The following is a 72,089-nucleotide window of genomic DNA, read 5'->3' on the forward strand; positions in this document are numbered from 1 at the left end:
TAAGGACCCCCCCCTCCCCCTGGCAGAAAGCTGGGGTCAAAGTAGGACTGCGGTTTCTTTCACTGTAAAGAGATGACTGCTGGGCCGGTGGTCATCTCTAAATTTGTTCCTGCGTCAAGTGCTAAATGAGGTCTCAAGTTTACTGTTTAGCAGCATAAGAGAAGAAGTCAGAAGTGTTGAGGCTTTAAAGATCAGCAGCCCGAAATTGCTGCTCAGCCAGCCCTGCAAATCTCTTAGGAGCAGCACCAATGAGGTATTCTTGCTTTCTGCTGTTGACATGGGTAAATACCTCAAACTTTCATCAATGATTTTGTGAGATACTTGTCCCTTCACCCTTCAGTTGCAGTTCATTTGTTCCAAGGTGAAGCTTTTCTTATTTCTTAGGCCAATGTGCCTGCACCTGGCATTTGCCACATACCTTCTTCTTCATATGACTCTGACAACCTTATGAGGCTTGTGTCGCTGCATCCTGCTTTTGACACATAATTTTTCTTCTAGCAAAGTTGATGTTTATGTGATTCCCATGCACCTGCATCATCACTGTGCATTGTTTTGATGAAGCAACATTGGTAACATCTTCAACGCTAATGACAAAGCCAGCTCGTCATGAGCATTATCTGCGCTACACGGAAGACGAGCTGGCTTTGTCATGGAGAGTGGGATCTCAATATTTCAGCGCACAGAGGGGAAAACCCATAGCACCCAAGGTGTTAACTCATTGTCTACAAACTTCAGCGCACATCCTCAAAAACGGAGTTAAAATATTGCCAGTTTAGCGGCTGAAAACTGTCGCTGAAGCTGCGATAATGGGAGTGATAAATATGCCCTGGAGAATTCCAATAGAAGTCCATGTTCACAACAGAACATGGACTTCTATTGGAATTCTTTAGTGTATATTATCAAGCCCATTATCGCCGCTTTAGCAGCAGTTTTCTGCCGCTAAACCAGTGATAATTTTTATGGCTGTTCTTGCTAATCTGCCCCTCAATTTTCTCTGTAACCTTTTCCCTCCTGAGTGGCTGACCAAGCTATCTGTTGCATAGACCCCATCAGCCACTGATGCCCACTCATTCATGTTGCGCTATGAGCCTGTTGCTCCTTCCTGCAACAGTTGGTAGCCACAGCAGGGCCAGACTGAGAAGCAAAACCGGCCCTGGCAAAGTGCTCGGCCGGCCCACTAGGGGTGCGACGAGCTCTTTGCCAGGGCCGGTTTTCGGCCGATTTTGTTACTGGGCCGCTTTTGTCTGATCGGTGTTCACCAGGGTACATCAAGTATCTTGGGTTCCCAACACAGTTCCCAAGTAGCAAAAAGGAGACAATCAACAAAGATGGTAACCAGATACCGAATTGTGTAGGTCCACAGTGGGATCCTAGTCAAAGCTGGAGGAAGGGGGGTTAAGCCACAATATAGGACCCTTTTCCTAATGCGATATAGCCTATTCATTGAGATGCAATATTCGAACAACAATGTCTGCACAGCAAAAACAAGTCAACTACAACAATGTATATAGGTATCTGAAAACGCTACCAGTGAAATTGGCATGATTCTGGCATCCAGCCATGCTAGCAATCAATCAAATGTAAAAGTCATGATGACAATTTTACACATTCTGAGCGTACCCTGTACTCACAGTGACAAATCCCCAGTTGGTTCCTGAAATAAAGAGACAAAACCAACTGCAAACTGCATGGTGTTAAGGCAGCTAAGACTTATACTTGGTATCGTGTAATGCTAAGCTCCTCTGATCCTCGCTGGAGACACTGAAAAGTCTTAAGGAGATTCCTTATATGGACCTTAATGATAATTTAAAATGAGAAGAAATATAAGCAATTGTGATTTAAGACTATAAGACACTGAATGCACTGGGATCAATTGAAATGGAAAAGCTTTATTCTGGGAAAAACCATAAATAGTGAGTCAAGGTGTGGCAACAAAACGTTGATGGAGTCATGAGGGGTGTAGTCATGAAAAGCAGTCTGACAGTCACCCAAAGCTGTAGCCAGAAAATTAAAATATCCCCTAATTCGAACAAAAGCTCTTATGGTCAGTAAATGAAGCAAGTTGTCACAACCCTCTCCAGAAGAGCTCTCTTGTATTTTTCATACAAGCATCTATTCATTCAACCTTTCATTCTTCCATCTACCTGCTGATATCTACCATTTCACCTTTGCATTCTGTCATCCATTTATTCTTTTATCCATCATTAAGTCATTCACCATTCCACCTACTCGCCCATCCATATTTAAACCTATCCATCCATCTCCAAACCTATTCATTAAATTCATCCATCCATCCATTAAATTATCCATCCATTCAACCATCCATCCATCCTTCCATCCACCCACTCACTCTTTCACCTATCCATCTCTCCATCCACCCTTTCATCCATCTATGCATCCGTCTGTACAGTCATTCATCCATTCATCCATCCATCCTTTCAATCATCCAACCACCCTTTCACTCCATCCATCTATCCATCCACCCTACAATCTTCCCTTTCACTCATCCATCCATCCACCCCTTTAAATAGCCATCCAGCCTTTCACTAATCCATCCACCCTCCCTCCAATTCATAATTTTTATCTATCTATCATTTTTATCCATCCATCCATTTACCCTTTCGCGTATCCATCCAGCCTTTGACTGACTCATCGATCCACAATTTCACTCATCTGGCCATCCTTTCACCGTCCTGTTCACTCATACATTCATTCCTTCTCTTATACATCGATCAACCCATTTATCCATTCTACCATCCACCCTCTACACTCATCCATCCATTTTTCACTCATCTATACTGTCTCTCATTCATCTATCCTTTCACTCACGCATCTATCCTTTCTCTCATCCATCCATCCACCCTTTCATGTCACCCGTCTATTCATCCTCCCTTTCACTCATCCCATCTGTCCATCCTTTCACTCACTTACTCATCCATCCATTCTCTCCTAATTCATCCATCCATCAACCCTGTCATCCATCTACCCACCCTCCTTTCACGTATCCATCCAGCCATCCTTTAATCCATCCACCCACTCACTCCCCCTTTCACTCATCCATCCATTCTTTCACTCATCCATCCTTGCATCTTCATTCATTAATTCATTCATTCATCTACCTATCCACCTTTTCACTCACATCCATTTATCAATCTTATCACTCTCTCACCTTTGTCTGCTAAGTTGCAAATAGAAGAGGCCCATCAAGAACTTCACCCCACTGTAGCTGTTAAAGTTGGAGGTTCATGACATCCCAGAATCCATCCTTTTGCTCATCCATCTATCCACCCTTTCACTTCATTCATCCATCCAGCCTGTTACTCACCCATTCATCAATCAATCCATGCATCCATACACACTCTTTTTCACTCAGCCTTCCATTCTTTCACTCATTTATCCTTTCTCTCATTCGTTTATCCATCTCCCCATTCACCCTTTCATTCACCCATTCAAGCACACACCCATCCATCCACCCATACTGTCAACGACTCATGCAGCCACCCACACTTTCACATAATTTTTTAGTCTGTCTGCCCAGTTGCAGACAGAAGGGGCCCATCCCATTGTAGCTGATAAAGCAGGAGGTCCAGGAGGCCCTTGCAGTCAACTTACATATTTATTTTTTTTAAACACAAATAAATTAACAAGGAGAAATGTGACGTAAATCTGTCCCGGCTGAATTGGTTGCAAAGACTGTCTTTTAAAATATGTTATGGGGTAATGCACCTGCTGCAGACAGCTTTGTGAGTTCAGTAAATCTGAGGGAGTAATAAAAATGGCATGACGACGCTTGTAGTTAATACACTTGCTGGAGAGCTCTGTTTGCCTAGTCACAGCTTTGACACATGAAGTAGCATAGAGGGTTGATGAGTTTTCTGCAAAGCACACTGTGTAACATGCAGATGACAGATTTGTATTTTATGCCAGAAACCTACTGCTTAACCATCACTGTACGCCTTCATTGAGCTTTGCGGTTCAGGGTAAGATGGTTCTTATTGGAGAACACACCACTCAATTTCACTGCATGGTCTGGCACCATTTGCAAATGCATGCTCCATCCAAATGTAGTCCTCCACTTCCACAACCTGATTCAATCCCAGAACCACATTAGTAAAATGTGCTAGAAGAAAAATGACCATCCATATTAATATCATTGTTTGCTAGTTTTAATGTGGTATGTAATTTGGCTTGCACTAACAGGTCTCCCTCAGTACAGCAACAGATGTGAGATGTTACCAGAGGATGCATCCTGCCCAGAGTATGGGATTTAGCAACCTTATGATTCAAAACCTAAAAAGAGTCTCCTTTACCACATTTGGGGATCTATGCATCCATAACCTCACCTAATGAATGCTCATGACCTCGCATATATTACTACAGATTGTATCAAAATGAAGCACACAGATGACCTTGCTGGTGATACCACCAGTTACCCATATAGGCACCATGCCTTGAATGGGCACGCATTTTCTAAATGTGAACCATGTTGGACCCAGTTCCTTTATTCTTAGTTAGCAACACGGGTGGGCTTCACTGCTTCAGGAGCCTCTATAATGTAAGAAACACGTGCACTCTTCAATCTTTGGTTTGTGTCTCCTTGTGTACAATGTAATTCAGACTATGTAGTACTTCAGAGAGTGTCAGTATAGTTTTTATTACAGTGATAGACTGTATTTTTTTAAACTACTTTAAATTGCATCTTTTTCTGTTAATCACGAGTATTTTGGAAAGTCCTAACATCTGTCATTGATATTCAATGCCCAATTCATTTCAATTAATACAGAGATCTTCTAAGGGGTAATATCACAAACATTATTGATTTCTAGGGGGCGGCAGCATTAGCAGTTGATAGCATCTCAGAAGTGCACAGTGTACTACGGGGCCATAAGACCAATTGAAAGGTGTGTCTGAAGGGCATGGCTGGTTCCAAATAAGGGGAGTTCTAGGCAGATGTATTCATTTTATGTTAAATTAATGTCACTTGGGCGACAGAAGGGTTAATTCATGTTTATAACCTTTGGACATACCACTCGTTTACAATTACATTCCTATAGAGTGTCCTACACATGAGTAATGTAGTGTTTTTTTCATGAGTAACATAGTTGTGTAAATCATGATTTTTAAGGCGCGCCTAAGCAGCGATTGCCCTTTCTCTTCGAGACATGCTGCATTTAAAACAAGCTATTGTAGCTGATGAGGGGTGAAACCCCGAAATCGGTCCTAGGATGCTTGTTTCCAGTCCAAGGAGGATCCGGCCTGACAGTTCGGGCTGGACTCTTCCCATTGGGCTCAGGGTCAAGACTGATTTGCATATAGCTGCGGTCAAACTGGAATGGCATGCAGAGCAAACAAATGATCGATATAGGCCCAGATCTCTGTACTGGGGTGATTGTATGACATTGTTCTGCATTTTGTCCATCAAGTGATCTTTTTCTATTCAGGATAGGGGCATGAAGCTCCGCCTACTTTCCGCCCATCTTTTTAGTTGGCTACTGTCACTTTCCTTTGTAAACGGTGGTTTTTCATTGGTTAATAGGCTTAGTTGTCCCTCCTTAGTACCACCTTTTCTCTTCTTGTAACCTCCCATGAGGACACCCCCTGTTACATGTGCTATTGCGCGGTAGCTTTTAATTGCAGCCTCTGAGCACTATTTTCTTAAAGGGCTTTCTTCTGTCTGCTTTTGCAGATACGACGTGGTTTATGTTTTTCTATCTAACTAACAGGGCATACCTCAGCACTAATCATGGTGGCATCGCTTTAATTTTGTTCCTTGAAATCGCTGAATCCAGCCGCATGCCTTTTTAAAATGTATTTACTTTTTTTGCAATGCCGGCACCCATGCTTTAGCTTTAAACATTGTAAGCTAAAACGTGGGTGACACAATTGCTTCAAAAGTAAAGAAATAGAAAAAACCAAAAAATAATTATATTTCTTTACTTTTGAAGCAATTGCGGCACCCGCGCTTTAACTTAATATGTTCAAAACCTAAGTGCAGGTGCCGCTATTGTAACAAAAGTAAACAAATAGAAAAATAGCATGATGCGGCCCTTTTGTTTTCTATTTGCTTACTTTTGTTAAAATCGCAGCACCTGCACTTTAAAACATTTTAAGCTAAAGCGTGGGTGTTGCAAGTGCTTCAAAAGTAAAGCATGTTTTTTCTATTTCCTTACTTTTAAAGCTATCGTGGCACCCGTGCTTTAGCTTACGATGTTTACAGCTAAATCGTGATTGCCTCAAAGGTCTCACATTTGCAAGAGTTTAAGCTATTGACACTGCAAATGAGAATACTTTTTATTTATGTCTCGAAAACCTGCAAGTGGTGTTTATTTCAAAACACATAAATAAAAGGTATTATCATTTACAATGCCAATACCTCAAACTCTTGCAAATGCAAGACCTTTTGCTTTGCAAATGCTTGTTTTTTAGAGTAAGCCAGCTGTACTGCTGATTTTTTTTTATAAATGAAGCTCACTAATATTTAGACCCCAAATGTAGATGATTTGTTTATTTGTATGTCACTTCCAAAATAAGTAGGTGACATTCATGGAAACTCTAAAGAATTGATCTATGCAAATAGTTGTGACTCTATATGTGTCTAATTCAGAAAGATTTTTGCTACACTGATTTTTAGGTCTAAATTCTAATAGTAAAACACCTATTACTAACAATAAACTCAAAGTGGATTTAGGGTCCGCCTCTTTCAACGACTGGCTTTCTTTCACTAGCCTCTTTTAATCATTGGCTTAAGATGTTGTCAATCATATCTTGGCTCAGCCCAGTGGGGTCGTTATCTCCTACCTATTGCTATTGGCTGTTTACCTAAATCATTTTGCCTCCACTTAAGCACATACATTGAACTGCATAAGTGACTAGTTCATACTATAGCCCTTTTTGTCCACTCCTTCTGAGACTCTTTCGTTTGCCTCACTTTAATGCATTCATTCTGCATGAATGCAACATAATACACATTAAACCCAGACTTATTGGCTTTCCCTCTGTATATTTTATAAAAAAAAGGATCACCTTCTATTATGAAGCGCCACAATCCTTTGGCAGTCTCCTTTACAGATCTGCTGATCCTTTCAGCAATACTGGTTTTACTGGACTGCATTCAGTTGAAGGCTGTTGGCAGCTTTTTTTCCCTACTGTACAGCTTTTTGTAGGCTAGGTTTTGATGCTTCGAGAGCAACACAAACTCGGATTATCGTATTTTCCATTATCTTTTAAGGTTCAGAAATGTTCCTTCAGTAGATGTATTCGAGTTAACCCCATTACAGTCATTTGTACTAAGAAAAATTATTGTATGCTATGCTGTGTGTATTTTATAGTGGCTTAATAAATATACCATATACCACAATTTCAGAGAACAAAAAAAATAGAAAACAGTAGAGTGAAAGATTTTTAGAAATATGGGTAGGAAGAAAGGGTAAAGCACCAATCCAAGCAGTGACTTGCATGACAGAATTCACTAAAAATGGCAGTTTGAGAGTCTTTGTAAACATTTATATCCTATTATTTTTTATGTTTCTTTCGCAAGTTTCGAGGATATGGCTCGTGTACAGCACACCGTGTATCAACGAAGATATTCCCAAGCAAATGTTAGTGCTAGTGTTAAGTAAAAGAGCCATGCTGGGATAAATTGAAAACTGGAAAAGATGCTATGAATCAAAAATCTAAAAGTGTGTCAGTTGCATATGTGTCACCAAATGTATCATTGCCCTTTAATACCTAATAGTCGGCCATGTTGCATTACTTTCATAATGGTTTTCAAACATACAGACCTAAATGCCATCTCGCATGAAACCCTACAGCATCAGGTATGCAGGGCTTGCTGGAAAAGTAGCACATTGGAGCTTAATAAATTCATATTCCTGTTCTTTTCTTTAAAATATTTAAGTGGCTGAATACATATACTGATGTTTTTTTGCCAGCATTTTGCTGAGCCGACCAACACAACTGTTTGTCCCCGAAGTCTGTTAACGCAACTGGCCAGAAATGTGTTGGGTGCAGTGCATTTTTCATGGTAGTCTTTGGTCCTTCCAATCTCGCCACCAAACTTCTGTTTCAATCTCCTTAACTTTTCATCTTCCTCCACTGGAGAAGTCATGATCCAAGCAAGGCGGGGTGGCAACAGCCAGCTCTAGTTTGTTTGTTCTGTTCCGCGCAAGGTCACCAATGCCCTAGGATCATTAAACATTGATTATGCCATGGTGGCCTATGTAACAGGAGCAGGGGTCTCACTCCAGTTCACTGTGAACATGAACCAACAGGCTTCAAATCTCTGCTACAATCGATCTTAATCGTCAGAGCATTTGACAGTTTCCTTAGGGGTGAAATGGTCACTGAGCGGTGGTGCCGCTGCCTTGCAAGCGCGCGCCCACCTATAGAACCCGGATACCTCTGCTCGCGATGGCCTTACCACCACTGCATATTTGGAAGTAGGCACAGATCCTGCAGCACTGCAAAAAGGAAGATTGCCACATGGACAGAAGTTCAAGACACAACATTGAGCACCTTAAAAACTACAAATGTTGCTATCCTGGCAACTTTTATAGTAATAAAATCTGTAGACCAATATTATCTTCTCTTGTGAAAGGTTGGGAGCAGGCCAGCCAATCAGAATGCTTTGTTTGTGGCTAATACCTCCTGCTAATATTAAATGTTTTTGAAGCCTTTGCAAATGGATGAGAAATATTCTGGCCTCTCACCCATTAGCTCTCACTACGCGAAAGGCTAGCAGGCAGTTGTCAGTGTTTACCGCAGAACAACGACTTCATTCAAAATTATGTGCCTTTAAAAAGGATTTTTTTCAATGGAGAGTACAGAATCCATAACGCAGCGTGAAATAATTGACAATGCGCATTGTTAGTTCCATGCTTGCTTTGCCTTTGATTGAACAGCAGCGCGAGAGCCGGTAGTTCAAAACCATTTCCGCGAGCTGACAGCAGATAAGCATATGCACAAAAAAAGTCTCAGTGGGAGATTTGTCAAATGGTTTTCGCGAACCTCAGGGGCATGCGGCTCTCCGCCTGCACACGAGCGGCCTGGGCCCGTATCATAAGTCTTGCTTACGAGGAGGATTTATAAGGAGGCTTTCCGTCAATTTCACACTGCATTTCCCCGATGGAGCCCGAGAATCACGTAAACCCCCGGGATTACGGGCGATTTAGGGCAAAAAAAGTGTAAAGTTACATCATGCAATGAGCTCCTGAAGCTGGCTTGGTGCACGCCCATCCCCCCCACAGGTTTCTACAGTGAAGTAAACTAATCTAAGCGACTGTCCACTCCCACATTAATACCGAGTCACATCATCTGCTGGGATGTGCTCCAGAAATGCCAGTTCTCAAGAGACAACCAATCCTCACAGGCCCCATGAACACAAACAGTGGCATACTGTCCTAGCATGCCGCAAATAAACCACCCCCTTTCCAGTGGAGTATAATTATGAATTGTCATTTTTGAGAAACTCGAGTTGGCACGGCGTCACCTTGACAACCAACTGGATGTCTGATTGGATTTTCTTACTCGGCTTCTTTAGCATTGAATAAATGCAATCGAACATCAGAGCTAGAACTAACTCGTTGTCATTAGCGCCATACTGATTCTCACGTCTTTGTAGCACTACTAAAATGGATCCATTGTTTAAGCTGTGCACTCAGGTCTAGACTTTCATTAAAACGCATTTAGATATTAAAATATAAGATTCTCAGTCTTTTTTTTAATTAATGGCATTTTGATAATAAATGTACGTGCGATTCTGTTCTAAGTTACTCTTAAATTTGAAGGCAAAAAAACAGGCATGAATATTTTACAGAAGAACAAGTAACATTGATTCTGCAGTCGGTCGTCAAAACATGCAATTAGCATTTTTTTTTATTAAGTGCAACGTTTATACCCTATACCTGTGACTCGGCTAAACGAAAGTAAATAAAACATTGCACATTCTTAAGCTAAACTGAGCTAGGATTTATGTAGCAAGTTTAGTAATAGTTATAGGCGAATGTATGAAGCTATTGTAACTAATGAGACGGGTTCTCTCATAATCTTCTCTTTGTGGAAAATAGTAAAAATTAGAAGAAGTGGGTCAAAAAGGCATAGAAATTGGTCTGGTCAGTTACCGAGGATGGAATTCTGTATTGAAGAATACATTCGGTTCTTGATGGACTGTACATGTTGACCACAAAGTTCTCATCTGCTGGGAATTCCAAACTGTCCACTTCGCACCCATCTGTCCCTGCTCAGTTTCTGTAAGCATTGATGCAGAATTATTAAAAATCTCTAGACTGAAAATGTTGAATCGTAAACAATCTACGCAAAATAACGAAGCAAAAATGGTTCCCAGTGTATGTACTTTAAATGACAAAAAGGACTAAACCGTAGGTGATAAAAATGAGAAAACTAACAAAATTCGAAATTAAGAGATCTTTATCTTACTATTTTAATGGTCCTCAAAAAGGTGACATAAACACCTTTGTTATTCCAATCCGTCACCTAATCGATTACCCAACTGCTCCCCCTAAGGCTGTGGCACCACAAATCATTTGGCCACTGCCAGCCTCTTTTAATGCCCCTGTCCTTCGAGTACACAAAGCCTTGATGAACATAGATTGTGGTTTCCTTCCATTTGTATTCTTGGCACACCTTATGTTAGATGATAGTTCTTAATCATGTTTGCTGTTTTAAGATAAACAAGGTCTAGGAGGTATTTTAAAGTTGGGCAAGGTGGCCACTGTGTAAGATGGCAGAAAACTGCTAGCCCTGTTGAGAGATCCCAACTTGGTGGCTAGAGTCATATTGACTTCAAAGCAAATGAAGATTTGCAAGATGCCCTAAAGTCAGAAGAGTTTTCCCACTGAGCCCCGTGTTATTTTGGCCCCACGCGAAAACCTTTTTAGGTCTCGCGACCTATCGATGTGCGCAAGCGCATCGAGCAGAGCGAGAATTCAAGTGGCGAAAATCTTCTTCAAACCACGGGCTTTCAGCCCCGCGGTTTTCATGCAGTTCACGTGAACCACGTGATTAAACATGCACGCGCATCGGCAGCATTTCTCCTGCAGGCTCGCAAAAGGCTCTCCTCCCTCCCCACATCAAAGTCATCAATCACCCTCCCACAGGCTTCCCCAGTGCTGCCCCGCCCCCTGCTTCACGCCCGGCCAGGGCTTCTCCTCCCCTAGCAGCACTCCTCCCACACCAGCAACTCCCCCCTCCCACACCAGCACCTCCCCTCTCTCTCCCCGCATACACAGCCTTGCCATAGCAGCACTCCTCCCACACCTGCACCTCCCCCCTCCCACACCAGCACCTCCCCTCTCTCTCCCCGCAAACACAGCCTTGCCCTAGCAGCACTCCTCCCACACCAGCACCTGCCCCCTCCCACACCAGCACCTCCCCTCTCTCTCTCCCCGCAAACACAGCCTTGCACGTACAGCTATTAACTGCATCCGTTTCCTTAGCAGCATTCGTGACCTTCCAAACTGCCTGCAGCAGTCACTGTTCTTTCCCTTCATTTGTTCATTCTGGTACTGTTCTCATGTACTCGCCTGTCAGAGCATTTCTAACTCTCCCTTCTTTTCTTCCTACATCTAAAGCCGATTTCTTTTCTGTCCCTTCTCATCCAGTCCAGCTGGGTCTGCCCTCTACCACTTTCTATTTTCTCGGTGATTCTGCTCTTCTCTCGCTCATTCACTTTCTGTTTCTCCATCGCCTCCCACGACCTCTCTCTGGTTGTCCTCGCTATCACCTCGCACTCCCACGTTTATCCCTCTCTTTCTCGCGCCTCATCTCTTTCTTTTCCCACTCTTTCTTCATTTCCCTCCCTCTCTTGCCTCCTGACTTTCCTTCTCCATGCTCTTTCCTTCGCAACCCTACTCTTGTTACTTTTCCCTTCTACCCTTCTCTAGCTGTCTCCTTTCTTGCCTCGCATTCTTTCTCTATATTTTCCTTTTCTCCTGCTCCCTTCTCTCACCCTGCATATCCTCAATGTATATATGTCGTCCACTCTCTCCTACACCCCACTCCCTCCTACACCCCACTCCCTACAAGACGTACGCATTTAGTATATAAAAGTATGCAGATGCATTTGCATAAATATTCCCGATTGTGCGCGTTTGCAATATGTGCGAGATGAGCAAGACATTGGAAACAGAAACATCAAGGCATTGTATTTCCAGTGATTGCTTGTTTTTTAATTGAAAACAGAGCTTCTAAGACACTGCACACACAATAAAGCATTGGAAATTTGTAGGAAGGCTTCAGAGTTTATTTACTTGTTGGTACTATTGGTCAGAAAGAGGAGCTGCTTTTGAGAATCACATTCCTGGACTATAATTACTCTGAATGCAACAATAGAGATTTCAACGGGTAACACGGTGCATGCTTAGTAACAGATTGCATGTTAACACATGGATAGCCTCGGACTTCACGGAATAGGGGGACTTGTCGAAAACAGGCGCATCTTACTGCACAAACTATGGCCGACGGTGAAATAATTTACACCGGAGTAAGACTTACTCCCAGCAACAGATAGTTTACCACACACCTTTCTGGTACAATGCATCTATCTAAATAAAGACAGGTTCGTCGTCAAATGGTTTGTCCCTTGTGTGGTGGTTACAGTGCAGTGCATGTTTCCAGGCGTCTCTGGAAATCCCTGACTATCCCTTAACACTAGATTTCATGTACACTGTCAGGGCCTACTGTCAAAACCTGCAAATTCAGTACTCTCAATCTATGTCCGCATTTGACATGCTTGAAGTAAAATATAAATCCATTTGCCCCTCACAAGCGTAACAAATATGAAATCAGGTGACATGCATTTAACTGCTAACATGTAAACAAGCCGAATATGTGCATGCAGCTTTCCAATATAGAAAACAAAATTGGACTTTATTCGCAAACAAATATATACTACAATTGGACTCCTTGGGTTCACTCACATGCAAACCTCAAGTGACTCCAACTATTAAATCTTCATTAACACAAACAAAGATACTTGACACAAAACCACCCAATAGGCATACTGCCAATAAAACCATGCTCAAACCAGGCCAGAAAGTTAGTCTCGTTTTGCCATCAAGGAACAATGAATTTACAATAAACATGGCCATTGAAAATGTATTCTTAAAAATTAGGATTGGAATTATATGGCCATTAAGTTATTAACTATTTTGCAGATGAAAATAAACCGTAACTCCGTAACTGACACTCTAGTTAGAATTCTTTAGATAAGTACTGAGCTCTGACATCGATACACAACCTTCAGGCCATAAATGTAAACCCCGTCAGGACTGAATCCAACCTTCATCCTTCTGCGGTGGATACACGGAGTACCACTGAGTGATCAACAGACACACCTTTTACGAACAGCGCTGTATATAACAGCAAAACTAACGAAGCAAGGGAGGGTTAAACAAGAATATGCTTTATTAATAGGGAAATTCAAAAGTGGGGCTGCGACGTGATAAAATAAAATGGAAAGTAATGATTGACGTCATTGACAGCACATGTGAACATATCATCCACGAGCTGATCACGTAAATATTGTTCCGGCGTTTCTTCCGCCGATTACTTTCAAGATTCATCTGGCAATGCATAAGTCTTAAAAACAGCTTTGTAAATCAAACCAATGCACATGAAAACATTTTCGGCCATATTGGAAAAAACATAGACTATTTGAAAAAAAAACGAGCCAAAACACTTCACAAACGATCACAGGCTAAATCAAAATAAACTGCAAGTACAAAAACATATTTACTTCAAACACCAAGTAACACTAGTTTAAACGTTGAAGGTTGTTGCATACCAATAGTGTCTAAATTCATCTCAGCCTTAAATATTAATCAAAATCATTCACAACACAAAAGAATAATACGTCAAAAGAAAGACACTGTGATTACAATACAACAGTACAATCACAATCGCACATTGTCAACAAAAAAAATATTTCCCAAAAAATGTCTGAAGTACAGTACATAAAATAACTACATCGCAAGATATTTACTAAAAACAACATTTATACATAGCACATAAAAATTTTGAAACGTTCAATAGCTAGACACGATGTGCAAAAGAAAAGTCAAATTCAGTCGGAATATGTCGTACGTACATCACAAAAAATTCCAACATTGCCATATATTCATTACAAACAACATTAATACATAGCAGATCAAAATTTGCAAATGTTCAATACCTGTACACAAACAGCATACAAAAAGTCGAATTCAGTTGGAATATGTCGGAACTACGTCCCATAAAATTAAGACATTTGCAATATATTCATTAAAATCAACATTTATACATAGCACATCAACATTTTTAAACGTTACATAACTATACACTAAGTACATACGCAAAATCAAATACAGTCTGAATACGCAAACGTCATAAACAATAGAAAACATTCATAATATTAAAATTCAAACTTACCTGTCAAACGACGCAGCAACAACACAAGAAGCACAGCGCGCCTTTCACACGTGACTGTTCTCGAAGATCTGGGAATTTCCCCGTTGACGCACGTCAAACGCAACGCTACGTCACAAAACGTAGCGCTGCGATTGGCTAGAAATTACGTCACACTAAACATTACATCAAAATAAAAAAAAGACTAGAACGCTAATCTCCCTTACGTAACAAACGTAAAGGGAATACATAGCGTACGACATTTTTACATAATAAAAATAAAACACACTTTAAAAACATTCACTAAACACTTATAATCCCAATACAAATACACGAATACACACACACATTACATTAAAAATATAAATTAACACATGCAAAACACTCACATATGCCAATCACACATGCAACCCCACTCACACATGCAACGCCACTCACACATGCAACGCCACTCACACATGCAACGCCACACACACATGCAACGCCACACACACATGCAACGCCACTCACACATGCAACGCCACTCACACATGCAATGCCACTAACACATGCAACGCAACACACACATGCAACGCCACTCAACCCGAAACGCCAAGCAACCACGAAACGCCACTCAACCACGCAACGCCACTCAACCACGCAACGCCATCAACCACGCAATGCCACTCAACCACGCAACGCCACTCACACATGCAACGCCACTCACACATGCAATGCCACTCACACATGCAACGCCACTCACACATGCAACACCACTCACACATGCAACGCCACTCACACCCACGCAAGCCCACTCACACCCATGCAAGCCCACTCTCACACACGCAATGCCACACTCACCCATGCATTGCCAATCACACACGGAACGCAACTCACACACGCAACGCCACTCACCCATGCAACGCCACTCAACCACGCAATGCCACTCACCCACGCAACGCCACTCACCCACGCAACGCTACTCACCCACGCAACGCCACTCACCCACGCAACGCCACTCACACACGCAACGCCACTCACACACGCAACGCCACTCACACACGCAACGCCACTCACACACGCAACGCCACTCACACAGGCAACACCACTCATCCACGCAACACCACTCACACATGCACGGCCACTCAACAACGCAATGCCACTCAACCACGCAACACCACTCACACATGCAACGCCACTCACACACGCAACGCCACTCAAACAACAGCGCCACTCACACACGCAACGCCACTCACACACGCAATGCCACTCACACACGCAACACCACTCACACGCAACACCACTCACACAAACAACGCCACTCACACAAACAACGCCACTCACACAAACAACGCCACTCACACACGCAACGCCACTCACCTACGCAACGCCACTCACCCACGCAATGCCACTCAGCCACGCAACGCCACTCAGCCACGCAACGCCACTCACACACGCAACGCCACTCACACACGCAATGCCACTCACACACGCAACGCCACTCACACATGCAACGCCACTCACACATGCAACGCCACTCACACAGGCAACGCCACTCATCCACGCAACGCCACTCACACATGCAAGGCCACTCAACAACGCAACGCCACTCAACAACGCAATGCCACTCAACCACGCAACGCCACTCACACATGCAACGCCACTCACACATGCAACGCCACTCACACAACAGCGCCACTCACACACACAATGCCACTCACACACGCAATGCCACTCACACACGCAACACCACTCACACACGCAACGCCACTCACACCAACAACGCCACTCACACACACAACACCACTCACACATGCAACGCCACTCACACACGCAACGCCACTCACACAACAGCGCCACTCACACACGCAATGCCACTCACACACGCAACGCCACTCACACACGCAACACCACTCACACACACAACGCCACTCACACAAACAACGCCACTCACACACACAACGCCACTCACACACGCAACGCCACTCACACAGGCAACGACACACACACGCAACGCCACTCACACAGGCAACGCCACTCACACACGCAACGCCAATATCACACGCAACGCCACTCACACACAACGCCACTCACACATGCTACGCCACTCACACATGCAACGCCACTCACACACGCAACGCCACTCACAGACGCAATGCCACTCACACACGCAACGCCACTCACACACGCAACGCCACTCACACACACAACGCCACTCACACACGCAACGCCACTCATACATGCAACGCCACTCACACACGCAACACCACTCACACACGCAACACCACTCACACATGCAACACCACTCACACATGCAATGCCACTCACACATGCTACGCCACTCACACACGCAACGCCACTCACACATGCAACGCAACTCACACACGCAATGCCACTCACACAGCAATTGCCACTCACACATGCAACGCAACTCCCACACGCAACGCCACTCACATAGCCAATGCCACTCACACAGGCAACGCCACTCACACATGCAATGCCACTCAACCACGCAACGTCACTCAACAACGCAACGTCACTCACGCATGCAACGCCACTCACACACGCAATGCCACTCACACACGCAACGCCACTCACACACGCAACGCCCCTCACACACGCAACGCCACTCACACACGCACGCCACTCACACACACAACACCACTCACACATGCAACACCACTCACACATGCAACACCACTCACACATGCAACGCCACTCACACATGCTACGCCACTCACACACGCAACGCCACTCACACATGCAACGCAACTCACACACGCAACGCCACTCACACAGCCAACGCCACTCACACATGCAACGCAACTCACACACGCAACGCCACTCACACAGCCAACGCCACTCACACAGGCAACGCCACTCGCACAGGCAACGCCACTCACACACGCAACGCCCCTCACACACGCAACGCCACTCACACACACAACGCCACTCACACACGAAACACCACTCACGTTGCCAATAGGTCTCGCAGTACGAAAGTTGGAGCCATTACAATTGCAAATAACAATGCCTTTTATTTTGGTTATCATTTTAAATACATAAAGGGCTTTGTCATTTACAAAACCAATAGCTCCAACTTTCCTACTGCGAGACCTATTGGCAACGCCAGTGCTTGTTTTATTTGGAGTTTGTTTTAAAAAAAAAAACAGCCTTGAGAAGAAGGACTTTCGCTTCTACAAGGTGGGGTCATTGATTGATTTTCCTGCCCAGGACTGACATGACAATGCAACCCAGGGTAATTTAGAGATGGTCCAACCTATTGAGTATTGGTGCAACCATTTCTATGATCTTTTAGCCCTGTGGCCAAAGGAACAAGAAGTCAAGTGTTTCCACTGGTTGAGACAACTGAGGTTCAGTCATTGGTAACCTGTAGTTCTCCGACCTCTATTTGGACGTGGAAACTGTAAGGTTGGAGGGATAGGTGAACCTCCAAGTTATGGCAGTTCACCCACCCCACCAAACTCTAAATAGGTCTCTTGGAAATATTATGAATTGTGGTTTTGGAATATTGAGGAGAGAATATCTAGAGCCCACAATAGTGTGACTAAAAAATTGAAGACCAAAATATTAACAGGCAATTATGAATATATTTTCTATACCACCACATCTACATACTTTGACAACATATATTTTCAAGGTACATAGATGACTTAAGAATAGTAAATATATAACTCCCTCTGTACACTTACCTTTTCAATATACGCCCTTAGATGCTGAGCAGAATGTGTTTATGAGACTGCTGAATCTGATTTAAGGTTGCTAGTGTATTTGGAAAGTGTATGTAACCCTAGTTTTTTAATAGAAAAAAGTATTTTGTAAAGTGCAGGAAAACAGTATTTAAGTGGCTTAGATTTGGGCCTACATGCAGGGTGAACCAGGATCAGGAAAGTGTGGATTGAGCCTGTCTGTATCCAAGGCAATTCTGTTCTTCAGGAGCAGCTCACTGCCCCCTGGCCATCAACCTATGCTTGAGGTTCATGCTCCTTATATAAGTTTGCTATTGGACGTTATATGGGCAATCTTATTGGCTGCTGTATCTGGTGTCTCTATTGGGCTGAGGGTTGGGTTTCTGATTGGCTGATAGGTCTGGGGTTCTGATGGGACCCTGGGGTAGGGATTGGTTTGGACTTAGGACACTGAATTAGGGTTATAATTGGTGGATAGGTATAAGATTTTGATTGGTTCCTGGAGCTAGGGTTTCTGTTGGGCCTAGGCCTTAGGGTTTGGTCACCGGCTGTTAGGACTGGGCTGTGATTGGCTGTAAGGGCCTGGTCTCCAATTGGTCCTATGGCTTGGGGTTAGTGATGTGATTGGTTAGGGCTAGGGTTCCCATTGGTCGAAGGGGTCACCTGACCTAGGGCTATTTATGAGCTTAGGGCTCAGGGCGTCTCAGCCCGGGCATTGAGGGTAAGAAAAGAGATGACAAGGGCAGTTTCCTGTTTTGGCCTGTTAGGGACAGGTCGGGCCTAGGTCCAGAAATGCTGCCCTTTTTTCCTTTCACCAGCAAGACCCTTAACCCATCCACATACGTATTAACACACTCACAGCAAATGCACTCCATATATTTACTACAACCAAAACCTACACACATTTCAATGTCTCAACACCCACTACAAAACCCCACAAACCACACCTATACACCCTTGTATCTCAAATACCACACAATGCCACCCTCACTCACACACAAAACACCACTCTATCATATACCACTGACCAATCCACTCATCGCCAACAAAACCCAAATCAACACTGTGCGTAACTATATCCCATCCAGACACATACTCACTGTCATACAAAGCAACAGCTCTACCCTCTTACTCCTAACAGACCCCTCCCTGTCATCACCAAACATATACTCAATCTTCTGTATTTTCATCCACCAACACCCTCTTCTGCTTTTTACCAAAAAAACACAACCACTAAACCCTTACACACCACTCCACCATACATATTACCTCTCCCAGCAATCAATTCTAACACAAATACTTCTAACTCTTGTCCATCTTCTCTCACACACCACATATGCCTCTCACATACCACATACACTCTTTTCCAAAACACATCATCGCCCGTTTACCTTGCAGCTTCCACTCAGCAACAATACTTTCAGGGCCGGACTGGCTACCGGGCAGTTTGGAATGCTGCTGAGCTGGGGGCTAATTTCGTTAATGGGGACCTGCGTGTACTAAACGTAATTCGTTTTGCTTTCATTATTTCGAAGCACACGCAGGTCTCCATGAACGAAATCAGCCCCCACTGCAAATAAATCAGCCCCCAGCTTGGCAGCATTCCAAACTGCCCGGTAGTCAGTCCGGCCCTGAATACTTTACATACAAGTACTTCTCAGAAAACAACTACATCATCATCTCCTCTCACTACTCCTCAAAAACAAAACATAACACGCACACCAGCACAACAAAATCTCACGCATATACTACCTCATAATACTTTCTGTCACAAACCAGAAATGTACACCCAGTCCCAACCTCCTGACTATACAAGAAAATAAACACCTTAACACAACTCTGCTGCCAAGTTTTCTCTCTAAACGCACACACCTAACTCATATACAGCAGCATAGCAATTCTCTTTTAACTTCCTCTCATGTATTGGACAGTTTAGAACCTTACAACATGACCCACATGCTGCACTGCTTCCCCTAACTCATACACCATCACTCTAAACAGATGCAAAAAAATTAACAACATGTCACTCTTAACAACTTCGCATCTCCATGTCTACCGCACAACAAAGCTGCTCTACAAAAACAACACAGCTCACAGACTCATCAACTGCCTTCTTAGCCTGCTGACCGAGGAATATGATACAGAAAAATGACACTATTGCTATCCTCATACAGCTAATACCAGTACAAAGGACACACCTGCTACAAACCCACAAAACACTGTTCACTCTTCTACAAAATAAAGTCACACCATTACCAAAAGTCATTTTCTAAACTGCCTACTAATAAATGCTCAATTGCTATTACAAAGCAAGCATCATATCCACGACCTTCTCATTGACTCACAACCTGACTTACTCTTCTTAACTGAATTATGCTTGGGAGAAGACATGGCTCCAGTATTGCATGTAGCCGTTCACACAATTACACAAAATCATATAGGCAAAAGAGAAGGTGGCCTAGCTGTTGTATTCAAGCAAACATTAAGGGGTCCATTAGGATGGCGGGAGGAAAAAGTCCGCCCGCCACCCTAACGGAGATCGGGACCGCCTGCCTAAAGGGCGGGGGTCCCGACATTGGCATTAGGATGCGCCCGCCACCGTGGCGGGCGCATTCCTCAATTTAACATTGTGGTGGGCGGTGCTCACTGCACCGCCTGCCACAATGTTATAAACAAATGCACGCATTTGTATAATCATAGCGGCAGGCACCCCGCGGTGCCTGCCGCTGCGATTATGCAAATGCAGGGGGGTACCACAGGTACTCCCCACAGGGGCCCCCCAGAGTGAACACCGCATGCTTTCCCGTGGCTGCATTGCTGCCACGGAAAGGCATCGAAAAATGCCTATTCTAATATGGCTGGCGGAGTCTGATAGACACCCCCACCATGTTATCCCTTTTCCGCCCCGGCCGCAAGGCGACCGGGGCGGAAAACAGGCGGGCGGTGTTTCCCACCTCTGCGATCCCCTCCGCCATCGTAATATGGCGGGGGGGAATGCAGGGAAGGATGTCGGGCGGATTGCCTCCGCCAGGGTGGCGGTGGCCACCGCTACCCTGGCGGAGGCAATCCGCCCGACATCCTAATGGGCCCCTAAATATTAATAAATCTGATGCCGTTTCCATACTAGGTTGTGAAGCCCTCTTCACCAGATGCATCCCTACACCATCTTCCTCCTGTAGCTACCTACCCACTGTGCAACATTCCCAGACACACTTCTAGACACAGTTTCAAACCTGATAACATTACACTCCAACCTATGTATTCTTTGTGGCCTAAACATTTGGTTCGACAAACCAAATATGCCCCATCTAAATTAAGGGTGGGCGGGCAGCTACGCTCCGTGCCGGCTTCTACGCATTTTGCGTAGCAGGCGTAGAATTCGGCACTACGCACGCTCCGCAGATGGAGCGTAGCTGGCCGACACCCGCCTCCCTCCCGCCCTCCCTAAATACTTTAATTTAAATGTGTAAAAGAATTAAAAGGCACTTACCTTGCCCGCCGCTGCCCGCCGCGTCCCCGGGGCTCGCTCTCTTCATTGCTGCCGTCTTGTGTACTAATGCGCATGCGCGGGCGGCCGCGCATGCGCATTTCTCATGAGAAATGCGCAAGCGGGGCCGCCCGCGCATGCGCATTAGTACACAAGACGGCGGCAATGAAGAGAGGGTGCCCCGGAGACGCGGCGGGCAGCGGCGGGCAGCGGCGGGCAAGGTAAGTGCCTTTTAATTCTTTTACACATTTAATTTAAAGTATTTAGGGAGGGCGGGAGGGAGGCCTGCGGTGCATAGTGGGGCTACGCGGAGTGCGGAGGTGGGCGTAGTTTCTTGCCCACTTCACGTAGCTCCGCGAAGCCCCACTACGCCCACTACGCCCAGGGTTAATCTAAATACAATCATTACTGGCCTAGACAAACTGAACCTACATCAGATCGTCCACAAACCCTCAAACATCACTGAACACATCCTATATGGTCATCTATCAACGTATTATTGGAGGATCATTTTAACATGTTAATAACTCTGTGTATAGTATATGCTTTCTTTACTCGGTTGCTTTTATCTTTCCTTGCTTGTAATGATTTTAATTAATCAACAACAAATAAAATACTACTACTACTACTACTACATCCTATATGTCATTTTCTCAAATCCAGAACTAGTTACCTTTGAAACGATTACTCCAGTCACATGGTCAGACCACCATTTGCTTGCTGACCAACGTAAAACACCACAAAGGAACATACATAAAACCACCTTACATGCATCACCCTATCGTCTGTGGAACAAACTCAATTTTCAACATTTAGAAAGACATCTAACATCTAATACAGATTGAGGCACAATTCATTCAGTTCAGAAACAATATGAGTGGCTACAGGAAGCTTTTGATATCCTAACACCTCTAAGAACAACATAACAGAACAAAAGAAAACAGGTACCTTGGAGAAATAAAGAGCTAAAAGAGATAAAACAGCATATTTGAAAGCTGCAAAGAACCAGGTTCAAAACAAACACCAATCATAAAAAACTTCACCTACAGAAACTTAATAGATTATACAAGTCAGCAATCAAATAACCTAAGAAAATATACTATGCAGACACAATTAAAAATGCTAAATGTACAAATAAAGAATTCTATAAAATTCTCACTTAATTTCGTAAACCAAATTGACTAGAATGAGCTAATCCCATTACTCAAGAAATCACGGACAAAGTGGCAAATCATTACACAACCAAATCAGACACGTTAGATTCAAATTCAAAACAAAGAAAAACCACCAGCACCAACCCTTTTCCAAATAAACCCTCCAAGAGTAGGCTAACGTAACTTCTGCATCCCATCCAATATAAACCACAAAATTAATTTATGGACCTGATCAAAGCAAGCAGGACTGCCGGCATCCCTTCTGACCATTGTCCATCACAAACCTTCAAGAACATTCTTTTAACAACCACTGATACCCTACCAGTAAGAAATAATCAACAATTCCTCAACTACGGGAACATTTCCAGAAGACCTAAAAATGTCACTCATATGTCCAATACTATCATTTATGTGGTCGCCCCCTGACCAAAATAATCCGGTCAGATTAACGAGGAAGCTGAGCCGGATCTGGTCTAGACTTTATCTAGACGACTGGGCAGCTCACCTGACTAAATCCCCCCTTCTGTGATAACCCTGTTACAGCCAACTCATCTTTTAATAGTTGGTTAGAGGCTTCTCTTGATCTTATTCTTCCCAAATCAGAGGATTGCCATCACATTGGGTTCAATAAAAAACCCTGGTACTCACGCGAATTAAAATTGCTTAAGCAGAGTTGCAAGCAGTCTGAACGAAGTTGGAGAAAACACTTTTCAGATGATAGTAAAGCTAAATCCAGACTGGCAGTACGGACATATAAAAACCAAATAAAAACTGCGCAATCAGCTTACTACCAAGGTGAGATTGATGCTGCTGCCAACTCCCCTAGGGAAATCTTTAACATTTTTAAATCTTTGGTCACTCCCCCCAACCCTCGTAACAAATCATTGGACCCTCAGAAACGCTGCGATGAGCTTGCTAATTTCTTTGCCTCCAAGGTGGCAACTATCTATGCCTCTTTACACCTTATGGAAATCAATTCTCCAGCAACCCCCGTACTCCCTGCTATGCTGGAGTCCTTTCCCTTGCTTGACTTAGTCACAGTAGAAAGGCTTCTTGGGAACCTTAAATCTGGTTCCCCCTCAGATGTCGCGCCCCCATCTGTTCTTAAGTTGGCCTCTGCGACTCTTTCCCCAGTCATTAGGAATGTCATCAACTCTTCACTGACAGCGGGTCTGGTTCCTCCTTTGTGGAAGCAGGCTAAAGTCAAAGCACTACCAAAAAAAGCCAGTCTAGACCCAGAAGACTGGTCATATTATCGCCCTATATCCTTGCTGCCGGGGCTGGGTAAAATCGCAGAGAAATATGTAAATTCTGTATTATCCTCGTTTATTGAGACCAACGAAGCCCTGCACCCCACCCAGACGGGTTTTAGAAGTAGGCAGGGTATGGAGACTGCTTTGGTTGCCGTGGTCGAGGAAGCTAGAAAAATTGTTGACGCGGGAGGCTGCGCTGCAGTGGTCCTGTTGGACCTCAGCGCAGCCTTCGATACGGCCAACCACCTGCTCATGATCCAGCGCTTGAGGGAGGTAGGAGTCACTGGGACTGCTCTTAAATGGGTCCAGTCCTTTCTTGCTGACAGAACCTTCACCGTGTTTGAGGATGAAGCAACCTCTAAACAGATTACCCTGCAATATGGCTTTCCCCAGGGTTCTTCATTGAGCCCCACCATGTTTAATATCTACATGAGGCCTCTGGCTGACGTGGTTCTCCCTTAGGGAGTTCAGTTGGTCACCTACGCCGACGATACGCAGTTGGTTTTTTCCCTCTCACGCGCCGACGTAGCTGAGACAGAGATAAATAATCTATCTCCCTGTCTTACTAAGGTTCTGGCATGGATGGACTCCTCCTTCCTAAAGCTGAATGGGGCAAAGACCGAAATCATGATGCTAGGGTACAAGGACCTCATCTATTTAGATCCTTGGTGGCCGGAGTGCCTGGGCCCCCCCCTCCCACCACTAAAAACCAAATTAAGAGCTTGGGTGTTTGGCTGGACCCTAGTTTGGGTTTTCAAGTACAGGCACGCAAGGTTGCAGCTACTTGTTATGGTCTGCTTAGATCGCTAAGGAAGGTCCTGGCCCTACTCCCCCCCAAGGCTAGACGCCTCCTTGTCCAGACACTTATTTTATTTCGTTTGGATAATTCGAACGCAGTTTATCTGGGTGCACAATTAGGCACTATTAAAATCTTAGAGTCTGTCCAGAACTGTGCGGCCCAACTACTTATGGATGTCCCTAAACGTTGTTCTGCAAAGGCGGCCATGCAAGCTCTGCACAGGCTGCCGGTGCAGGAGAGGGTCCGGTTCAAGGCCATGTGTATGGTCCACAAGTCATCCATGGACAATGGCCCGGCCCTTCTACGTCCCGTGTTTCTTCACCATCATATCCCTCGATCTCTCAGATCTAACCACAAAAACTTGCTGATAGTTCCCAGGGTCAAACGGACGCGTATGGGTGGTCGACGTTTTTCATTTCACGAAGCCAAATTGTGGAATCAGCTCCCAGACTGTATCCGGCTGGAATCAAACCATCTTACCCTCAGGAAGCGGTTGAAGACCTTTCTTTTTCAGTGAGCGGTGATTCGTGTCGGGTCTAAAGCGCTGGGATGCCCTTGGGTAGTCATGCTCTATACAAGCATGTAATCATTCATTCATTCATTCAATACTGAAGAAAAAAAACCTGGACTCGCTCAACCCCGTCAACTACAGACTGATTGCAAATGGACCTTTCCTGGAGAAACTGATAGAAATAGAAGCATTTACCCAGATGTCACAATTCATTGAGGATAATTCTATACTTTCAGACTTCCAAACAGGACACCATCCAGGAAAATGCACATAATCTGCCCTCATAGCCATCTGGAATGACCTTAAGAACACAGTGGCAGGAAAGGGGTTGATGCACTACTTCTCTTGGACTTCTAAGCTGCCTTTGACACAATTGACCATGCCACTCCAATACAAAAACTATACATAGCTGGCATAAGGGGGACTGCTCTCGACTGAATCACATCCTACCTTCAAAACAGAACTAATGTAATTCATACCCCCTTTCTCATCTAAATCATACGTCACAAAAGCAGGGATCCCTCAAGACTCTATCATCTCACCCGTGCTTTTAAACATCTACATGAAGTCATTACTGGCATTTCGCAATGAATTTCACCTCACATGCTTAAACAATGCAGATAACACACAAATACTCCTTAAACTGAAAAGCCCAAAAGACATTGGAAAATCACACCTTTTTAGTTGCCTCAGAACTGTTAATCAGTGGATGATATTGAGTCATCTCAAATTGAATGCTTCGAAAATGGAAATACTCTCATGTTGTGATTGGAAACATTATGACCCACCCACAGCCTGGCTGGATGATCTGGGAACACCGTCTAAAGTTTCTAAGGAAGTAAGAAACTACAGAAATACCACAGACTTCAAGCTATCAATGAATGCCCAAGTGGACAAACTAGCACGATCCAGCTTCATTGCTTTAAAAACTGCATGACACATCGTCCTCCTCCTGAGATTTCCAGACAAGGTCCAGGCTACTATCTCTCTTGTTCTGTCTAAACCTGATTACACCAATAGTCTCTACCATGGATCATCTTTAAAAACTATGAAAAGACTACAACAGATTCAAAACTCTGCTGTCACACTACTCTTAAATATCAAGCTACCAGCCCACATTTCCCATGACTTGAAGACCCTACATTGGTTAACGGTTGCCAGAAGATCCACATTCAAGCTGCTATGAATCACACACAAAGTTATACACAGAAAAGGGCCACTCTACCAAATACATTCAACAAAGTAACCTCCGCTTTAGATTGGCACCTTGCCTCAAAATCCCACCATACAAGAAAAAAAACATAAGTGGTACATCCTTTTCTCTTCAAGAAGCCAAACTATGGAACTCTTTATCCCCAAACATAAGATCCATGGATCTTTTGAGGACAACTCAAGAGTGTGCTCTTGCCCGTGAGTCCCATGCTCTCCACACCGCTGGAGTCAAGCTATCCTGGCTGAAGATGGCTGATAGCCAGAAACCTGTCCTAGGATGCTTGATTCCGGTCCAGGAAAGACATGGCTTGGCAGTTCGGGCTGGACTGTTCCCATGAGGCACAGGGTAACGGTTGATTTGCATATGGCCATGTCTGAACAGGGGTGGTTTGGAGTGCAAAAAAATGATGGATTTAGGCCCAGATCTCTGTACTGGGATGAATGTATGACATTGTTCTGCATTCTGTCCATCAATTGTTGTTTTTGCATTTGTCACTACGAGTGGGATGGGTATGTTAAAGACGTGAGTCCCATGCTCTCCACACCACTGGAGTCAAGTAAGCATGGGCGAATTTTGCGAATCTCGCGTTCGCGAATTTTGCGGATTTGCGAACTCGCAATCCACAAAATCCGCGAATTCTCGCGAATTTGCGGATTTTTTTTTTTTGTGTTTGCGCGGGTTTCTGCCAGTTCGCGAGGGTTTTGTACAATGTCGCAAATTGCGAACTTACCTGTTGGGTCGCAAGTTTCGCGAACTTGTTGTTTCTACGTGTCCAGCCTGTTTGGGACACTCTTCTTCATCACTGCCACTCTCTGTCACCACTGCCACTCTCTGACTACTCATGCCACCCTCTGGCCCACCCATGCCACCCTCTGTTTCATCACAGCACCCTCTGGTTGTCCAGTCAGTGTACATTATTGTGGCAACGCAAGCACACCTTCCCTGCCTCAAGTGACCTGAATTAATTTGGGGCTGATTAATGTGTCACAGAATATTTTTTTAGCTGGCACCTGCTTCCTTAGTGCTTCCTGATTAGTGATCTTTTGCACTTGCTAAGTGCTTTCATTGTTGCAAAATTAGTTACAACACCTGCCCTGCCCCAACTGACAATAATGAATTAGGGGCTGATTAATGGATTTGAACTTCCAGCCTGGCTCCTGCTTGTCTCCCTTAGCTGTAATTCAGGACCTTTGTGGCATATGTGTAACTATTCTGAGGTTCAGAGCAGGGTCACATAATAGTTGCAACTGGCAACTGAACTCTGGAGGGGCCCCTCAGGAAGCACTACAGGAAATGGCTACTAATGATGAGCCTGAACTTTTGAACCTGGTAAGTAGTTTCAGTTTTGCTAAGATCGTATTTCTGCAATTTTGCACTTATTCGCGGGGCGCAAAGTTGTACTGGGAAGCCGCGAACTCACGCGAACAGTGCGAACAGTGCGAGCAAAATCCGCTGCTCGCGGATTTGCGGATTTTGCGGGAGATTCGCGAATCTCGCGGATTGCGAATTTACCGAAAATCCGCAAAATCCGCGAGCGAAACGGATTTTCCGCCCATGCTTAGAGTCAAGCTATCCTGGCTGAAGACAGCTGATAGCCAGAAACCGGTCCTAGGATGCTTGATTCCGGTCCAGGAAACACATGGCTTGGCAGTTCGGGCTGGACTGTTCCCATGAGGCACAGGGCCAAGGCTAATTTGCATATGGCCATGTGTGAACTGGGGTGGTATGGAGTGCAAAAAAACGATGGATTTAGGCCCAGCTCTCTGTACTGGGGTGAATGTATGATATTGTTCCGCATTCTGTCCATCAATTGTTGTTTTTGCATTTGTCACCCCCAGTGGGATGGGTATGCTCAGACGTGAGTCCCATGCTCTCCACACCACTGGAGGCAAGCTTTCCTGGCTGAAGACTGCTGATAGCCAGGAACCGGTCCTAGGATGCTTGATTCCCGTCCAGGAAAGACATGTCTTGGCAGTTCGGGCTGGACTGTTCCCATGAGGCACAGGGTCAAGGCTGATTTGCATATGGCCATGTCTGAACTGGGGTGGTGTGGAGTGCAAAAAAACGATGGATTTAGGCCCAGATCTCTGTTTTGGGGTGTATGTATGACATTGTTCTGCATTCTGTCCATCAATTTTTGTTTTTGCATTTGTTACCCCGAGTGGGATGGGTATGCTCAGACGTGAGTCCCATGCTCTCCACACCCCTGGAGTCAAGCTATTCTGGCTGAAGACGGCTGATAGCCAGGAACCGGTCCTAGGATGCTTGATTCCGGTCCAGGAAAGACATGGCTTGGCAGTTCGGGCTGGACTGTTCCCATGAGGCACAGGGTCAAGGCTGATTTGCTTACGGCCATGTCTGAACTGGGTTCGTGTGGAGTAAAAAAAACGATGGATTTAGGCCCAGATCTCTGTACTTGGGTGAATGTATGACATTGTTCTGAATTCTGTCCATCAATTGTTATTTTTGCATTTCTCACCCCGAGTGGGATGGGTATGCTCAGACGTGAGTCCCATGCTCTCCACACCACTGGAGTCAAGCTATCCTGGCTGAAGACAGCTGATAGCCAGAAACCGGCCCTAGGATGCTTGATTCCGGTCCAGGAAAGACATGGCTTGGCAGTTCAGGCTGGACTGTTCCCATGAGGCACAGTTTCAAGGCTGATTTGCATATGGCCATGTCTGAACTGGGATGGTGTGGAGTGCAAAAAAAACAATGGATTTATGCCCAGCTCTCTGTACTGGGGTGAATGGATGACATTGTTCTGTCCATCAATTGTTGTATTTGCACTTGCCCACATAACCGCCATACTCAAACATAAATGTACAGCATATCCCTGTGTATGCAAGCATCTATTTGGATTATATATGCGTACCTAGATATGTGTTTTCCTACGTATGAATGTGTATAATAATCATGTTTATAAATATATAGATAGTCATTAGTTCTGCTTAACAAATGTACATATTACTTATGGCTATATTATTCTATGTTTAACATGTATATAGGTCACTGCACATATAAGTAAATATTTATCATAACTATTCATCTACAATTGCTTCATTAGTGAATTAAAAAATATTATAAAAACAAATCCAATAGCTTAAAATACAGCAACACTTGAAAGCCTGAGTTTATGAAGTACAACTTAAATCTAGATTTATTACATTCCTTATACATATATACCTTCCATGTACTTATGTATCTTTATATTTATTATTTTTCTCCTAATTCAGCATTTCCAATGCACTACCCTATATCTCACGCTATTACTCTCTCAATATATCCTCTATCTTCACTCTCTGACTCATCCCAAACCTCATTCTACTACTCTCTCCAATACACTACCCATTTTCTCATCCTATACCTCTCTCAATATATCCACTACCTCCACTTTCTGACTCATCTCTAACCCCATTTCATTACTATCTTCCCCAAAATGTCCTTTTCTAGACTCTTCCCTCCTCTACCCCTCCTTGCATCATCTCAAAACCTCTTGTTCTATTCAGATCTCCCAAACAGGCCTTTCTAAACCTTTCCCTCTGACTCTTATCCCCTCCCTTCTACTCATCCCAAACATCTCCATGCTGCATGATCTCTGATCTCCCAATACACACTTTCTAGACCCTTCCCTCTCCTATCTTTCCACTACCCTTTTCAATCAACTAGCAGGCTCACATGTCCACTGCTCCAATGAATTTCACATTTCCCTATACTAATTCACCACTAATCCTGTTTGAGTTCCGGAGTAGCGTGGCACTCACTGAAAAGTGCTTCAGGACCTCATCAGAGGTAGCAAGATCTTTATCAATGCAAACCCTTCCCTCTTCTATCCCTCCACTATCCTTTTTTAATCTAATTAACAAACTCGCATGTCCACCACTCAAATTAATTTCATATTTCCCTAAACTAATTCACCACTAATCCTTTTTAGTTCCAGAGTAGCGTGCTACTCACTAAAAAGTGCTTTGAAGCCTCATCCGGGGTGGAAAGCACTATATAAATATAAATATAATAACAATATTTTGTTCCTCAAAATTCACGTCAAAATATTGTATGACCGCAATATTCTCTCCTCTATACTCCATACTACAATCTGAATCTATGAATGCATTTTGGAACCTAGCTCACAGTTTGTAACTGTGTTTGTAGTTTTTACTACACCTTGTGCCCAATTCTTTAAAAAAAAGTTAGAAATATGCTCCTTTAGACTTACATTTATGTAAAAAGGAAATGTCTGGCATTTATGGAATGCATAAATAGCTCCAGGAGTGCACCTGTAAAAAGTAACAATTCAGTTTGCTAGGAGCCATTTTGAAATTGATTTGTGTTTTCCAAGTTATACTCATACAAACACATTTTCACAGTAGAAAATGTGAAAGGTGCACATTTAGACATTTTTAATTTTTATGGAGAGAAGTGCCTTTCCTTACACCTCCAACATTTTTTTCTCTTATCTTGCCAGCTTGGCTGTCAATTCCCTTCTGCCCTTCACTGGGGTACATATTGGACTGCATCTAGGGAGGAAATTTATGTGTCAAAAGTTTGTGAAAAAACACAAATTTGATTTTTATGTTGGTCTTAATCCAGTTGGGTAGGCATCCCAGCCCTGAAAAGGCCATAACAAGCCACTTTGATCAAACTTGCTCACATGTAAAATGACACCATGTCAATTTAAGCGTGTTAATTCATCTTGTGGGAGCAGAAAACTTTACTTTATACTCATAAACTGAGGTATTTGTGCAAGTAAGAAATTGAATGTATTTGTGAAGGGGTAGTTGACCATCTCAGGTAATAATCTCAATTCTTGTGGGGGGGTGAACCTTCAATGTGAACACATTCGCCTGGACTTAACCACCTGGTACCTGTGGCACAAAGCAGACAGGCTTAACTAAAGGCAATTTGGAAGGCGATTATGAAATACCAAAGCAGTAATACAGTTGAAATGCCCAACAATAAAAACCTTAAAACGAATTAGAAAAATATAGTAAAATTGAATAAACAAAATGACTCCAGCATGACAAAAATCCAAAAAGGGGAACCAGAGATATGTATTTTCAAAGACTTAAGTAGGAATAGCACCAAGAATTACAAAGCGCTATTGATAGTCAATGGTCAGGATAGACCCGGATCGAGGTTCAGATTGATACTCACCGTGATGGAGTCCAGGTTGAATATACTAACCAGGTTTGTCCTGTTCAAAGATTTTACCTTTTGACTTTAATCCGTTAAGACCCAGTCTGCCACAGGAGTACACTTCAGAAGTCTCCCTGGACCTCGAGAGAGGCACATAGAGACCAGGGGGCAAGTAGAGTCTAGTCTAGGTTCAATTGCCACTGACTAGAAGGGCAGTTAAAGGAAAGGCTCTTGTAGATTGTTGCATCCCTTTAGCTCCAGCAGGAGGTCATCCTTATTACCCATGGAATCCACTTCTTTGTCCAGACTCATCTCAAGTCTCGAGCAGAAGGTAAAATTCACCTCTGATCTTCCACAGCCCTAGGAGTATTCTCGGGTGGGTGCCTGGAGATGCCACAATTGTACCTGGCATGAGCTAGTGGGTCTGGTAGAACATAGCATGATTAATTAGCATTCAGACAATGGATACACTAAAAGTGTTTTGGCATCTAGCTCTCATCCTTTGAAGTGCTCCCAAGTGTGATATGTAAAACTCCAGCAGATCTTTAAGCACACTACTGCAGGATTAGTCACTGCAATGTCAACAGGATGCCTACTGTGATTGGGGCTGGTCTGGATAGGGGCACACACAAAGTGCGCAGCCCTGGATGTTAGCTACATCTGTTTGTGACAGGGTATGCCTTTTTGAAGTCATTCCATTGCCTAAGCCCAGCTTTAAGCCAGCTTATCAAGGGCACCAAAACACCTCCCCACATGCAAGGTTTTTTTTGTGCAGGTCCTGGGAGCAAGTTCACACCTCTTTCATACCTATGTTAGTAACTCTTTCATACCTATGTTAGTTACTGGCTGGCAGAAGTGGGAGTAGAAAATGCAGATCAGCTTCCAGTGACCTCAGGCAGGGAAAAGGTTACTTTAAAAAAGTAACAATTTCTTAATAGATAAATAAAATGTAATCGAACCATTGAATTAGATTTTAAATAATTATTAAAATAAGTCCTTTGAATTTTTTTCAAGCTGCTTCTAAACAGAAATTAGTATTATTAGATGTGTTAATCGTACCCAGTAGTTTCCTTAGCAGCAGCCAGTCTTGTAACAATGAAAATAGTTTTGCGGCGTAACAATGAAAATAGTTTTGCGGCCTTTTTGCACTGTAAGGACATGTGAAACAGAAAACGTTTAAATGTTCTACTTTTAGATACCATGCAACCTGCCTTATTGGTAATAAGGCCTAGATAGGGATGACTGTTTGATATTGATAAAATGAAGGTTTTGATGTGTCAAACAGAGTTTATTTTGATAAATTGGCTGTTTAAAATTGCAGAGCAAGCTACATTGGCAGGACTGTAAACGGGTTTGCAGGGTCACTGTAGTGGGAGACCCAACGAGTGTTCTAGCATTTGCATCCTGTCAAATTCCACACCATCTACCATCCTCCTGATGGCTGAGCCCTCTTTGCAGAAGAGTTCACTGACCTTATTACTCGGTTCGCCTTAATTGACATGAAGGATGTGTACCTGGGCGATTTCAACATTCATTGCAACAACACAGAAGACACTTCATTGCGACTACTTACAAACCTTCTGGAAATTAACGACCTAATCAACTCTACACACATTAAAGGCTCCACGCTAGATGTGATTATCGCTAAAAATGACCTGATCTCTATCAGCTCCATATCTCCTATTAATTGGTCTGGCCACCATCAAATTCAATCAATCAATCAATCAATCAATCAGGAGTTTGTATAGTGCACTACACATCCGTGAGAGTTTCAAGGCGCTGTAATTCTATTCAATATCAATACCACATTCAGACCCCTCCCCGATGTTACTAAAAAAAACAAGCAATTAACCAGAAATATCAAACTTCTTGAACTTGAATCCAAGATTCTTCAACAACTACAGCTTCCCCTCATCGTACACAGCTGAAGCGCTCACTTCAAATTACGACTGATTGATTCGGTTGTTCTCGATCAAGTGGCCCCACCCAAACTAAAACAACTGAGAGCTACTAAATCAAAATCATGGCTTAAGTCAGATCTCAACAATGAAAGAAGAAAACTCAGACAAGCAGAAAGGTCTTGGAGACAAAACCCCTTGACTACTCACCTAGCTCTACTTAGAACTACAAGTCTATCATACAAAAAACACATCTTTAAAGAAAAATCCTCCTTCTTCCACAACCAACTGGAATGTGCAAAAAAATAGACCCAGGGAGCTCTTTAACATTGTGAAAAGACAAACCACATCTGATCCCCCTCTTGCTTTAACCGCCACAAATGAACAATGTGAAGAAATTGCTTGCTTTTTCTCTGCCAAAATCGCAACAAAGTCGCCAAAATTGAGCAATCCTTCTTGCAAGTCTCCTCTCTGTCCTCAGTCCTTACCATCCTCTCCGACCCACCTCCCTGCACAGCAGCCCCTCCTTCTGTTCCCTTTGCTGACCAAACGACCCCTAAAGGTACTAACGGATAACTTAATCACTACATCTGAAAAACAACGCCAACTGGTCTGACTTCAATCCCTTGTCAGAAAAGGAAGTGTTCAATATATTCAGGAATATAAAGCCTTCGTTCCACACAAATGACCCCCTCCCAGCCACGATGGTGAAAAACCTCAACCACATCATCGCCCAGTTTTAGACTCTGATCATCAAACTGGGCCACAGGGCTTGCATACCTGGGAGATGAATTGCAGCAAAGAATGTGCAAGGCAACGTTATGTGATTGTGTGCCCAGATTCGTACAGAGCTGAGCAAGGCAATCTTTCTGTGAGTTTGCGTAAGCAGGACAGGCAAAGAGCACATGGGAATATGATTCAACTTGTTTAATGCAGGCACAGTATTTATTATCCCCGTTGGGAGACCATTTGGATGAGAAAGACTTCAACGGCAAGTCTCCAGATCTAAATTGGAAGTAGATTTTCCGATCCAAAGGCTTTGTAATTTTATCCCAGTATTGCTCTTGATTCGGGCATGGTTTGAACTGTAGGAAGAGCCCCGTGAGTGGGGTGCGGTTGTGGGATCCAAATTCTTCTTGTACAACCATTTCCCAATAAATTACTTTAAGAATATATTTTGAAGGAAATGTCGAGGTAGAGGGGAGATCCCACAAGTGTGACAGACCCATTTTATAAAACGTGTTTCTTAGATCTCACAGTCAGCTAATTGGTGAAATTGATCCAAATTAATAACATCCCTTTAACCCTCTGTGTATCCTGACAATTCCTGCGTAACCCATAGTCTTCACCAGTATAGAACTGGGCAAGCCTAGCATAATCCTTTAGAGCTTTCCTACCCAGATCATTCCTTAGGGGGGAGGGTGGGTGTGCTCTATGGGAGGCTAGTAATTGCGCGTAAAAACACGTTCTCTGCTAGTGTGAGCTGATTCAGGTTTTCTAAACCCCATAGTTGCGCCCCCGTAAAGGAATGAGTTCACCACTTTACTATTGTACATTTGAAGAGCCGGGCTAATGGGCTTCGTCCAAGAGGTTTTAACTTACTTTCTAGCTAGCTGTCGATGCTTTAATGCCATAACTTCAATATGAGGCTTCCATCTCATGTCCATGTGAAGTTTGATGCCCAGATAGACAAAAGCATTGATCTGCTCCAGGGGCAGCCAATCCATCCATATTTTCCTCCTGAAAGATCTGTGCTAGTTAAATGCCATTTTTTGTCTTTGCCGAATTGATTTAAAGGCCTCTCAAAAGACAAAGCTCTTCATAGCGGTTGAGGGCATGCTGCAATTCACTAGGGGGCAGATTTATGAGGCCGTTGCGCCTCTTTGCGCCGCAATTGCGTCACTTTTTTTGACGTAACTGCGGCGCAAACAATGCACCCTATTTACAACGTGACGCATCTAGGAGATGCGTCACGTTGTAAAGCACTGCGCCATAAGGAGGCGTTCCTGCGCAGGGGGGGCGTTCCTGCGCAGGAACGCCTCCTGAAAGTGGCTGAGTGAAATCTATGAGATTTCACTCAGTCACTTTCAGGGCAATGCTGCGTCAAAACCCTGCGCCTGCTTGAAGCAGGCGGAGGTCTTGACGCAGCATTGTGCAGATGGTGTACCCCCGAGCCTTGCTGGATCTGCGTCGCGCTTGCGACGCAACTCCAGCAATGCGCCACATTTCCGGCACAGATGCGTCACGCATCTGTGCCGTTTTTGCACCATGGTGCGCCGCATTATAAATGCGGCGCACCATGGGTGGCGGAGCTGTGGCGCACTGTGGCGCACGTTAACTGGCGCATCCCTGGGGATGCGCCAGTTAACATAAATGTGCCCCAACGTGTTTTGGAGATTATCAGCGTGTCATCATCAAACATGAGAATGGGAATTTTCCTTCCAGCTAAAGCAGGGGCATCAGTGTGAATGGCATCAAGGAAGTTTGCAACACCATTTATAAAAAGAGAGAACAGAGTGGGTGCTAGCACACATCACTGACGAATGCCCTTGCTGACAGGAAAAGGATCAGTCTTGTTTCCTGCCGCCCCCCACCGTATTTGTGCATAAGTGTCCTCATGGAGGCGGGCAATTAGGGAGAGTAGATTTAGAGGCAACCCCATCTCCTTTAGGACCTCCCACAATTTGTTCCTAGATACCATGTCGAAGGCGTATTTAAGATCGGCAAAAGCAGCGTACATGCTGCCCTTGCCGAGGGTAACTATACGCCAGTATATAAGAACAAAGTGGAACTCCTAATCTATGGTGCTTATGTGGACCCTAAAGCCTGCCTGTAGAGGGGAGAGAGCAGCACTGGCATCAATCCAGTCCTGGACCTTGGTCAGAACAAGCCTAGCCACCACTTTCTGCATGCAATCTATAAGGCTTATTGGTCTATAGTTACCAGGCAAGGATTTGTCTCCATTTTTATAAATGGGTATTACCTCCGCCCCACCAAGTATGTGGAATTGGTGCTCCTTGGGCTATGGCATTAGCAAATAGAAGCATGTAAATAGACCATTTGGGTTTGTCATGCAAGAAAATGTCTACAGCAATGCAATCTAGGGCTGGTGCCCTGTGTGAGAAGTTAGCCTGGCATATGATGTCCACTAGTTCTAGTGGGCACCTCGTACCAGTCTAATCGACCCTTATTGATGGTGGTTGTAAAGTCAACCTTATAGAAAGCTATCCTAGTGGTAGCATGAACCAGCAGTCTTCAGGCTAAGACTTCAGTAGGCGAGTTAAGAAAGTTGTTTTACCATATATAATCCCTTGAACACCAAATGAAAGGACACCACACAAGGTATATATCAAATATATATGTATTTAATCTAAACACAACCCCTCTGCACTCTTTATGAGGTCAGAGGTAAAAATACAATACAAGTCACACAGTTAATATACAATAAGTTGCACAGTACATACTATGCCCTAGGGGCCTCACAAACCATATACTAAGAAAGTGGTATAAGTACCACGTGAGAGTTAGAAAGCAGGCCTAGGGCCTGTAGAATTACTGGGGCTACAGTAAGCAACCAAAGTTTAGGAAGTAGGAGACCCACGGGAGCAGCGCGCAGTGTCTAAATACAGGCGCGGGTTCCCATTGACTTTCTATGGAGTTCGTAAAAGTTACAAAGTTACAATTTAAGGACACTTCCGGTTGGACTAGGACGGAACCCGTTTGGACTTAGATACTAGGAGGGCCAATACCCTCGAGACTACCAGAGTACTCGTGTTACCTCACCCACGGAAGCCGGGTGCATTTTGATGTCGGCTTTCGTCGTCGTTTTCTATGGATAGCTGCAAAGAAGTGCTGCAGGCGACCAGAGGAAAAGTGTCCAGGTGGATCCAAGGGTGGATCGGAGATGTGAGGAACCTGAAAGCAGAGGGGACAGAGTCTGGGTCACTAGCCAGTGACCAGGAAGGAACCAGGAAGGAACCAGACGATGTCGGGTGCTTTAAGGTTAAGAAGTTGTGTTTGTCTCTTCAGCCACAAGGTCCAGGAGGCATCGATGATAACCAAGAGCTGGATTCGAGCTGTACCATAATGGATCTAGATGACTGCAGTATCAGTATCCGGATTGGACCCAACAAGCCTTGGCAACCACAACCCATGCAGGATATCAAGATTGGCTCTGTTGCAGACCAGCAAGGTCTGTGGCATTTCTCCTTTGCAGGGATGCTGAGGCAAGCCTTGAGCAACCAGGATCGCAAGTCAGATTCAAGATGGCATCTTCAGGGGCTCACTAGCTAATGGGCAAGGAGCCAGGAAGACGTGTCAAGCACAGATGCTTCATCTCCCACTCAGGCCTCTGGCATAACATTCATTATGGCACAAGTACCATGAGGCCCAAGCGACACCATAAGTGCAAGAATGTCATTGGAATCAAAGGGTAGGACCTGGATCTTAAGACCTATATCTTACTTGACCCAAATTGTGAGGTCCCCTGATGGGCGGCCCCTAGCACCCCGGGTAGCATAGCAGAAATGCAGCAGTTTAAATAACCCAGATGAAAAAGCGGGTCAATTGCCCAAATTTCCAGAAAGGCACATATATCATGTATTTCTATGAATTTATTCCATTCAGGGACTTTACCTCTATTTGTCAGCCCCGCAATGTTCCATGATAATATACAGATGGTGCGCGACATTTGATGTGTATTATTAATCAGCGGGACATTGGAGGGTACAAGGCCATAATTGTGGATAGGCTGTCTCATGACCATCTCATGACCCAATCAGGTTGTTCTGGCCTAATTGTGGGATTCCCTATCGGAATTGTGGTAGTTGAGTTGCTGGTACATTCTGTCGGAGCTGCCAATGTACAGTACCCATTGGCCGGGGGCTGCTGTCAATCAATCTCGCTAAGCATAGATGCAGATTGATAAGGGCTGCAGGGTTTTTGGGAGTAGATTTGAAGTTTCTTTCAGGTGGGCTAAGTTTAATATGAATGGCTATTACGAAAAGGTGTTGTGTCCGTAGATCGTAACCTACCAGATTCTCAGCCAAATCTTGGTGTGATAGTTAGGGTAATGACATCCGTTTCAACCCCCGGGGTGGAATATCATTTAACCCCAACAATGTTGTCCTTAGTATGGCACGGCATCCCCGCACTTACAGAATCCAGTGAGTAGATCCAGTGATCATCCTATTTATTCCCCCCCCACGCCCATTCAAAGCACTGTGGGCTCCTATAGCACTTCCAGTGTTTATTTTGCTGGAGCTGAAACCTCCAGCAACATTGGTGATGGCCAAATGACCCAATATAGGTGGTGGAATATGGTGCTGCACTCCCAAATCATGTACCGTAGAAAGGGGTTGACATCCTGGTTTGTCTTTTAGTGTTTGAACTACGTTATGCACCCTGGTGAAGGATTTGGAAAGCTGGCCCACAGCTACCTTGAGTGCTTTTACTTCTTTAGTCAGATTCAGTAACTGAGCTGATAATGAGTTCGGCACAGGGGGGTCGCTACTGGTAGATTTTAACTGAGTGTCTGTGATTTCTCTGCAAGGGACCGTTTTCCCCTTGCTACAATGGGCAGGGCTAATCATTTGGTTTGACTTTCTTTTTAATCATCTTTTGATCATAAGTCTCTCTTTAGTAGACTCACTTCTGATTGCATTAGACTCATCCAAAATAACAGCCATTTCTAAGAGTGGGGCACAGCTGTTACTACATTGAAGGATGGAGAGATCATCTACTGATACTACCCCTTCTGTGGCTGTATTTCCAACTGCAGTCAAGGTAGAGCTATAAGCAGCTGTCTGGCTGTTCCCATGATTCTCGCTATTAGAGTGTTGCTTTTTGTGGCCATTGAAAATACTTTATGTGAGTTGTGTGCTATGTGCTGGGACACAAGGGGTGTTAGATTCGAGGATACCTTCAAATTTCGATTAAAGACTGTCAATGCTGTCAAGTATCCCTCGCCCCCTTCTTTATGTTCTTCAGTAATATTTGTGGCCTTTTTACTCTTCTTTGCAACCTTAGCTTTGTAGCTTGCGTGCCCTCCTCCTTAGCCTTTCGCTTTCCCATTCTGGGGCTATCGAAGGTCACACAATGTTAGTTCAGATGGACTGTCCCAAAAGGATGTTGTAACGAAAACACAATGCCACTGTACGGAAGGAATAAACAGTACCTTGTTCCTTAGATTGCAAAACGATGAATAAGGAGGCTTGCACAACAGTGAAACAAAGGTCGGGGATGGCCCAGCCCAGCATCCTCTGGGCTTTGATGGGTGCAGACAGGTCCACCCTTGGCCTGGGCTTCGCCCGGGTGCTACCCGGGCACGCCTATGAGCACCCGCGCAGTGGGAGACCCGTTCTGGTTTTAAGCGCGTCCGGGTGCTTGTGAAGTTGTGCTGGCGAATCCTGGTGCAGTGCGTTGTGGGGGTTGGAGTCCCCTGTCATGCAGCGTTGGCGGAAACAAGATTTGCGTGCTCCCACGCAGCGGGAGCCGTGCTGGTTATAAGCGACTCCGGGTGCTTGTGAAGTCTCAGTGGCACCTCCTTGTGTAGTGCGTTGTGAGGGCTGGAGTCCCCTGGCAGGCAACAGTGGCAGAAACAAGATTTGTGGGCTCCCACGCAGCGGGAGACCCGTGCTGGCTTTAAACACCTCCGGGCGCTTGTGAAGTCGCAGTGGCACCTCCTGGCGCAGTGGGGTCTGGAGTCCCCTGGCAGGCATAAGTGACGGAAACAAGATTTGCAGGCTTCCGCGCAGCCGGAGACCCATGCTGGTTTTAAGCGCCTCTGGGCGCTTGTGAAGTCGCGGTGGCTCCTCCTGGCGCAGTGCATTCTGGGGGCTGGAGTCCCCTGGCAGGCAGCGTTGGCGGAAACAAGATTTGCGGGATCCCCACGGCCTGTGTTCAGATTTCTCTCCAATGAGGACAAATCACAACCATTCCCAAAAATCCCAGGGCTGACCCTAACAAGCTCATCAAGCTGAGGCCTATCTCAAACCTCCCGTTCCTAGCAAAGACTGTGGAGAAATGTGTCTTACAGCAACTTAATCATCATATTAAAAAATGAGATATGCCTGCCTACTTATCCTTCTTGACCTGTAGGCAACGATCAATGCTGTTAATCACCCAGCCCTACTTGAATCTCGGAGGTGTCAATTTAGCATCAATGGCACAGTCTTAAAATGGTTCACATCTTACCTACAACACCGTTCGCAACAAATCAAAATCAACTTATATCTATCTAAACCCACACAGGTTAATCTAGGAGTGCCGCAGGGCTCCATTCTATCCCCCTTCCTTTTCAATCTCTTCATGGAACCCCTGATGGTCATCTTGAAGCAGGCAGGGATCAAATATCACCTATATGCTGAGGACACGCAACTTTACTACAAAATCAAATCACCCAGTGACATTTCACATCCTAACGCCACACTGAGCGAGTTATAATCCTGGTTTTGCTCTAATCACCTAAAGCTCAACCCAATCAGAACTGAAGTAATTCTATTCTCCTCCAAATGCAACCAGCTTCAAATCCACGAATGGCTCAACAACCTGAACGCCTTAAATTGCTCTCTTGATATATCCAACTACGCAAAGTCCCCTGGCTTCTTCCTAGACAAAAACCTGTCAATGAAAGAACACATAAAAAATTCAGCAAAAGAAGCTCTGTACTCACTAAAAAACATTAAGAAAATTAAACCTGGTGCAATCCTTGGTCCTTACCAAACTAGACTATGTAAATGCCATTCTCACGGGATTGTCGAAATCTCACCTCACCCCCCTTAGATCAGTTCTTAACTTGGCAGCCCAGCTCATTTCAGATGTCAAATGATTTGAACATATCACTCCAGCACTCAAGAGCCTAAACTGGTTTCCTATAGAAGGAAGATGTACTTACAAGACTGCCAGCATCATCCACAAAGCACTTCATTCACACACTCCCAACTACCTTGAAAACAAGCTAATTAAAGCTCGGTCTACCAGAACTTTGAGAAGCTCTGACGCTCTTTTACTCATATCTCCCAATTTAAAACAAGCATTTGCAATGCAATAGGTCTCGCATTAATTAAGTTTCATCTATTGGCATTGCTAAATATTGCAACACCAATTGCAACAAAAGTCTATAAATTGTAGGCCCAAAAAATTTGCATTTATTTTTGTAGCAATGGTGTCAGGCTGCGCTTTAGATTAATATGTTTAAAAGTAAAGTGCGCCATACTGCAATTGCAACAATAGTTAATTGTGGGTGCATTAACAATTGATGTGTGCCCTGATGGCTGGTGGTGTGTGTGCCTGTAGAAATTGTGCACTGATGGCTGGTGGTGTGTGTGCCTGGTGGAAGTATGCACTGCCGGCTGGTGGTGTATGTGCCTGGTGGAAACGTGCACAGACGACTAGTGATGTGTGTGCCTGGTGAAAGCGTGCACTGACGGCTGGTGGTGTGTGTGCCTGGTGAAAGCGTACACTGACGACTGGTGGTTTGTGCCTGGTGGAAGTGTGCACTGACGGCTGGTGGTGTGTGCCTGGTGGAAGTGTGCACTGATGGCTGGTAGTGGTTGTGCCCGGTGAAAGCGTGCACTGATGGCTGGTGGTGTGTGTGTGCCTGGTGAAAGCGTGCAATGGTGGCTGGTGGTGTGTGTGTGCCTGGTGAAAGCGTGCACTGATGGCTGGTGGTGTGTGCCTGGTGGAAGTGTGCACTGACGGCTGGTGGTGTGTGCCTGGTGGAAATGTGCACTGACGGCTGGTGGTGTGTGCCTGGTGGAAGTGTGCACTGATGGCTGGTAGTGGTTGTGCCCGGTGAAAGCGTGCACTGACGGCTGGTGGTGTATGTGCCCGGTGAAAGTGTGCACTGACGACTGACGGTGTCTGTGCCTGGTGAAAGTGTGCCCTGGCGGTGTGGTTGCGTGTGCCTCATGAAAGCGTGCACAGGCGTCTGCTGGTGTTTGTGCCCTGTGAAAGCATGCACTGATGACTGATGGTGTCTGTGCCTGGTGAAAGCGTGCACTGATGGCTGGTGGTGTGTGCCTGGTGAAAGCGTGCACTGACGGCTGGTGGTGTGTGTGTGGCTGGTGAAAGGGTGCACTGATGGCTGGTGGTGTGTGTCTGGTGGAAGAGTGCACTGATGGCTGGTAGTGTTTGTTCCCGGTGGAAGTGTGCACTGACGACTGATGGTGACTGTGCCTGATGAAAGTGTGCACTGAATATGTGGTTGGGTCTGCCTGGTGACAGCGTGCACTGATGGCGGGTGGTGTATGCCTGGTGAAAGCTTTCACTGACGGCTGATGGTGTGTGTGTGCCTGGTAAAAGAGTGCAATGACGGTTGCTGGTGTGTGTGTGCCTGGTGATAGCGTGCACTGACAGCTGGTGGTGTGTGCCTGGTGGAAGCGGGCACTGACGGCTGGTGGTGTTTGTGCCCGGTAAAAGCGCGCACTGACGGCTGGTGGTGTTTGTGCGCGGTGGAAGCGTGCACTGATGACTTAGGTGTCTGTGACTGGTGAAAGCGTGCACTGACATCTGGTGGTGTTTGTTCCCGGTGAAAGCGTGCACTGACGGCATATGATGTCTGTGCCTGGTGAAAGCGTGCACTGACAACTAGTGGTGTGAGTGTGCCTGGTGAAAGAGTGCACTGACGGCTGGTTTTCATTGCATTCACAGTTTATTAAAGGTTTTCTGAAACTGTATTCTGCAAAAAATGCAAAAGTTTCACATAAGTGCACAAGCATTATGCATGAAATATGAGACTGACACGAAAACATACAAAGGATCAATGAATAACACTGAAATAATTCAGAGAAGAGACACGCTGAGGAGCGTAATAGGCCGACTATTCTGCAGACACTCACAGGAGACAAAAGATTCAAACAACTGGGAACAGGAGAAATCTCACATAAGCAGGCAGAATTTACTACCGCATAAAATATGCCATTTTCCCTAATAGTAAATAGTAGGGGGTCCACCTGGGTGTTCCCGGAAAGGTTGGGGTGGGGGTTCGATGAGGAACCCTTCGCAAAGAGTTCGCTTGGTCTGTTTTCACAAACCATACCGGTACTTTTGACATCTACTTTGTGCACCTTTATACCGAAAAAAAAAGTTTAAGGACACTGCAAATAATACCCAAGTCAAGTGGATTTCTCCACCTCGAAAAAAAAATGCAGATGAAGAAAAATAAAAAGCGTATGGATTTTGTCTAAAAACTCTTGGGAACTGGATTTCTTACATGTACATGCTGATGATTGTGGATTTGTGAGAACCTCCAAAAAGTCAAATTTACTCAACCACAGAGGCCCGCAAGCTGCGAACGGACTTGCAAATTTTTAAATAAAAGGTTGACAAATGGCCCTCAAAGTAATTGTGGCAAGGTAGAAGAGACCAAGAATACTCAAAGTGCTTGGCCGAGTAAAGAACAGAGCGAGAGCACAGAGTGAGGCTGGCTAGAAATAAACTGGCCTCCAGGGGCAGATTGGCAAGGCGGGCATTCGGGAATGGGCCGAAGGGCCGGTGCCTCAGTGCCCTCTGTGGGCCGTTTTTTTCTCCCCTGTCCCAGTCCATAGAGAGTGGACTAGGAAAGGGGAGAAAAAAAACGGCCCACAGAGTGCACGTAGACAGAGACTGAGAAAATGAAAGCAGCCTCGCTGTGCGGCCGACATCGATTGTCAACTGTGGGCTCTCCTTCACCCCTGCCCTGCCAAGCAATCAAGCTGAGGCTGGGCTGGGGAGGGGTGATTGTTTGCAATAATCGGCCTCCCTGGGGGCCAGGTGTTTCTCAGACCTTTGAGCAATTTGCACCTCGGCCCCCTGGCGCCCATGCAGCCCAGAAACGGTGTTAGTCTTAACACCTCGCCCACAGCCCTTCAGATTCAGGGCACAGTGGGCGAGGAAGAATGGGTCTTGCTGTGGGGGCCTGGTGATGTTTGGATTTTTTTGTTTTATTTATTTATTTATGCGATTTTATATAGTGCAGACTTTACCGAAGGTGTCAGAGCGCTTCACACTAGGAACAGCAATAATACATGAGAAAATTATAAGTGGACAAATTACAAAAGCAAACGTTAAGTTACATGAATCAAAAGTGACAATAGTGAGCAACCAAAATACAAGAGGAGCAAACGATACATTACAGGAGGAAAAAGTGACATGTGTGCAGGTTACAAAAGCGTTCAAAATACAAGTAGAGGTCTAATACTGCAATTAATGGTAGACACTCCAGCACAAGAACAAACGTTACGTAGGCAATGGTGGCACTTGTGCAAGTATCTAAAGCAAACAAAAGTGAGAGGAGCAAACAGTGTGTTACAAGAGAAAAGTGACTTGTGCAAGTTACAAAAGGGTACCATACACAGGTACAGGGTAATACTACAGTAAATGGTAAACATTCAAACTACCAGAACACACTGGGAAGGCACTTCCCATGCACCAGCTTCACCTCAGCCTCCCCCCTGGCTACCTGGCTACCTGGCTACCTTGGATGACCCAGAAAGCTGTGTTTTGTGCTCCCCTGCCAGGACATTTTCCCATGGCCTGGAAGGTAGATTAATTTACTAATTGCAGGGGCCTTACCTCTGTTCATGTGCTCCTGAGCTGAAGGTCTGGGGAGGGCTGAGTAGGTTAGTAATAGCAGGGGCTTTGCTGCTTTTCAGATGCTCCTGTGCTGGAGGGCTGGAATAATTTTGTGACAAAAAGGGGCCTTTCTATTTTTTTTAGTTGCGCAGCATGTAGTCCATTGTCACCTTGGCCCTGTGTCATGTGCAAGAACAGTATCCTCCCACTTTCATTCCTTGTCTGTGCAAATGGTGTTTCATGAAAGGGCACACCCCTTGAATGCGGGCCACGCCCCTTAAATATGGGCCACGCCTCTTGAATGTGGGCCACTTTTTTCGTCAGTGCCCGGGCCGAATTGTGATCCCAATCCGACCCTGCTGGCCTCCTCTGGGGGGTGGGAATCGCCCCTCACTGCATTGTTCCTGCTGTCAACACTGATACGGGATCCCTGCTTAGGCATCAATGCTGCACTTCTTTCCTATGCAGGATCCGGAGGAGTCACCTTTAAGGGTGGGGGAGGGGTAGACAAAATCCGCAGTGGTCACTGCAGATCTCTCCTTTTCCCAAGCCACATATAAAAAGTCCATATAAAAACCTAGAAACAGGCTAACCCACAGTAGTAGTGTGCTCTAGAATTTGTATAGCGCTTTATATACCTGAAGAGGCTGCAAAGCACTCAGATTTGCAACAGATTCCTGAGTGCCCTCTCGGAGACTGAGGATGAAAGAGTGTAGGATAGTAAGTACTACCTGACAAAGTTGACGTGCGCATGTCTTTGCTTGATTTTAGGAGCACTGACAAGATCCAATAGAAAAGTCTTCAAAGAGCACTGTGTTTCTTGGCTGGGCTGCTGCAGAGGTCACAATTGCTTTTGCGGCACTCTTTTGCCTAAAGCCATTTCAATTGCCAAGAATTCTCTCAATGGAACAAGCTCTCGGCATTGCTGTGGCGGGGCGCGGGGAGCGCATTCCTTTGAAGTCTGATGCGGGGGTGGGGGAGCGGATTCCAGGAGCAGCTGCAGCCCCCCGGATGCCAGGGACCCAGACGTGAACAGGAGGGCGAGGTGGACTCAGGCACGAGATGAGGGGAGCACGCTCCTGGGCTCGCAAACACAGAGTGCTTGTGGCGCTTATTGTATTGTAAAAAAGAAAGATCGCAGTGTCCCTGAAGCGGGCACCGAGCTCCGAAATGAACACACATTTGAAACATAAATCCCCCAAAAACACACATTCATACAATAATGAAGAAAACCTACCATTCGTCCACCTACCTCTGTTACGTTCCTATCGGGCCGCACAAATAAGCAGGCTTGGTTTAAACAAAAATATTCTTACTAATTAGGATATGGCTACACATTATACAAAAGCACTTTTACACAATAATAAGTTGCCCAAATGAAAAAAACCAAGCTCTCTGCATTGCTTTGGTGGGGACGGGTAGCGCATTCCTTTGAAGCCTGATGCGGGGGGGGGGAGCGACTTCCTTTGAAGTCTGATGCCGAGGCTCAGACAAATGGTGTGGGTGCGGGTGTGCGATGTGCGATGTGACTGGCGATGTGCACGCGCCTGGCTCAAATGAACTGTACCCGATCCGCAGTTTGGGTAGACTTTTGAAAGCCTCACTATAATCTCAACAAACATGCATTGCTAAAGCAATGCTGTAGTCGAGACCTAAAAATCAGCATCCAAGTCTCGCACATTTTCCCGAAATGGTTCGAGCATTTGGAACTCTTTACCTTGTGACCTGAGATGCAACCCCTCCTTCCCTAACTTCAGAAGAAACCTGAAACAACTCCTCCTAGATTATTGAGCTTGGTTAATTATCACATGTACAGATGTGATGTGATGTGAAATGGGACTTATATAGCGCGCTACCACTCCAAGGAGTATCTTGGCGCTTGGATTCCAGAAAACAGTGGGTAGTAGATGAAAAAGGCTACCAGTCTAAGAAGCACATCATATGCATTCGGAGTTGGACAAGGAGTAGGTCCATGTTTTTAGAGACTTTCTGAATTTTAGTTCAGTCGTGGAAGAGGGAAGTTTGTTCCATGCTTTCGCGCCAATGACTGCAATGGCTTTTCCTCCTCTAGTTGACATTTTGAACCTAGGGACAAGGAGTAGATTAGCTGTGGAGGACCTGAGTGATCTTGACGTATGATATTGTTTAAAGTATTTGCGCAGATACAGTGGGCCATGGTGGTGAAAGGCTCTGTAAGTAATAGTAAGAACTTTGAAGAGTATGCGCTTTTGTATAGGAAGGTAGTGTAGTGCGTCCAGAGCTACAGAGGCCAAAGATTTCCTAGGCAGTCTTAGGACCAGTCTGGCGGCAGCATGTTGGACCATTTGAAGTTTATGCAGGGCTGATTTATTAAGTCCTGCATAAAGACTGTTACAATAGTCTAGCCTAGATGTTATTAGGGCAACAGCTACTGTGCGTCTGGCGCTCAGGGGGAGAAGATCGAAACATTTTCTAAGACTCCTGATGATGCCAAAGCATACCCCTGCTACTTCCTTGGCTTGTTGGTTGAAAGTGTTATCAAACTTTATGCCTAGGTTTCGAGCAGCATTGATCTAGTCCAAACGACCATAGGCCGTTTATCTGTTTTCCGCTGTCTATTAGATCCTCTCGAATGGCTTCTCATGTTGAGCTGAGCTCGTCATGAGCATGGAAGGGGTTAATGGTGCGGTCTTCTGGGTCACATGCAGTTTCAAATTTCACTACACGCATTTTGGTTCAAGACCAAGAGCCTGATCTACATCATGGTGGACGGGTTACTCCCTCACAACAGTGACAGTATTGCATCCGCCAAAATATAAACCCCATACGATATAATCAAATTCAGGCCCTTTACGCTGTACCACCTTCGTCAGGGTGTTAAGTGACAGCATGTGAATAAAAGTAAACTCTGGGTTTGGGGAACAGCTGAGAGAAGACTACAGAAAATCCCAGGCAGCTCACTGCCAGCGAGGTCAAGTAGGCAGTGGACAGAATCTCAAGTGACGCACCCAAAGATAAGGCAGACCTCGCTGCAGTGATCTACCTATGACATTCTGTAGTCATCTCTCAACTGTTCGCGACCCTCCTTTTTTTTTTATACACATAAAAAAACAAAGGGTATAGGAATGTTATAGTTAGGTTTAAATTTTACACACACAAAATCATAGAAATGCAGCAGTTATCTTGAGTAACTGTAACTCGTGCCCTAAGATAACTATAACTTGCGCCCTCGCCATGCACTGCTAATTACTTCAAATATTTCATCAATCATAACTTTTTCTATCACATCATTGATAATTTCACTGACATCTTGTGATTTGTTTGATGTGTACTGGTTCTGGTGCAGAGAGCCATCGTACATGTCTTACTTGATGTGACATTGTTGCATGGACGGATTATATGTAGAGAATCGTCTACACTCCTCTACTATACTCTGAAGGGAATTTGAAAGCATTAGCTACGTACATCACAAGCTTTTTCATAGAATCTGGCCAGAGTATCTTCTTGACTGATTCTGTTAGGCTTACGCCAGTAACATGTCTTTTTCCCTGCAGTTAATGATAGTTTGAATATGGCTGTAGGACACCACGTTATGATGCAAGGTTCACTAAATTATGCAGAAAAAATGCAAATTATGCAGCATAATGTGGAACACAAAGCACAATATTATTTGACTAAATTTTCAAACTTGACATAATATTTTGTCTGGCAAAATTGTTTACGTTATTACTGCCAAATAAATAGCATTCAGCAATTGAACTTCATTCAGCAATTGAAAGGCAAAAAGTTATCCTTTGTGGAGGGCCTGCTACTGTATAACAGTTGGTGTGGCTGCTTTTTTTTCGATCTCTTTGACCTAGAAGCTGTTTTTTCTTAAATCAGAAAATTATGCAGATGGTGCTTTTAAGGCAAGTGTGCTAAATCTATAGTTATATGAGAAACTATGCAAAAACGCATAATTCCAGTGACCTTGAATACAATTTAAGCTATGCCTGATATCAAGAATCTCAAAGTAAGTGAGAAAGAGGGATGCACAGCAGGATCAATACAGTGGGCACAAAATAAAAATGTATTACCATAGAGATGTGAGATATAAACACAGTTGGTGCAAATTAAACATAGTCAATGTTCTCTTGGAGAATTTGATTTCCTCCAAAAAGGGTGTAGCAGGAATACAACAAATGAGTACCATTAACATTCCAGTTTTCCGATTTCTATGCAAACTTCACTCACCAACTGTTTGAGAAATATACACAGGCATACATGAGTGCGCGCACACACACACACACACACACACGCACAAACACACATTCACACAGACACGCACACCCATTGATCGTTCTTTTAGATTTGCAAGGTTTTAATGACCCGCCTTATTCACAGTTTAAAGCCATGATTTTGCAGCCATGGGGTTATTTCCGGCGTGTTCTATTTATCACAAACAATAGGGCCATTTCCTTGTAGTGAAGGTGAACTTTTACCCTTCCAATGGCCCGCCATGCAGGGGCCCGCAGGCACAATTTATTTCATTCATGTCTACCTTTATTTGGTCAGGCATCAATCAGCGGCGCCCGAGATATCATTATTCAGCAGGAGCATTCCACATATTTTTGGAATGTCTTTCAAAATAGAAACCTTTACACTGCGCGTTTTGTTTTACACTGGTGCTCTTCTATTACAAATTAATATTGCCTCCGTGCCTCGTGTACCCGTCTCAGCACTCCCTTCCGTATACATTCCAAAAAAGCAATGCCGCATAACCTGGACACGCCTGAATGTACCCATCTTCTGGCGGGTAATTGGAGCGATGCTCTTGCCAGGGGGAACGCCATGGGCGCTGCAGGGCCTCACTGGCCACAGCTGACAGATCCCTCTGCTGATAAGAGATCGCTTTGAAGCCCGGCCGCCATGCAGGCCCTGCAAAGAAACTTTAGCCGCGAATAGTGAGATGTTGTCAGAAACGTGCAGCAAGCATGTGAACTATGCAAGGGTGACGAGAAGGACAACATGGGGGCCGCCTCACATGTGAAACCTTTAACCAATGGTCTTTCCGCTTCTGACAGAGCTTCCTGGGTATGTACAACTGAATGTGTCTTCCGTCCATTTCGTTTCGTGTAATATTTAGTTGTATTCTGGCTATGGTGAGCCGGAGTCAGGGTTATTTCAACAAAACAGCAAAAGCTGCAAAGCAAGAGAAAGCAGCCTGGGATGGATTTATTGCAGAACGAGTACCAAAATAGCATGGTGCCAAAATATCAAAAACATAAACATGGTGAAGGTAAGTGCAAGGGAATAAACATATATGTGTCTTTTTAGCTCCTCATCTTCATACCTTACATGGGTTGAAGACAATCACAGACTGCAATGTTTGCAAAAGCAGCCAAAGGCATGTTGTCCTGATTTGTCCACATGATAACCAATGAGACCTACAATAAAAGCGCAACCAGAGTCTCCTAATACAAGCCGAGTACATATTTATTCTGTGCAGTTCGCAGAAGATATTTTGGTACATGGTTTTAGGATATGTATATCAATTTATTAAAGCATATGCCAAATTTTGTCCAAAGTGGTCTGAAACCCAAGGTTCCGGGATCTGCAACATTCGAACAGGAGTGAATCCAGCATCTGTGACTTGGGGAAATGGACTATGATGATGCTGAGCTGAGGCACCAGCGGAACCTCCGATTTAGACCAACTATCTAGACAGCTTTCCCTAATACAGTAAGGAATATCTTCCAGCTATTTTGAGATGTTATCCCTATTCCCCATTCCAGGCCTCACTTTACACCTTGTACTCTTTTGTGAACTTGGAAAATTCGTCCTTTGAAAATTCACATACTTGCTTGTGAGCTGTGGGGGTGTCCCACTTGTGGGACACCCCCGCGCCGCACGGCCACCAGCTGCTGCGTGTGCCCCATCGCCTTGCCCTCTGCCTCGCTGCCTGCATCGCTGCCGGTTCTCTCGGCTGTTGTTTGTTTTGGATTTTTTTCTTGTTTTGTTCGACACTTGTGCCTGTTTTTCCTGTCAGTTTCTGCCCGTGTTAACGCTGTTTCTTTTCCCTTCTGTGCCTGGTTTTTAATCTTTTTTTCTTGCCCGTGGTAGTGTTTTCCTTCCTGTTTGCCCGCCTACCTCGCCGCCCTTCACCTTCCCTCCCCGCTCCCCGCTCCCGCCACCACCGCTGACCCCGCCCCTTTTTTCTTTCTGTTCCCTCCCCGCTCCCGCCTCCCAGCTGCTCCGCCCACCCGCGCACTTGGCCTTAAATGGCGACCGTGCAACGCAGGTGAGTGTGACCCACTTGTGGGACACCCCCGCGCCGCACGGCCACCAGCTGCTGCGTGTGCCCCATCGCCTTGCCCTCTGCCTCGCTGCCTGCATCGCTGCCGGTTCTCTCGGCTGTTGTTTGTTTTGGATTTTTTTCTTGTTTTGTTCGACACTTGTGCCTGTTTTTCCTGTCAGTTTCTGCCCGTGTTAACGCTGTTTCTTTTCCCTTCTGTGCCTGGTTTTTAATCTTTTTTTCTTGCCCGTGGTAGTGTTTTCCTTCCTGTTTGCCCGCCTACCTCGCCGCCCTTCACCTTCCCTCCCCGCTCCCCGCTCCCGCCACCACCGCTGACCCCGCCCCTTTTTTCTTTCTGTTCCCTCCCCGCTCCCGCCTCCCAGCTGCTCCGCCCACCCGCGCACTTCGCCTTAAATGGCGACCGTGCGAACGCGCAGCGGTCACGCGCAGCGGGCGCGCCGATTGTGCGCCGAAGGCGCGCCAAAGGTAAGCCCGTCTACGCCCGTCCGCGCCTGGACCGCGCCCAGTTCCAGGACCCCTGGCCCTCGAGGACCCTGACCAACCCGCCTGACGTACACCGCCGCCACCCTCATCGCACTCAACACCGGCCGAGTCCCGGGATGCTGCAGAGCCACCCCACGACGCATCCACGGACCCTTCAACTGCAACACCTGCAAGTTCACCTGCATCAGGACCTGCCCGACACCAGCACCCGACAAGCCGAGCACCAGCAGCAACCACCTCAAGTGCATCCTGCTCAACACCCGCTCCGTCCACAGACACGCCATCGAACTCTGGAACCTCCTCGACACCACAGCCCCTGACGTTGCCTTCATCACGGAGACCTGGATGAACGCCTCCTCAGCGCCCGACATCGCCATCGCAATCCCTGAAGGTTACAAGATCACCCGGAAGGACCGCAACACCAACCAGGTGGGAGGAGGCATCGCCATCATCCACAAGAACACCATCCGCATCACGACCAGCACTGACAACACCCCACCCTCCGCCGAACACCTGCACTTCCAGATCCACACCGACCCGAAGACCACCCTCAGAGGCACCCTGATCTACCGACCTCCGGGACCACGCACTCAATTCAGCGAGGACATCGCCGACTTCGTCAGCCCGCACGCCCTCCCCTCCGCTGACTACATCCTCCTGGGGGACTTCAATTTCCACCTGGAGAACAACAACGACTGCAACACCAGCACCCTGCTCGACAACCTCGCCAACCTTGGACTCAAGCAGCTGGTGTCCACCCCCACCCACCTCGCCGGACACACACTCGACGCCATCTTCTCATCCAGCAGAGACATCACCTTCAGCCACGCCACAGAACTCCACTGGACAGACCACAGATGCATCCACTTCACCTTCAGAAGAACGACGACCCACCACCACCAGCAACAGGTTGCCCGAAGAAGCTGGAACAAGATCACAGCCGACCAGCTCGCCGCCTCCCTGAGCCAGCACCCTTCGGCCAGCTCAGCGAACCCCAGCCAGGCCGCCGACAACCTCACGAAGTGGATTAGCAACTGCGCAGATGAACTCGCCCCACTGAGGACCCCACCCAGCAGACCCAGCAGTAAGAGAGCCCCATGGTTCACCGACGAACTCAAGAGCTCCAAGAAGGACTGCCGAGCCCTCGAGAAAGCCTGGAGAAGGGAACCCACGCCGGAAAACAGGACCACCTTCAAGCTCGCCACCCGGAAACACCACCAACTGATCCGCATCGCCAAGAAAACAGCTTTCAAAAACCGACTAGACAACAACGCACACAACTGCAAGGAACTTTTCAACATCGTGAAAGAGCTCTCCAACCCCAACGCCGGAAACAACGACATCACCCCTTCGCAAGACCTCTGCAACTCCCTCGCTTCCTACTTCCACAACAAGATCGCGGACATACACGACAGCTTCAGCACCCAACCGACGCACGCCACGACCGCAGGACCTCCACCCACCACCACCCTCCGCGCCTGGACCCCGGTCAACACCGAAGACACCGTCCACACGATGAACTCCGTCCACTCCGGATCTCCTACCGACCCCTGCCCTTACCACGTCTTCAACAAAGCCGACGTTGTCATCGCACCCCACCTGCGGGACATCATCAACACCTCATTCGACACCGCCACCTTCCCCGAGAGCTGGAAGCACGCCGAACTCAGCGCTCTACTGAAGAAACCCACAGCAGATCCCACCGAACTCAAGAATTACCGCCCCATCTCGCTCCTCCCGTTTCCAGCCAAAGTCATCGAGAAGACCGTCAACAAACAGCTGGCCGCCTTCCTCGAGACGAATGGATCCCTTGACCCATCACAGTCCTGCTTCCGTGCCAACCACAGCACCGAGACCGCCCTCATCGCCGCCACCGACGACATCCGAGCCCTGATGGACAACGGGGAAACAGCGGCCCTCATCCTCCTAGACCTCTCCGCGGCTTTCGACACGGTCTGCCACCGCACCCTAGTGCAGCGCCTCAGCAACGTCGGAATCCAGGAGAAGGCGCTGGAATGGATCGTCTCCTTTCTCGACGGAAGAACACAAAGAGTCCGCCTACCACCGTACAAGTCAGAGGCCACCAAAGTCATCTGCGGCGTCCCTCAAGGATCCTCACTGAGCCTGACTCTCTTCAACGTGTACATGAGCCCCCTCGCGGCCATCGCACGCCAACACAACCTCAACATAATCTCCTACGCCGACGACACCCAGCTGATCCTCTCCCTGACCAACGACCCCGCCACCGCCAGAGCCAACCTGCACGAAGGGATGAGAGAGGTAGCCGAGTGGATGACGACGAGCCGCCTGAAACTGAACTCAGATAAGACGGAGGTCCTCATCCTGGGCTCCTCGCCCTCCGCCTGGGACGACTCCTGGTGGCCCCCCGCCCTGGGCACCGCACCCAAACCAACGGACCACGCACGCAACCTGGGTTTCATCTTGGACTCCTCCCTCTCCATGACCAGGCAAGTCAACGCCGTCTCCTCGTCATGCTTCAACATCCTGCGCATGCTGCGGAAGATCTTCTGGTGGATCCCCACAGAGACCAGGAAGACCGTCACCCAGGCCCTCGTCACCAGCCGACTGGACTACGGCAACGCACTCTATGCCGGAACCACCGCCAAGATCCAGAAGAGGCTCCAGCGCATCCAGAACGCCTCAGCCAGACTCATCCTCGACATCCCACGACACAGCCACATCTCCGGACACCTAAGAGACCTGCACTGGCTCCCGGTCAACAAGAGAATCACCTTCCGCCTCCTTACCCACGCACACAAAGCTCTCCACGACCAAGGCCCGAGCTACCTCAACAACCGAATCAACTTCTACGCTCCCAAACGCCACCTCCGATCTGCCAGCCACGCCCTCGCCGCCGTCCCACGCATCCGCAGAGCCACCACAGGAGGAAGGTCCTTCTCCTACCTGGCCGCCAAGACCTGGAACTCCCTCCCGGCTGACCTGCGCCTGACCCAAGACCACCTCTCCTTCAGGAAGAAGCTCAAGACCTGGCTGTTCGAGCAGTAGCGGCACCCCCCCCCCCCCAAAGCGCCTCGAGACCCTACGGGTAGGTAGCGCGCTCTATAAATGTCTTTGATTGATTGATTGATTGATTGATCCTGGGTAGAACACTTGTAGAGGTGCGTTCTGAGTCCTGGGTCAATACATAACGGGCTTCTAAGGTCTTCACTGAAACTTTCATGGTTTTGGCTTGATCCATACATGGGAAGATCATGCCAATTAGAAGGGTTCGTCCTAATTTGTTTCATGATTAATAAGGAAGAAACCGTAGTTAATGAGAATGAAGTTATACGTAAGAGACCCCAACTTGCGGTTAACAAGGACTGCAGTGAGTTCCTCGTTTGCCAGTGAGTCAGGTCTACCCAGATGTGGAGTACGAAGGGTAAAAAGTTCCTGTGGACTATATCGGTCGGGTCCACCCCATTAAGGTCTACAAGTTACCTAAAGAAGTATAAAGAGAGTTATTTAGGTTCTTGGAAGCAAGGAATAGAATAAGGCAGTCCTCCTTAGCATACTGTGAAATCGGCTAAGAAAAGATAGTATAAGTAACATAGACCCAGATATACTAAGCATTTTATAGGTCACAAACACTCAGATTCAGCATTTGAGACAGTTAAAATGCTTTTTTCTATGTACTAATACAATTTTAGGAGTCATAAAAGTTTTTATGACGTCTAAATTGTGATTCCAAATGTATACAGATTTGATGTCTGGAAGGGGCCGGCTGTAGGCATCTCTTCCAAATACCGAATCAGTATCTCATCTGTTCATGTTTTACAACTGAAATCTTGAAAGTTTACCAAAAACTGAAAGGATGGGGTAACCCTTTCACAAAATAGAAGAAGAAGTACCCCAGGACACCTTCCCCTTCCCTGTAAAAATAGGGGCATATTATCAAGCACGGCGTTAACATTATCGACGCTTTAGCGGCAGAAAACTGCTGCTAAAGCGGCAGTAATGGGCTTGATAATACGCCGTAGAGAATTCCAATAGAAGCCCATTTTCACACCAGAACATGGGCTTCTATGGGAATTCACAAGGGCATAATATCAAACCCATTATTGCCGCTTTAGCAGCAGTTTTCTGCCGCTAAAGCGGCAATAATGTTTACGATGTTTCTTGATAATATACCCCTAAGTTTGTTGAATTGTACCTCTGACCCCCAGAATATCGCAGTACTTTCATATTTTCTGATAAGAGGCAAAAGAGAAGACTAGATTTCTTAAAGGAATTAACCTGAAATGTAGCTTTCACTGCCACATGTGATCAGAGATGCACTGCATACATTGGTCTAGGATGGGAAAGACTTCGACTTCACTGGATATATAAAGCCTGGCATAAATCAAATACTTTTTTTCTACCAACCTTTTTCATGCTTCATGTCCTTATTCAGATTCAAAAACAAAAATGTTGCTGCAACTCATCTCAGTGACACAGCCTTACCACTCGATTTTTCACAGCTACTTAATGTTCTTATATTGTCATCCACAATATCCTGTGAAGTACCAATTACTGGATAAAACATTACTGTTGGCGGAAACTGTTCTCTTGAAAAAGCCCTATCACAATTGGCTTCTAAGCAGTGTACGAAAAGACTGCCTGATTATTTGAAATATTCAGCACAGAGAAAATGTCCATAAAATCTTAAAGAAGGTAATCAAAATATTAACAAAAATAATGTTAGTCTCTATGCTGTTAGTCAGTCAACAGGAAAAACTTACCTTCACTAGGCAATTAACGGTCCTGCATCGTTTTTGCAGATATACAGACTGAATTCTGCATCCAACTGCTGCTGCAGCATTACAATCTTTTCATCCCTGTGGTTTTTTGCTGCTTTTTGCTGTTGCTGCTTATTGTATTCATTATATCTCATTCTTTTCTTTGCATCATAGCCTTAGCAAAACCACACTTTCTGTAACGCATAATGTAAAATGGGAAGAGAACTGAAAATGTGTCAATTTCTGGAACAAAGTATAAATAAGGAGAAGAAACCTCTGACTGAGTTTCTTACTCCATAGGAATAGTATTATGTAGGGATTACAGCTGGTGAATTCTACCCCATGTTTAGAGTTTCCTGCAGGAATTGCATGATTTTCAATTCCCCCCAAACTCTTAGGCTCATTACGAGTGGGCAGTGTTGTTACACCGCATATCAGAAATTGTGAATTTTGATCTTTTTATTGTATTCAGCACATACAGAGTGTGACAAAAAACACATCCTCTATAAACATTCAGCAGGTCAAACCTCCTGGAATTTAAATTGAGAAAAATGCCCAGTAATTACCAGGACAGGCTGAGGTTGGTGTAGTAAGCAACAAAATCCACATGTCATGCCCCAATTTTACAGGCACCACTCATAATAGGAATTGTATATTGTGGGAAAGTATTCCTGTTGGCGTGACTCTGATGCATCTTTGACTGAATGTACAATGGGTTCCTGCAAACCATGTTCCCAGTGCCTGCGTTCCTTCCCAAAACTGTACCTTTGTTTCCACAATTGGCACTCCTCTGGCCCACATATAAGCCCCCTGTAAAAGGCACCAGTGGCACCAAGGGCACTGTGGCCAGAGAGAGTCTCTAAGGGCTGCAGCATCTATTGTGCCACCCTAAGAAACCCCGCACCAAACACATGCACACAGTCACTGCTGCCTGCGTGTTTTGGTGCAGATTAAAGTGAAGAGTCAACATGGCACACATCCCTGTGTGCCAGGTCTACTAGCACAATAAAAGGCATAAGTAAGTCACAGCTTCAGCAGGCCTTACAGCCCTAAGGCACATTGCACTAGTTCTCATGTGAGGGAATAACTGCATGAGCATATATGCCCCTATAGTGTCTACGTCCATTCTGAACATTATAAGTGCACTGTGAACCCTACTGATTACATGGGCAAGAGCTTGTCAGTACGTGTTCCACAGCTCCATGATGGCTTCATCGAATTCCAAGATGTTTGGCACTAAACATCTCAAATTAACGAGCGCACGTTGATGCCAGTGTTGGATTAATTAATAAAAGCACTCAGAGGGCACCTCAGAAGTGCCACCTGCAAACCTACCAGACCACAAGTGTGTGACTGACTGGTCTAGACATGTTTCTGACCCCCTGAGCTGGGAGCCATTTGCTCTTGTGGGTCAGAAACAAAGCCCGCTCTATGTGGAGGTGCCTCACACCTACCCCCAACCAGGAAAAGCATAGAAAGGTGGTAAGCCTCCAAGGCTTGCTGCCCTTTGTTATGCTGACCAAGGCCTCTCCAGCTAGTGGAGATGCTCACCCCTCTGACCAAGACCCACTTTTCGAGCAAAGGTCGTTGGGCAAATTAGTAAACAAGAGAGGTGTGGCCCCTCTCAGCCAGGGCCACTCTTAAGGGACCCTGAGCTTAATTGATCCCCTCCATTGAAAATCCTCAATATTTTGGAGGATTCTAGCCAATAGGGTTAGTATGCCCCCCCAGAGGGTGTGGACATACAAAGGTTGTAGTCACCGAAGGGGTAAGTAGTCCATTGTCTATCACCTTGTAATCCCTGGAACGCTCCTAACTTGAACATTTATGGGCACCCCTCAACCTTAATCCTGAGACTACCGATGACCCATGAAAAAGAAGGCAATGAAGATCTGTGCAGCAGCGAAGACTGAGAACATCAACTCACTTGGCCTCAGCCCTACTGGCCTGTCCACAGCCTTCAAAGACCCTGCTATAGAAGAGTGACTTTTCCAACAGCCCAGCAACCTCCAAAACTCTAGGAGGACTGCCTGCCTTCTAAAAAGACTCCTGCTCTTCCATGAACAGTGACTTTGTCCAAAAGAAAAACAATTTTAAATCCCAAGTGCTCTCTCTGTGGAACCCCGAAGTTAACCATTTCTGTGCCGAATGCCCACAGCCTAAGTCCAAGAGGCCCACCAGTCCAGAAAAGGTTCCGCAACAATTCTGAGCAAGAGTCCCTCGTGGGCTGACCCCTGCCAGACTCCATGTTGATGCCTGCAGCCTGTGAACTACATCCCCCAACTGCAACTGCACTGGTAAGCTAACTTCCAAAGCCAAAGGACACACCTGCACCCGGAGCCCCTGGGTCTAGGGGAGATCTAATGAGGGTGTCTCGATGCTCTAGCACATCCCAGCTTACCTGTACAGCTGAAGCTTTCTTTCGGCCAGCCTCCTGGCTTGAGCCTGCAACCTTTTTCCAAGTTCAAGATTCTCTTTTCGTTTGCACTGGATGCCAGATGCTGTGTAGGCACTCTGCTCCAGGCTGCCACTGTACCACTGGAGGTGTGAGTTTTGTGCTGCCTTGTTCCCCCCTGTGCTTACCTTAACCCTGGGAGACTGTCAAATCGATGCTACTCGCCTGCAAGTAGTACCACTTTGATTCCCCCTTTCTCCATTGGATAACATTGACACCAGACACCGAGTCTGACCTCTTCGCCCGCCCCCCCAGTGCCTCTGGTGGTGCAGTTAGGTCACTTACCTGAACCTTGCCTGGTACTGATTCTTCATCCCAAAGCTCAATCTCATAAATCGTTTGCTTACCTGCATATTGCTAATTGTGTTTCCTCTCATAGGATAACATTGTACAGATTGCAAAAATGCACTGTGTTCTGCGTTTTTAGTAACCATTGATTCATATAGCTGAAACAATTCTTTTGGGTTCAAATCCGCAGATTACACAGCAGATGATGGACTATGTGGTACATGCTGCAAATCCATAAGTATGCAAAAAAGGTACAGCTATGGAATCACATAATTTCTGTGGCCCTGACTATGAGCTACCTAAGAAACACTGTGCCCCTCACCAAGCCCCTTCAATCCCTCCCCCAAAAACCCACAAAGGGTCATTGAGGTTGTGATCAATATTCTGGGGGCATGTTCACCCCTCTTAATGGACATTGGCTGCCTACTGCCTCTAAAAAGCAAGATGGAAATCCACTCTTTACAGTGGTTTTCAGCTCGTTTTCTCTGCCACCATGTGAATTGGGCACCCCACCAGGTAACCGTATGAAGGGAGCTGAAATCGTGTGACAAACAGTGGCACTATGTGAGTTGGCAGGCTTGCGTGGAGCATCCAGAAAAAGTTTGCAGTTACCCTGTCTGCTGAACTTGCAGTTGTCCTGCTCTATTTAGAGTTTGGTGAAGTGCCAGGTTTCTACTGGTAGAGAATCATCTGGATCTGCCTGTGAAAACCTTTTACTGACAACTCGTCTGTCAAAGAGCTGCGTTTCAATGCATGCCTAAACATTCTCCCTATTTATTTAAAAAGTATGCCTAAGTGCTGTGAGGAAACTCCGAATGACGTTAGTGTCATTTTTATTTGTTATTTATTTCTTTTTTTGCTCATAAAAAACAAACTCCTACTTTAGTAGCTTATTAGTAAACAGGCCAAAAATATGGTGCCTGTTCAGAAAAGCTTCTTTACTCACAGACGAGCAACGTGGTGGAGGCTCAACTGAAGATGCAGAGATCTTGGCATCGGAACAAACACCTTACACATTTAATTGTAATTCATACCGTAAAAACGGATTCCCTCTTTACATTAAAATGTTTTCTTTCGCTGTTCAAGCAGTTTCGTGTTTGTATCACACAGTGTTCTCAGAGCAGCCTTTATTTTTGCACACTCCTTACCTAAAGCAGCTGTCACTTCAGAAAGTCATCCAAGTTAAATAGAATCCAAATCTACTGCATTTTTTTGCAGGTGTAATGCATTTCATGGCAATTGTATTGTATTGTATTGTAAAAGCATTTATATAGACTTACTACCCCTGATGAGGTGTCAAAGCACTTTTTTCGGCGATTAGCAAGGTACTACGGAATCCATAAAGGATTAGTGGTGGATTAGTATAGTGAAATATGAAAGTAATTTGAGTGGTGGATATGTTAGTCAGTTATTGGTTTGAGAAGGATAGTGGAGGAATAGAAGAGGTAAAAATGTTTGCATTAATATAGTGCTTGCTACCCTTGATGAGGTGTTGAAGCGCTTTTTCAGCAAATAGCATGCTACTCCAGAACTCATAAAGGATTAGTGGTGAATAGAATATCCAACACTATCCACACATGTTGGGATTATTTTCCAGAATACAAAGTACTCACAAATGCCGTATTTAAAATGTTTTAATTTCACAGTCTACTCTTTAATTCTTCAATTTATATAATTCTTCAATTTGTGTTCAATTTCGCCTATTTTTATATTCTCAATGTTTCTCTAAGCATAATATATCGAGTTTCCTTTACAAGGAAAGATAAAGAATTTTCCTTTACATCAATCATCTCCCTCAGGTTTGAAAACAGAATCATGTGGAGTCTTGAGATTGCAAATGAGGGAAGTAGCAGACTTATCAGTAAAAAGTCACAAAAATAAAGACCCTAAGAAAATATATTTTGGAACTGTATGGGTACATTTACTGAAATGCACAAATTGATTCCTGCCCGACAAATGACTACCTACCCCTCTGTAAGTCAAGTCTAAGCAGTTTGCAGTAATAGTTTGGATAACATTGTGCTTTTGTTTGGGCATTGTTAACCAAGTGATGATCTCTTGAACAACTTATTTGGTGATATAAAGAAACTCATTGATATAAGAGGGTTATAGAAGGGCTGATTTTGATTATGTTGCTACATTATAACATGCACTATCTTAAGTAGCTTGGGGCTGAAGCACAATTACCACTGTGAAACCATACCCCCGAGAACCTCCAACAGAGATCAGCGGGACAGCCCGATTTTGAAGACTTACCTACTCCTCAAGACGGGTCCATAAGTAGAAATATAGAGAGATAGTCCGCAAACTTGCTACAGCAATAGAGAAAGCCCTAAGCCATTTCTTACTGACCAAGTAGCTGAAATATGCGTCAATTTCAAAGAGGTCTGAGCTCGGCTAATTCACTCCCAAATCAAATAACTGCTGCCACACCTTTGTTGGTAGCAATGGAGACACACGTTGGCAGGCTCTACAAAGAGGGCAACAATCTCATATGTGCAAGGCTGGTTGGAGATGTGTGATTAAACCCAGGAATTAATCTGCTAGTAATGGCAATCATGCAGCTAACTACTAGAAAGAGCATATGCAAATATTTCAAATAAAGGCTCCTGAAAAGATTTTAATAAGTTAGAGTTGACCACTCGGCTTACTGTTAACGATGAATTAATACAAAAACGATATTCACATAGAAGATTCTAACATGTGAACAAGCACGATTCTGCATTGTAATCTACGTGGAAATAAATTAACTCTGTGGGAACAGTTTGATTGAGTTTCCTTGGCAATGCCCTTACAGTATGTTACAAATGCACTACAAAGAAACCCTCTTGGCATGAAAACCAGGCTAAGTGCTGGCGGAGACTAATCATAGCTAGAAGGCAGGAAGATCATGGATACATTTGCGGTAACACTGATCCCAAAGTGCAGCGTGAAGTACACAAGGAAGAAACTGGCTTCTTAGTGGGTGCAGCTTGCAAAAAGGAAACCATTTCATTCTATTCCCCATCGCAAACATATTATCACAAGTATATCTGGCCGGAAAATGCTTTGTGGTCTCATCAAATATGCAAATTATGTAATAGAGCACAATGGCATGTGCAGAAACATCCAAAGAAACTGGGAGAGACCTAAAAGGGAAGTAGTTTTATGTAAACAAAACGAAATAAGACGACACACAGAATGATCACTAAAATGTTCAAATTGCACTGTGGTCCGTTTTCAGCCAATGCCAATAGAACCCTTTGAGGGTCATTGGGAGGGTGGCTGACGCAGGACATCCACTATAAACCAGCAGATGTCCAGCTCTGCCCCAAGGCTGATTTCCCTCCTCATTTAGCCATGGTAGAGCTGCTGAATTATCAATGATGGACTCGCTCGCAGCAGCCTTCATAAATCGACACTCCTGGGCAGCGCCGCAACCGCCATAAGGCTGGCTTCAAGGATCTATCCTCTTTGGGCCCCGGCCTTCCTTCACCTTGCAATCATAGAAGCCCAGTGATCTCCACTCGCTCGGATAAAACTTCCAGCCTGTCAGGATGATGACTTTCCTGATTTAAGAAAATAAACAACAAACAAATGCGAGCACAACATTTTCACTGAATGAGCTCCCAACATGCCTGTGGAGCACTTTTGGTGAAAAGACTCCTGTGAAGCAAGCAGGGATAGCAAGATGTGGTGGATAATCTGCAAAATTAGGGAGACATGCAAATAATAGATATGTAATATACAGAATTAGTCTGCAGGTAACGTTCTTTAGAGAAAGAAGGGGCATATTATCAAGGAATGGCATTAAAATTATCGGCGCTTTAGCGGCAGGAAACTGCCACTAAAGCGGCGATAATGAGCTTGATAATATGCCCTTGAGAATTCCAATAGAAGCCCATGTTCTAGTGTTAACATGGGCTTCTATTGCAATTCCCTAAGGCATATTATCAAGCCCATTAATGCCGCATTAGCTGCAGTTTCCTGCACCTAAAGTGGGGATAAATTTAACGCCGTTCATTGATAATATGCCTCGAAGTGTCTTGAGAGGCCCTGTATTATGAATAGGGCTCCCGGTTTTATGGCATTTATATTGTTGTCATTTCCAACTGTATTTATTCATATTTATTTTTTGCTAATTGTTATTTGTATTTATCTATACTTATTTTAGGTTTTGTAAAAACTTGAAGCTAAAATGTGTATATTTCTGCATTTATTTAACCTGTTAATGTGCACTCGTGACTGAATGCCTTACAGGTTTCAATGATATATACTCAGATGGTAAAATATGTACTTGTAAGAAAATATGTACATTTTAGTAGTAAAGTTGTGCAAATCTACTGCTGTTTAAGGCTCTTTACTAAATCCCTATATTTTTTTAATCCCTTTGCTTGTCAATCAGCTCAGCTATTGGCCTGGCAGTCATGACTGATAGCATTTGGAATCACTCAAAAACAACCAAATTTCATTTTTTTTCACATTTAAAAATAAATACAGACAGGAAAATTAATGGTTTTCTGTCTGTATTGATCCGTAATAATCAGTGAAAATGGAAAACAGGGGGCCTTAATTATGAATGAGAGCAATCTCAAACTGAAGACCCATTTTAAAAATACGAGTGCGATGAATAAAACAAGATAGTCACTTTATTACACGAATGGTCAACACACAGGCTGATTCCTGATTCATGTTACATTATAAACTCTTTACTGAAACTCTTTTCTCTGGGAGGGAGAAAGGACGGTCCTATGAAATGTTATGCTTGTCATTTAGCACAGTTAAAAAGCATTAATTGTAGGTAAATGTTATTTTACATACAACTTGATGAACGAATTTATTTCTCTTCCCAGGGCATCTTTCGTTGCAGTGAAATCTCATTTTTTAATCCATGGATGAAAGCACCGAGATAGATACTAATGAAAGGAATCCTGTCACATAATTTTTCATTAATTACATGTAGCATTCTGCAAAACTGGCCTTTCCATTCTGAACAATTTCCGGGGCTGGTGGCTCAGTGCACTAATGCATCCACTGCAGGGGGGCTGTGTTTGACCTCATGGCCACAGGTTCAAAACCTTGCGGGTCCACTCAGCTTTTCATCCATCAGAGGTTGATTAAATGAGTACCATTGAATTGGGTAGAAAGAAACATCTGTTATTCAGCAACAAGATACCTCTGGGTGAACGTGTGCTTTACAAACACCCATGTTATGTTAAATACCACATAATTTAGTCCATCCAACACTTAATATGGTCCTCCATATCCACATACGAGAATGTGAACTGATCATATTCAGCTTTTGAATACATCTCAACAGGAGTAACTTTTTTTTGAAAATAGGACATCATCATTCACCCTAAAGAAAACAAGTCATCTGTGAATTTGAGATTAAACCACCACACTACCACACAACCTGAAGATCCACTTAATTTACACCTCTACCTTTATACTTATTTGTGGCTTTCGTAATAACAAAGGCCTTGTTCAACCCTAATTTAAGTGACTTATCTTACTGGTTCATTTTTAATTTTCATCATTTTCAAATGTTTAACCTGATAAAGCATTTCTGATAGGTTGGTCGGACCAACACTTTAATACCTTTCAGCACTAAGCATCAAAAGAGACATTAGACACAACAGCAGACAACCCAAAAGCAAGAGCTGGATCACAAAAACCGACAAAACATTCTTAGGGCCAAATGCTACCAAGCATACTAAACAGTAACCTAACACTTACAATAAAATGCAGAGATATCAATGATATCTATCTAAAAAAACACCAAAAGGCAATGACACATATCAAAAACTGTTTTGAGAACAAACAAAGTGGAAATAGAGACATTAACTCAGACAGTTCTATTTATCAGGCCTGACTTTGTAAAGAAAGCTTGGCGTGTGCAACAAACAAGGACTACATGCCAAAAGCCAACCATAGGCTTTTTTGTACTCTGTGTTCTATGAGATTGCAAAACAGAAACAAAATCATCAACCAACAACTTTATACTGAAACGCGTTAGGCAAAAATGTTGTATTCCTATTTGTTTTCTCGAGCAATGTTAGGTTGCAGAAACCTTATTCTAAGGGGTTCAAATCATTTCCATCCTCACTGCAACATCTTTCAAAAAGCCACCACATCGCTTAAATCATTAGATTACCTGTGAGATCCCATATCAGTTTCCTTGGTGTGAACTGCTTTTAAAATGATGGATCAAAATCAACCCCCCTCTTCAACAAGGTGAATCAGCAAGGAGTATTAAAGTGGAAAGGATGATCTAATGACCTCAATAGTGCTGCCCTAGTACTAGACAATACAACAAAAGTATTTAAAATGTAATTGCCACATCATTAAGCAAGTTTTTATACAGAAAAAAGCACTTTGAGGGAAAGGGCTTCAGGGCAGACTAGACCAAAAGAACTCTGCATTTTTGATGCACCTTTAGCATTCTGGCCTAAGATGAACCATGTCTTATCATCCTTCTTCGAATGCTTAGAAACACGCAACACTTGGCTTGTTAAAATTGTTAAATCCTGTGTTAAGTGTAGTGCCCTCAGATCCTCAACACAGACTCATCTTCCGTACCTCAGGTCACTTATCATCAACAGGTATATAATGTAATTCTTACCTGTCGTTTCCGCAGGGGCGAGATGCAAGATCTGAAGCCAGGTCCCAACTTCCTACACCCACCGGTGCAAGCCCAACAGTGTTGAAGCCAATACATTGGAAATGGAGGTAGAGGGGAAACAAAACAAGGAAAGAAATAGGGAGACACGTCATCAACGTGCATCTGGTATGGATATTCTCATGGAATGGTCTTTATGTGGTTCTTGTAGTGGTGATAAAGTTATAGATATTACCATGTGCATGTATTCTGGAGATAATGCTTACAAACAGTTAGTGTGATGCTACTAGATATAACTGCATGTGGATGATATCTCTTCTGCTTAGGTATTTATGATATCAGAGAGCTGAATCAGTTGTATATATCTATGAGGATGAGTAAATCATTAGGTATTTTCTACTTTGAACAAAGTGACAATTTAGTTAGGGATGTATGTGGTATAACTGGCTTAAGAGACGATCAGTGTGGAATTCAATTAAAGCCCAACTTATTCATATCCATTTTAAAACCAAGAAAAAAACAAAAAACATATTCTCCTGAAATGGATAGAGAAAAATAAAATAAAAAAATGCACAAAAATCTGCAGGGCTAATGTACAATCAAAAATGAGGTTTTAACCTAAGCAAGCAAAGCTTCCCTCTATGATGCCAATCCATGGTCATGGCAGCGAATGTCTCACACTTTGTAGGTCTCGCCTGGCATTAGCAGTGCGCATTGCTGCTCTCGCCATTCTAGGGCCTTTTGTATCGGTTCAAAATGTGCACGCGTACGGAGGGACAAAAAATGCATGCGCATGTGGACAGCCCAAAGCCTTCTTTGTTTTACTTTAAATAGTCTTGCAAGCTCTCGTCCACTTTTCCGACGGCTTACTTAGCTTGCGCGCTCTCGCACTCTGATTGACTCCTTCTTTCCTTTCACAGTGCTTGTTATTTAAGCGCCGAAGAGGCTGAAATGCCAGAAACCGGTCCCCGGTAGCTTGTTTCCTTCCCAGTGTAAGAATTGGCTTTTGTAGTTTGGTTTGCCCTGTTCCCATCATGCACTGGGACAGGAACAGACTAATTTGCATACAGCCAGGTTCTGAAACTGGGATGGTGCAGTGAGCTAAAAAACGGTGTTGGATCTAGCCCTGATCTCTTGACTGGGTGAGAGTATTCTGTTTAATTCAGAGACTCTGTCCCTCACCACCCCTTGTTGTAAATATTTTTGTCCACCCTAAGCGTGGAAGGGTATGCTCAGATGTGAGTCCCTTGCTCATTGCACCATCAGGATTCAAGCAAGCCGGGCCGAAGAGGCTGAAATGCCAGAAACCGGTCCCCGGTAGCTTGTTTCCTTCCCAGTGTAAGAATTGGCTTTTGTAGTTTGGTTTGCCCTGTTCCCATCATGCACTGGGACAGGAACAGACTAATTTGCATACAGCCAGGTTCTGAAACTGGGATGGTGCAGTGAGCTAAAAAACGGTGTTGGATCTAGTCCTGATCTCTTGACTGGATGAGAGTATTCTGTTTAATTCAGAGACTCTGTCCCTCACCACCCCTTGTTGTAAATATTTTTGTCCACCCTAAGCGTGGAAGGGTATGCTCAGATGTGAGTCCCTTGCTCATTGCACCATCAGGATTCAAGCAAGCCGGGCCGAAGAGGCTGAAATGCCAGAAACCGGTCCCCGGTAGCTTGTTTCCTTCCCAGTGTAAGAATTGGCTTTTGTAGTTTGGTTTGCCCTGTTCCCATCATGCACTGGGACAGGAACAGACTAATTTGCATACAGCCAGGTTCTGAAACTGGGATGGTGCAGTGAGCTAAAAAACGGTGTTGGATCTAGCCCTGATCTCTTGACTGGGTGAGAGTATTCTGTTTAATTCAGAGACTCTGTCTCTCACCACCCCTTGTTGTAAATATTTTTGTCCACCCTAAGCGTGGAAGGGTATGCTCAGATGTGAGTCCCTTGCTCATTGCACCATCAGGATTCAAGCAAGCCGGGCCGAAGAGGCTGAAATGCCAGAAACCGGTCCCCGGTAGCTTGTTTCCTTCCCAGTGTAAGAATTGGCTTTTGTAGTTTGGTTTGCCCTGTTCCCATCATGCACTGGGACAGGAACAGACTAATTTGCATACAGCCAGGTTCTGAAACTGGGATGGTGCAGTGAGCTAAAAAACGGTGTTGGATCTAGCCCTGATCTCTTGACTGGGTGAGAGTATTCTGTTTAATTCAGAGACTCTGTCCCTCACCACCCCTTGTTGTAAATATTTTTGTCCACCCTAAGCGTGGAAGGGTATGCTCAGATGTGAGTCCCTTGCTCATTGCACCATCAGGATTCAAGCAAGCCGGGCCGAAGAGGCTGAAATGCCAGAAACCGGTCCCCGGTAGCTTGTTTCCTTCCCAGTGTAAGAATTGGCTTTTGTAGTTTGGTTTGCCCTGTTCCCATCATGCACTGGGACAGGAACAGACTAATTTGCATACAGCCAGGTTCTGAAACTGGGATGGTGCAGTGAGCTAAAAAACGGTGTTGGATCTAGCCCTGATCTCTTGACTGGGTGAGAGTATTCTGTTTAATTCAGAGACTCTGTCCCTCACCACCCCTTGTTGTAAATATGTTATTTAAGCGCCAACAGCTTTATGGGAGCTGTATATAGGTGATTGCTCATGTGTATAAGCCAAAATCACATCAGAAAACCAATCATTTTAAACAGCTTAGACTTTTGAACTGGGGGCCTGCACCGGTCCTGACGTAGTCGTAGATGACTGGTTTAATCTGCAGTAGTTAGGCGATGAAGACGCAATCCTATAAAGTGTATTAAGATAAAAACGCTCATACTCATCGCCAAGTTGAAACTTAAATTGCTGAGGAACGGAAATCCGAATCCATTTAACACTAGCTTGCACGCTCTCGCACTCTGATTGACATCTTTTTTCCTTTCACAGTGCTTATTATTTAAGCGCCTACGGCTTTCTGGGAGCTGTACATAGGTGATTGCTCACGTGTGGAATCTAATTGAAGTCACAGTAGAAAACAAATTATTTGTAAAAAAAATAAATAAACAGCTCAGCCTTTCGATCTGGGGGCCTGCAGCGGTGCTGACGTAGTCCTAGATGACTAGTTTAATCTGCAGTAGTTAGGCGATGAAGATGCAATCCTATAAAGTGTATTAAGATAGAAACACTCGTACTCGTCGCTGTTGAATGGAAATCTGAATCCATTTAACACTGCTCTCCTGCAACTGGGGTTAGGTGCCCAGCATGTGACTAGCTCTATCCCAGCCCTGCTGGCCTTTCTGAGGTCTCTGGCGGTGTCACAGTCAGGCACAGACAAGATAATAAATTAAGGGAACCATCTTGGACCAGTTACGCAAAGGTGGAGTGAGAGATATTATGAGACCTGCCCCCTTATGCGTGCTCATTCACCCTCCCCCCCACCCCTCCTTCTCCCTCTTCTGGTGGACTATCCTTATTGGAAAGAATCTCAGTATAGTGTATATCATGGAGTTAATGGGGCCATAAACCAATCAATGGCCTGCACTGTGAACCGAGAACCGATATGTGTGCAGACTGTACCAAAGAGAGCTCAACAGGTGAGCTTCCGGCCTCGTACCCAGCACAACAAAGACTTGGCATGTACAGGGGCACCCTGTGGTGGCCCAGCACGTTCTGGGAGGTGGTGTGTGTCTAACTACATCATCTTTGTCAGTGATATCACTCCAGCTGTTTTCTCCATAAATATATGCCTGCATGCAATTTGAGAGGTGCTATTTGGTAATGTCTCACATATGAGGTAATAACAAGGAGTGATATTTCCAGTGCCCTAACTCATGTCTGAATGGGTGCCCATTAGTGCACGTTTTCTAAATAATGTCCATCGGGCCACACTCCTTTCCATTGGTACACATATATTGGAGTGAGGTGTGTGTTTACGTACTGCCGTACTTGTGTGACAGTCGTGGCACTAGGCGGGCACTGTCTGGCTGTCCATCAGTACAACACTCACCCCATAGAGAGGGGCGTGCCGTGTGTGCATCACTCTACCACTAGTGCCAGGCCTGGGGTGCATTTGAAAGTGATAGCAGTTCTCTCCAGCACAGCACCCTACCACCAAATGTAGTGCCAGGCTTGGGGTGTATGATGGATAGCACCTCTCCAGCACAGCACCTCCATCACCCGTGAGCAGTGCCGGGCATAGGGTGTGTGAGGGACAGCACTGCTCCATCACAGCACCTCCATCACTGTGAGCAGGGCTGGGCATAGTGTGTGATGAACAGCATGAGCAGTGCCAGGCATGGGGTGTGATGGACAGCACCTCTCCAGCACAGCACCTCCATCGCCTGTGAGCACCCCAGGCCAGGAGTGTGCTAGACAGCACCTCTCCAGCACAGCGCCCTACCACCGTGAGCAGTGCCAAACTTGGTGTGTGTGATGGACAGCACCTCTCCAGCACAGCACCTCCATCACCCGTGAGCAGTGCCAGGCACGGGGTGTGATGCACAGCACCTCTCCTGCACAGCGCCCTACCACCATGAGCAGTGCTGGCAGACTCTGATCCCAGAGCCTGGCTCTTGCTTTAGAGTCGCAGGGACGGGCACGGTGCCAGCCCTGGGGGCCTCCGTCAATCTTGTGTTTCAAAGCAGGAGAATTGTATATTTGTACACTTATTTTTAGTATTATACTAACTTATATAACTTATATAGCCATAGCAAAGCAAATGGCTTTAACTGAATCAAAGGCAAGACCTATTGCATTTTCAGTGCTTGTTATAATTTCCTTCTCTATAAGCCATTGGAGGTACATGAGACTTTTGCTCAGCAGATTTTCTCTTAAAAATTTGCCTTCTAATCCTCTACCATGTTAATGAATTATATTTCTTCAAACCGCAAACTACAAGTTAGATTGTTCCGTTGGGCTTATACTGCATCTATTGACTTTGTTGCATGAAAGAATTTCCCCATAAATTCTGCATCTTTAGCACTACTTACCCTATTCATGTTTCTCATGGAAATTTCAGAAAATACTAAATCTATGTTGGAATAATTATATTGTAAGTTACCCTTCTCATAGAAAAGACTTGTTAGGACACTACAAGACACTCCATATGTGAAAGGTAGGTGTTGATAAGTCACCCCATCTGAGACAGACAATGGTAATTGCATGCACACATAGCAGTCTCTCACATCCATCGTATCCACATATTCATACAAAAACTTAGTAAAAACATTTAACAAAGTCATTAATTGATTTATCTTGATGATAGATACTGTCATCTACCATCCTCTCTATATTAGTATGTGAGACTTCTTTAAGACCATTAGAATCTACTTTCTCACTCACCACACTGTTAGTATTATTATTTCCATTAGTTAACATAAAGCCAGGCACAATAACAACTAGTGTTAACCACACCAACATTAGTAATAAAATACTAAAGGAGCAAGCATTAATACATCTACCTTTAAACTACGATTTTGATATCCAGTCTCTGTTATAACTGCCATTTCTAGCAAAATTTGTATCAATAAAAAACCCGTACAAAATTAAGAAAACTATTAAACTATGCAAAGTAGTGTATCCATACACTTTAAGACTTCTTTCTTCGCACCCTTTTTTATTTTTATATCTTCACAATCCTTCAATTAAATTTCTGCTTCAGTTCTCTGCACTTCTCCGAATTAATTTTCAAATTTCTATTCTCTAATTTACACAGTTCTTTTACGGTGGCTTGTAACCGTTTGTGTCACTCAGTTCTGTACCAGTGTTTTCTTTGCTCTGATCTGTGTGCTCAATTTCTTCCAACACCATACATGTCCATTCAGGTGCTGTATATTTCGTGTTAGGAACTCTTGGTCTTTTTGTTTTCCAAACTGTATCTTCTTCTGATTCACTCTGTTCAGTCTGACTTTATACTTCTACTATCGCGTCTGGTGTTTTCTTCTTCAGAGTTTATTTCAGTCATTTCACTCCCTTTGGCCACACATCACCTTTTCTTGCTTTCTTAACTTGCACAGTTTCCGTATCAAGTTCACAAGTCCTTTTATTCATTTCTTTTCTCTGTCGCATTTGCTCTTGATTTCCGTTCAGCACTTCTCCATCATTTCCTTCAACAGCAGTCTTATGAGTCCCAGTAGCTTGTATCCACTCTATTTGACTTTGTTCATGTTCAACCACATGTTCAACAGCTA

Source organism: Lissotriton vulgaris, chromosome 1_1 (assembly GCF_964263255.1).
Source record: "Lissotriton vulgaris chromosome 1_1, aLisVul1.2, whole genome shotgun sequence".
NCBI classification, from domain to species: Eukaryota; Metazoa; Chordata; class Amphibia; order Caudata; family Salamandridae; genus Lissotriton; species Lissotriton vulgaris.